General features: G+C 33.0%; 4 protein-coding genes, 1 long non-coding RNA gene and 1 pseudogene across 6 annotated transcripts; 3 read left to right on the top strand and 3 right to left on the bottom strand.

Annotated features, from left to right (window-relative positions):
• Positions 1-18747: 18747 nt before the first annotated feature.
• LOC142547624 (high mobility group B protein 15-like) lies at positions 18748-23378 on the top strand. The gene is made up of 7 exons (XM_075655995.1): positions 18748-18842; positions 20311-20536; positions 20842-20920; positions 21320-21482; positions 21566-21676; positions 22134-22552; positions 22881-23378. Exons 2-7 carry the CDS (start codon positions 20337-20339, stop codon positions 23376-23378), a joined length of 1470 nt encoding a protein of 489 aa, XP_075512110.1. The 5' UTR covers positions 18748-18842; positions 20311-20336.
• On the bottom strand, positions 23323-26117 carry LOC142547625 (tetrahydroanabasine acetyltransferase). 2 transcript variants are annotated; one of them, XM_075655997.1, is made up of 4 exons: positions 25614-26117; positions 25161-25540; positions 24598-25085; positions 23323-23447 (listed from the first exon to the last, which is right to left on the bottom strand). In XM_075655997.1, the coding sequence occupies exons 1-4, from the start codon at positions 26043-26045 to the stop codon at positions 23434-23436; spliced, it is 1314 nt and encodes a 437-aa protein (XP_075512112.1). In that variant the 5' UTR covers positions 26046-26117; the 3' UTR covers positions 23323-23433. The 2 variants fall into 2 exon arrangements, with proteins under 2 accessions (XP_075512112.1, XP_075512111.1); XM_075655996.1 differs by lacking the exon at positions 23323-23447 and having other exon boundaries at positions 24470-25085.
• Positions 26118-35696: 9579 nt separating this feature from the next.
• LOC142547622 (tRNA-specific adenosine deaminase TAD3-like) lies at positions 35697-43023 on the top strand (annotated as a pseudogene).
• Positions 43024-47750: 4727 nt separating this feature from the next.
• On the top strand, positions 47751-49386 carry LOC142547621 (uncharacterized). Its single transcript, XR_012820705.1, has 2 exons — positions 47751-48864; positions 48996-49386. It is a non-coding gene; the product is annotated as an uncharacterized LOC142547621 (long non-coding RNA).
• An 838-nt stretch (positions 49387-50224) lies between these two features.
• Positions 50225-52893, bottom strand: LOC142547620 (uncharacterized). Its single transcript, XM_075655994.1, has one exon. The coding sequence runs from the start codon at positions 52647-52649 to the stop codon at positions 51570-51572; it is 1080 nt and encodes a 359-aa protein (XP_075512109.1). The 5' UTR covers positions 52650-52893; the 3' UTR covers positions 50225-51569.
• Positions 52894-70397: 17504 nt separating this feature from the next.
• On the bottom strand, positions 70398-71716 carry LOC142547619 (uncharacterized). The gene is made up of 3 exons (XM_075655993.1): positions 71593-71716; positions 71224-71327; positions 70398-70651 (listed from the first exon to the last, which is right to left on the bottom strand). The coding sequence occupies exons 1-3, from the start codon at positions 71596-71598 to the stop codon at positions 70558-70560; spliced, it is 204 nt and encodes a 67-aa protein (XP_075512108.1). The 5' UTR covers positions 71599-71716; the 3' UTR covers positions 70398-70557.
• Positions 71717-72089: the final 373 nt, after the last annotated feature.

The following is a 72089-nucleotide window of genomic DNA, read 5'->3' as shown; positions in this document are numbered from 1 at the left end:
CACATTTATTGGGGTGTATTCAATTTAGACTTTTGATGACTTTTAATGGCTTTTTCAAATTATAGACTTTTATGGATTTGATAGATTTTTATTGACTTATACAGAATCTCATAGGATTTATAAATAGATTTACTTGGATTCATGTAGACTTTTTTGCAAGATTTTTATAGACTTTTGTGAATTTTTTTATAGAATTTTATAAATTTTATACTTAATTATAACATATTATGAACTAATAATTAGTTGACATATATAACATATCCAGTTTGAAATATTTTTTCAATATTTATATTAATAAGTAAATTTACTTATTTAAAAGTTAAATTATTTAATCTTTACGTATGTATATGTGTGAGTTTGTATGCATGTTTGTAAACTTTTAAAATACATCAATTGATTAATCTGTAACATTGTTTTTGAATTGATAATATATATGTGAAAAAAATATTATTTATCACTTAGGTGGATATAATTTTGTATAAAAATATCATATCTTATACATTAATTGAAACTGTTAAAAAGAATTTAAAAATCATGGTTGTTGCGAGCCTATTCAATTATTAAGAATTAAGCGGCATTTTTTGGACCATCTTTTATTATTATTGAATATTACATTAATTTGTATAAATCATAAAATAAAAATCACAAAATCAAATCTAGAATCCAAAATTTCTTATGATATTAAAATAAAAAATTATTAAATGAAAAATCAGTCAAAAAATGAAAAATTTGATAAGGAAAGATGAAAATATAGAGATACATTTCGAAAATTTAAGAGAGTGATAGAGATAGATGAGAGGAGAGAAGATAAGAAGAGAGGTGATGTGAAGCGACAGAGAGAAATAAATAGCTTGTGTATGAGTTAGAAGTTTTAAAAATCAATCCAAACTTTTGGGTTGAACCAAATATAATTTTTAACAATTTATAGTTGTATCTTAGGCTTTAATGTTTGTATGTTAACAAATTACATGAAATTATTAAAAGTCTATTGAAAATTTGAATACCTCTAGATTTTTATGGAGTTTTTAAAAGTCAATGTTGAATACCACTTGACTTTTTAAAACTCCATGAAAGTCTATTTTGAATACCATCAGACTTCTATAGAGTATGCAAAAAGTCTTGATTGAATACCTCTAGACTTTTAAAATCTACAAAAATAATTAAAAATCAATAAATCTCCTATATTGAAAACACCCCCTTAGTGTGGGTTGCATGCTGCTACAAATATAAACAAATAAAATTCCGTCTTAGCTAAAAGTTATAACTTTTGGTCTAGTGATAAACGTTCGATTCTACAATTGGTATCAGAGTCAATGTCATTAGTCTTATTCCTGTGGATTGCAAGGTGTGAAATTATTGAGGGGATGATTGTTGGGGTTGGGGTGCAATAATTGACCTACTAAGACCCCCAGTCGACATGTGACGCTTAGACTGTCGTACAGTTTAAAAGATTCAAGTTGTATCATTAACATCAGTTATAACCTTTTTTTTCTAAATAACATCAGTTATAATGATTAATTCTACAAACTCTTATAATACCATCGTACCCCTTTTTGAATCCTTTTTCCATTTCAATTCATTATTGTTTTACTTTATAACAAAAGCACCTATTTTCGCACTAAATGACGGAATTGTTGCAACTTCTTTTGCAAATTTATTCAAGCATGTTGTAGAAGAATATTACTAGGGACTTAAAAGTGATTTTTTTTAAAGAGGATACGTGAAAATTTTAATTGAGATAAGAATAAAATTTTCAGAAAATGTGAAGTATAGTGAAGAAAGAGGAAGATAACAACTTATTGGTTTCACATGAATGGAACAAAAAACAAAGAATAGATGTGTAAAAAAAAATTTAAAAAAGAAATCCCGGGTTTGTGTATAGAAGCGTGAGAAAGTATTATTCTTCACTTTGTTTATGGATATGATCGACTTATCTCACGGATATAAATTTGTTAGATTGTTTCACATAAGACTTCCTTGACAAGAAATTATACATAGCTATTCGAGTGGAATGGATTATTCATTAACTTTTCTATGGATTTTTGCAGTGTTCTAAAATGCGGCTAGGCGCCGCGAATTCTATTGTTTTGTTTTTGGATTTTTTTTGGGTTTTAATTTTTGAAAGTCCAATTAAAACAAAAACGAAAGTAAACTGATACCCTAAATGTCCAATATGAAACAATTTGTTGGCTTGTGATTGTCCTAACACACCACTCTTATATTCATCTTCATTTGAGCATACAAGAAAATCGAACCAGACCTTATACGTAATTTTTTATTTTGATTTATCTTCATCGCCTCTATCTCGCTTTTTTTTTCCTTCGATTTCTGCTTATAAAAATAAAAAATCAATACTTCAATTTCTGCTTAAAGGTCAGGAGATCGATACTTAATGCAATTGATAATGTCATAATAATGCTTTGATTTCTGCTTAATTCTTCTATTTCTGCTATCTTTTTTTTCTATATTTTTTATTTTTGTTGATTGTGATTTCTGAATAAGATGAGTATTTTTCTGTTAAAAAAAGATTGAGGTTTTTTTCTTTTTCTAAGATTTAGAATAAGCTGTTTTGTCTTTCAAGGAAGCAAAAAGCTGGGATGATTTAGAAAATAGAAAGAGTTATTATGCAGAAATATATCCTGTAAGGATGCTGAAATTCGTTTAGTTCAAACACATTCGAACAAATTTGGGATTTGATAAGCTTCTCCATATTGGAATCTGGTGATGAATATTTGCTTTAAATGTCTTTTTTATTTGATTGCGATTATAAACGCAGGATGGTAGTCGGCTGTTAATTCAGCAGTAGAATGTCTTGCTCAAGATCTCCATCACATAGCATCCAAAGAACCTGATTATATTCTCAAATATTTTTTCAGGTTATCACAATTAAGTGATTAACAATAGATAACAATGGCAAGTAATCCATCGTCAACCTCACCCGTCACTCAACCAGAATATGAGCTTCTTAGGAGAAAGTCAAATTACATCATATGGGAGTTTGGGATGTTAGATTGATCATAAGAACCTTGAAAAAGTTAAATGCAAGTTCTGTGGAAAAATGATGTCCGGGGAGAGTATAGGATCAAGGAGCGCATAGGAAATACACCTGGTGTTTCACTATTTTCATAATCGCAAGTGTACGATATCAAGTTTTAGGACTCGATTAAACAAAGATATCGTTCTCACGAGGAGTGTAATTTAAAAATATATTAATTAACATAATTAGAATAATCCAACTTTATTTAGAAAATTAGAATGAGTTTTGTTTCTTAGCTACCAATCAAAATTTGATCAAGCACAAAAACTCGATTAAAATTTATGAGAAGAGGAATCTAGATGTGCGATTTCACTTGATCTTCGCTATATTAAATTAAAGTTGACACATATATTCATAAATTCAACCGTTTAATACCCAATAATTCTCAAATATTCTTACTCCCTTTCTCGAGTAATAAATAAGAATTAATTATCTAATATTGATTTCAATATTTCTATTAAAAATTAAATATTAAAAAGTTTAAACATCACAATAATTCTTTTAATAAGTTCGATGGAATTATAGGCCATCCGAAGCCTATAAACACCAACGATATATTTTCTACGATCCTATTCAAAATCCCTGAGTGATAGATCTCAAATAAATATGCAATTCAATTGTTGATCAAGTAATTGAAAGCAATTAATTCCGGAAAATATAAATAAATCAAGAAGAAATTCAAATATATAAATAAAAAATTCATCAATATAGATTCAACTAAAATGCGTCGTCCTCTAGATAATTATTTTTAGTTCATGAATGGAAAACAAAAACAATAAATCATGTCTTTCAACATCAATAAATATATAAGAAACGGATAATAATTGAAGAAAGAAGATTGAATCTGAATCCGCGACTCCGTCCCATGCATATTTGTTTCATTCCTCACCAGTCACCCTCGCTTCCCACATTTCTTTCTCCTCAAAATTCAGTGTATAGCGCTCCCTTTTTTTCAACGAGCAGGTCTTCTTTCTTTTTTATACCTCCAAGATCATCGAGAGCCCACCAAAAAGCCCATTTGGATGATTTATTTTTTTTAATGCAAAACCCATCCGGCGCTGGGGCGCTCCTAACTCGCGCTGCAGCGAATTGAGATCTCACAGGAGCTCGAGGAGATTTTTTCTGATGCATTCTGTTGGTCTTGGGCGCGAGGAGTGCTCGCGGCCGCGCGCGGTGCGCTTTGTTCTGCATGCTTGATTCATCCTGTCGCGTGGCTGTGTCGTGCTTCTTGCACTGTGGCGCAGTTGCTGCTGCCCTATGCTTCATTATTTCTTGCAATCGACTCAAACAACTACTAAAACACGTAAATTCGCTCGACACTAGCATAGTCCATGCCAATTCTTAGGGTAATTTAAGTGCAGAACTTGCACTTATCACCTGGAAATATATTTGGTTGTCGAAAAACATCTCAAGAATACCTCAACAAGTGTAAACATGTTATTAACAAAATAATGGAATAAGAAAATTGTAGAGCAGAGGAGAATATTTCTCTAGAAGAAGAATAAGTAACTCCTGAAATTGAAGGGATATATGAAATTAAAGAACCTCTTCCACTTGGGCACATGGATAGATATGCATTGGTGATTGCTACAGAAAATGTAATTTAAAGTAGGAGTAAAGTTCTTCGCCAAAAAATATAAATGAGGCTCTTTTCAAAGAGAAAACTCATAAAATTCAACAATATGTCGGGAGATGGGCTTATGAAAATGGAACTTTATTCAATATTCTTGATAATGATATATTCAAGTAACTAAAAGAGGCAGTAGGTCAATTTGGATTAGGGTTCAAGCCTCCAACTTAATATCAACTTAGGGAGCCACTTTTGAAAGCCGGAGTTTAAAGAACAAAGCAATTGTTGAAGAAGCACGAAGAAGAATGGGCAAAGAATCTCTGATCGATTATGACTGATGCATGGAATGATAGGACAAAAAAAAATATATATATTAAATTATGTGTTAATTGCAAGGAGAATAATACATTTTTAGATTCTAAGGAGTCTTCAGACGAGGTACATACAATCAGACTTATTTTTTAGTATGTGAACAAGTGTGTTTAACAAACAGGAGCTCAGCATGTTGTAATAGACAATGCCACCAACAATATAGTTGCGTCTAAATTGATGAGAGAAAACCGACATGAGATCTTTTAGAATTGATATGAAACACACATCGTTAATCTCGTGTTTGAAAGTATTGGTAAACTTCCAAGATGTAAAAAATTTATTGACCAAGCCAAGTTTTTTACAATTTTCATTTATTCTTCCAATATGACTTTGTCATTTATCAGAAGTTTACGAAGAAGAGAGACATAGTGTCACACCCTTTTTTTATACTTGACATGATTATCATAATCAAAATATGATTTGAATGATATATCTATATTATGAAACAATTCAAACAAAGGGCATCAATTTGACGGTTTATAAAATTTTTGGCATGACTTCCTTATATTTTGTAAACACCAATAACTCAAGCAACAACAAAAATACGTACATATATTTGTATTCTTATAAACAACCATACTCGGTATCATTATACACATAGACATAACATTGTAAAATTTGTTTCAAACCCTGACATTGCATTCACTATAATACATATGCGGAAGCTATAAAATAAGACGCCCATGTTCTTGTCGAGGTAAGGCACGTCACAAGCATCCCTTGGCGAACCGGCATCCTATGTATATCCATTACATGATCCTGTAATACATGATCAGCTACGTGAGTTTATAAAACTCAATAAGTTGGCACTTATACATATCAATATGCATACAAAGAACATACATATCAAGGCGTGATCAATAATGAATCTTTAAACCATGTCATATCATACCATATATTCATGTTCATTTTTGTACTTGAGTCTCATTAGTTGACATATACTACTGTGCTAGCTTTATTATATAGCTACTACTGTGTTGGATGTCAGGGAGCACCTTTGACAACCCCACGTCCCATGAACATATATAGGCCAATAGGTTTGGTGGACTTAAAACCACCCATGATGTCAACAAGCTCGTATATCATATAAAAATCAGTTATTTCATTTTTCTTTCATGTTCATGTTCATGACATAGCACTCATCTTCAATATTCATGAATGTCTTTCATATTTAATACCTAACAATTGAATATGATGCTATGTTTTCATCAATAAATATACTAACAATGTACATATATAAATAAACAATGGGAAGCATTTGAAATTCATAATATTACTCATTTACTACTTCAAGAACATGCCAACTTACAGTCCAAGTGTACGAATACTAGTTTGAGACGATGTTTCTCGTTCCTATACTGTCAAATATATCAATAGTTCAGTTACTATGTCTCTACTAGGTGAAAGCTACTCCTCTACATGTATAACAACCAAAAGAGATGAAAACTTACACCCTTAGAAAGTTATTGTGATGGAGACCTTAATTCTAACTTCAAAATGATGAAGGAAAAGAAGAAATGAGTTTTGGATGATGGGTCTTTGTATTTCTTTCAAGTTTTTGCTGGTATAGAAGTGGAGAAACTGATGAAATGACTTAGAAAATTGATACTTATCTTTTCTTATGCAAAACGGCGCTCGGGCGGTCATTCTCTTCCGCCCGAGCACGTAACCTTCGGCCCAAACTTTAAAAATTTCATGTAATGGCGATCAGGCAGTCATTCTCTTCCGCTCGGGCGAGGTACTTTCAGGAAAAATATTGTATAGGGACGCTCGGGCGGTCATTCTCTTCCGCCCGTGCGCGTAGCATTTGGCCCTGCACACTGTTTCATCAAAGATCACTCCAGAAACGTTTTTTTCTTTCACAATCGGAAAAAGTGGTTAACATGAAAGTTATCGCCCTATGTCTTGGCTTGCATCTCCAATTAATTTCATGTCATTTGAAGGTTTGAGTAAAAAGTTATGCTTATTCTCCCAACATGTGTCAGTGAAGGAATGACGATATAGACGACACATTTCGGGGCACTTTTGGCTTGTCTTCCACAATGATTTGGACAAAATCCAAAACATGAAAGTTGTAGCATTATATCTTAGCTTTCTAATGGTTGTAACCTCACACAATTGGATCAATATTCAAATCATTATACTAAAACCCGTAAGAACTATCATATTTTCATCTCATTTCCTACATTTCCCATTACACTACTTTTACCTACACATCTTACTATCACTATTTAAACACATATTCATTCTCAATACACTATTGACAATCTAGAAATCATATTCAATCTCAATATCAATACCTCAATCAACATGTAAAACATAATGAGATAAATAACTACCTAATAAATTGTGGGGACCCGGACGCTAATCATCTTTGGGATTTAATTATCAATTAAGATAAACAGGGTCTAAAAATTTTTCTTTAAAATGCGGAAGGTAATGGAATCAATCTATTATACATCTCAGTATAAAAGTACAATAATGTACAACAATTATTCAAACTAGTCTAAGGTTCAACTACTAAATTTCAAGTATTAAACCAATTCGACAATAAGTTCGGAATCACCACTCTAACTCATCTTCTTGACCCCGATCCTGTCCCACCTGTTGTCATGCACACATACAAAACAAGACAACAGCCGGATACTCCGGTGAGAATAAATCCCAGTATAAAACATGTATACATGCATATACACAATATAAATCATAAAGCATATTATCATGCATAAAATTCATAACAATATGTTTCATAGTCTAGGAAACCAAATCAAAATAAGCATGCAGTAACAATGGATTCCATAATCTCTGGAATCAAAATAAAATAAGCATGCAACTCAATTCAATTCATATCTTGACTCGACTCGACTCTAACTCTAGGGATCCCGGTGTGAATAAGACGTCACTGTCTGTCACCTACCCTCACAATCGGGGTAACTGTACGTCTTATTCCTAGACTTCGGTCATGTCTGTATCGAATGTCTACAATCGGAGTGAATCTGATCCGAAGCGTCGATACCACCGAACATCTAGTTTGGCAAGTCTGCCAATGACTCTCCTATGTCAAATGCTTGAATATAAATCTATAAACAAGGCATCGTCATATCAAGAGATTTGAATATAATTCTATAAACAAATCAATTATATCAAAAGGTAAACAACAACCCTAGTATGTGATTTTGTTGGGCAACTCAAATTGAATCTCATTTGAGTTGTGTCTTCCCCAAAACAAAACATGAATTATACCTTTGTCTTCCCGGTCTGACGAAGACGAAGTCTTGTATTCCAATCTGTCCATAACCAGTCTGGCAATGACAATCGTATAAATACAATATCAGTATATAATTCAATTCAAGACCTGTTCTGATCAATACTCAAATCGGTATATAATCTGATCCATATCTGAACAAGATACAATCTAATTCATATCAATGATATCATGATACAATCGAAATCATTACTGAATCTGATCAATATCAATCTTCTGATGTTTCGACGGCATAACAATACAGTCACGATAACCCCGTCTATCTCAACATCACAGATATAATACCAGAATTCATAACCAGTATCAGTACAACTCATAATCTGAATAATAACACAACTCTGATATAAAATCTCAACTAAATCAACTCTGAAATTCATAACAATTCCATAAACAGTCTATTCTTTAATCTGACTTCAGTTATACCATGTCTACTGTAGCAGAAACATCATATATGATTCATATTCAATTCTGATAATATCATAAATTCAAATCATGTCTAAACGTAACGAAACTTACGTCCAGTTGTAGCCTGCGTCGATAGGAACACAGTACTGAAGTCGAATTCAAAAACAGACGGACGGATTTCTCAAAACTTAAATTTCTCAAGTACAAAGAAGCTTGAGGATTTTCTCTGAACTTTGGATCCATTTCCACTGTAATGGCCGAAGGAATGAAGTAATATATATACCACATGCATGCTAGGACAAGTGGCCCATTTCTTTCTCGCGCACGTCGTACCGCGGGTGCGCTCCATGTATTGATATGCATCAACTTTCCCCAAAGCCTGGACCGCGGGTGCGCTCTGTCTTTTAACGCGGGTGCGCTGACCCTACTGGTACAACACCGCGGGTGCGGTCTGTCTAGCACCGCGGGTGCGGTGTCACTTCCGTAATTAATCTCCAACTCTCTGTCAATCAACCGCGGGTGCGGTCTTGTTCGTAGCGCGGGTGCGCTCATGCTACTGTAATTCTTCCACAATTAATGAGCTCAACCGCGGGTGCGGTCCTTTCCTTACCGCGGGTGCGGTCTATATTTCATGCACCACTTCATAATCTCATTTAGTACTTCTCATTACATGTCATGCATACTCATATCTTCCGAATATCACATCAATGAAGATTAATAAATCTCGAGCCTTACATTTCTCCCCCTCTAAGAAATGATTTCGTCCTCGAAATCACAAGTAATCAATTCAGATATATTAGAAGAAACGTATACATAGTTTAAATCAAAACTCCTCTCAATGAATCCATTCTGAAATCTTAATCTCATGACAAGTTCTGTCTTTCAGATAGTCTCTTTGAGGCCCTGTCACTTACTGTATTTTCAATAATAGAATAGTCTTCATTCTGAAATATCTTTCTTGTACGGATCTGTGATTCTAAATTGGAATAATAATTCAAGAGCATAATATCATAATACCCTTCGAACTAACTCTGACCGAATCAATCTCACAATACTGGCTATACAACATCCGTATATATCAATCAACAGCTCATACCAAATCAATATCATCAGCTGTTATCAAATCTGTTTATCCCAGTCAAGGATATATTAAATCTTCGGCCCCAAATACCAATCGTCATCATTCAACGTTGGCGTATTAAGTCTGTCTGGTCTGAGCTATCTTCATTTTCTTCTGAATTAGCTACATTTTCTTTGTCCTATCTCTGACTGTATCAGCTTCTATCTCAGGTATCTCCGAGATATTATTTTTATACCAACGAAATCTGCAGTACTCACTGTACAATATATCGTCTGTAACTATCTCATTACTCTTCTGATGGCTATTATCATACTATAATTCATAGGATGACAATATGTCATATTAACTGGTGCTAGCATCCAGCACTGCCACTCCCTGGATATCTCTCAATATCCGAATAGTACGCTCTGGCTATCTGTCAGTCTGTGGATAATATATGAATGAGTTCATGGTACGTTCTGCCACAATTACAAACTCAATCAAAATCACAATCTGATATAGTCTAGTTCTACATTCTGATCAATCTGACCATTTCCTTGACATCGATCTTTGTCATCTGGTCATGTTTGTACATCATCTTATACAAACTAATAGATATAGATTGAATAATCTGTCAATCACAATCATATTATATCACAATCTGGAAAGTATTATAGTGATCTCATTACGAAATTCATCGAATTATACTCTCCATGTCTAGTCAGAATATACAAATTCTGTAATAATTCTTCTGATCTCTATCTTTCTATCTTCATTTATTGGCGGTTCAGACATTTCAGTACAATTCTGCCAACATTCAGCATAAATTCTGTCATAACTGATTTAATCGGTCTATATCAAAACTATCTGTTCGAATTATCATACATTCTCAGTCACCAAAATGAAAACTGAATCCACTACGGTGCGTTTCGAACACTATCGATCATTTCAGATTCGAACTATTCGGTACAAAAAATCAGTTAATAATATAAATTAAAGAAAAATACCTACCTGGTATTCGGTTCTAATTGTCGATATCAAATTCTGTTGTACAATTCTGAAATATTTGACATCACAAGATAATCATTTTCATACAATAACAAAATCACATATCTGCTACTCTGATCGATGTTCTGCTCTGATTATCGAAATTAAGCTCTGAACATTCTGATTAAATCTCTGAACTGCCGAAATTCTCGAGTTCAGCTCTGATTCTGTTTGAATAATCTATATCAAACACTGACTCAGAATAACAGTACTATCAAATCAGATTCATAATATCAATAATCTATATTGATCTAGTGAGTTTAGTAAACTCATAAAACGGCAATTCCTGGCAATATTGTCAATTCTAACTAATCAATCACGTCTTCATGTCGTTTTGATCAACTGATATATATCATCTGCAAATATAATATGTCCTCAAACAATATAAGCTGTCTCAAATATTGTGTTAGAACAATAATAATACTCAGGCAGACACAAAACAACAATCGTAGACGAAAATCTGTCAATTCAGACCAAACATAAATTTCTGACATCTATGACATTTCTGAAATTTCTGATATTTCTGATATGTCTGATATCGGTATCATTCTCAGTCATTGATTCTGATCTCAACTGTGTCAAAATCAATCGGTATACTAATTTCAGATATCGCATATTCTGAATACAATCTGTTTCAAGCAGGATTCATATCTGAATAATTTCTGTATACACTAATCACAGTTCTCAGAGTATTCAATACAATCTTCAGATATTCGATTCAATCAATCAGATGCTGCAATCATATCAAAATATCATAGATACAACAAGCATAAAATCATCAGAATATCTCTGAACATACTGAAATATGCCAAAGAGAAACATTAAATCAGATGTAACTCCTGGTCGGTACTCTTCTACTGATCTTTCAATTCTTTCAGTGTCATTCTGTACATTCAATATCATTCTGTACTGAATTCTAAAACACAACCAGTACCTGGTATCAATTCAATTCTGAAATCTATCTTTCTCATATAAAACAAATCTGAAATCTTATCTGGGCAAACATCAGCCAACTCGTACATCATTGGCAAATCTGCCAATGCTAGACTCGATTTCAGTATGTCTACTGAATACATAAGGATGTCATCTGCTCCTTTCTATAACAATCGAGTCCCTAGACAACACAAATATCAAAGAAATTCTGAATCTAGAATCCTTACCGTGAAATATCTACTCATCAGCCATATCTGGTCTGAATCTTATACTCTCCTGACAAGAATCTGTAATAGTTCTGTATTTGTTCAGCATATTAATATCAATAATGCGGTCAAATTAGAAATACAAGTACATCATAATCTAACTCGACCTCATTCTCATCTTACTGTAGTATACAATATTTCACAGAAATCTCTGATATCAATCTTTCTTTTTCAACAAGTAAGGGAATCAATAATACAGTACAATCAGACTCAACAGGTACAGCATATCTCAATGCAACTCAGTCAAAGGTAATCATAGGGAATGCATTAGTATATATCAATACATATGCAATATAATCATAAAAATAGTACCTGCCACTCTATCATCAGGTGTGTCCGGTGTCTGTTCCTCGGTCTTCTGCTCCCTAAAATCTTCGGGAACTTTTCTGAGGACAAACTCTAGCAAGGTGTCCTGGTTGTCTACAAATATGGCAACTACCAGTCACTCCCTGGCATTGCTCTGTGGAATGTCTCCCTCCGCAAGTTCTGCAATATACTCCAGTATGACTCGGGCTGGAACTACTGGAGCTAGACGAACCACTCAGTCCACTCCCTAACTTCTTAAACTGTTTCTTTCGAGCTTTCAGCAAATCTTGCTTTCTAGTCGTGCTGCCACGATCAAATCGGAGAGAGGATTGCTGTGTCTGGGGTTGCATCGCACACACTCTTTTTAGTTGTCTAATCAGACTCGCCTCCACTCTCTTCGCTTTACTCAAGGCATCAACAAAATGATAAGGTCGCTGCATATTCATCAATGCAACTATCTCCGAGTTCAATCCTCTGATGAACTGATCCGCTACAGCTTCATCATTCCCAATTACATGAGGAGCAAAACGCAGTAGAGTAGAGAATTTAGCAACATATCCTTCAATATTCAGTTGACCTTGTCTCAAATTCTCAAACTCTACTCTTTTATCTTCCCGGTACGAAACTGAGAAAAATCTTCGATAAAATTCAGTTCTGAATATTTCCCACGAAATCACTGTACCTCTCTGTTCTAGCATTCTTTTACTTGTAATCCACCAACTTCTGGCAGTCTCTCGTAACTGGTGGAATATCAGTTTAATTCTCTGCTCATCTGAATAATCAAGTAAATCAAACAGTATTTCTATGTCATCAAACCAGTTCTCACAATCTTCAGACGTCTCGACAACACTCAGAATCGGCGGCTGAAATAACTGAAATTCTTTCAACTGTATTTTCATCTGAGTTTCTGATACATCTATCTGTTCAGTCGAAGCACTACCCCTTTCTGGAATTCTCCGTGGAGGTATATCTGCTTATCAAAACATTAGTACTCAAATACTACAAATCTGTTCCAATCTTTCTCTGATCATCTTACTGCTGATCATGAATCAGATCTGATTCATACTCAATATTCATACTCAATAATACATATTACCAATTCAAATCAGATAATTAGATAACATGTATTTCAAAGCAGTGAGGCATACTGTCATGCTAGCACACACAATGTAAGTCAACATCAAAATAAATCTCATGCTAGCAATCACATGCAAGGAAAGAAAACTCAATCTACCCTGCTCATTCTCTTCTATCTCAGTCTAAAGGATCTATGGCTGTGATACCACCTGTTGTGGGGACCCGGACGCTAATCATCTTCTTAATCATCTTTGGGATTTAATTATCAATTAAGATAAACAGGGTCTAAAAATTTTTCTTTAAAATGCGGAAGGTAATGGAATCAATCTATTATACATCTCAGTATAAAAGTACAATAATGTACAACAATTATTCAAACTAGTCTAAGGTTCAACTACTAAATTTCAAGTATTAAACCAAGTCGACAATAAGTCCGGAATCACCACTCTAACTCATCTTCTCTCATCATCTTCTTGACCCCGATCCTGTCCCACCTGTTGTCATGCACACATACAAAACAAGACAACAGCCGGATACTCCGGTGAGAATAAATCCCAGTATAAAACATGTATACATGCATATACACAATATAAATCATAAAGCATATTATCATGCATAAAATTCATAACAATAAGTTTCATAGTCTAGGAAACCAAATCAAAATAAGCATGCAGTAACAATGGATTCCATTATCTCTGGAATCAAAATAAAATAAGCATGCAACTCAATTCAATTCATATCTTGACTCGACTCGACTCTAACTCTAGGGATCCCGGTGTGAATAAGACGTCACTGTCTGTCACCTACCCTCACAATCGGGGTAACTGTACGTCTTATTCCTAGACTTCGGTCATGTCTGTATCGAATGTCTACAATCGGAGTGAATCTGATCCGAAGCGTCGATACCACCGAACATCTAGTTTGGCAAGTCTGCCAATGACTCTCCTATGTCAAATGCTTGAATATAAATCTATAAACAAGGCATCGTCATATCAAGAGATTTGAATATAATTCTATAAACAAATCAATTATATCAAAAGGTAAACAACAACCCTAGTATGTGATTTTGTTGGGCAACTCAAATTGAATCTCATTTGAGTTGTGTCTTCCCCAAAACAAAACATGAATTATACCTTTGTCTTCCCGGTCTGACGAAGACGAAGTCTTGTATTCCAATCTGTCCATAACCAGTCTGGCAATGACAATCGTATAAATACAATATCAGTATATAATTCAATTCAAGACCTGTTCTGATCAATACTCAAATCGGTATATAATCTGATCCATATCTGAACAAGATACAATCTAATTCATATCAATGATATCATGATACAATCGAAATCATTACTGAATCTGATCAATATCAATCTTCTGATGTTTCGACGGCATAACAATACAGTCACGATAACCCCGTCTATCTCAACATCACAGATATAATACCAGAATTCATAACCAGTATCAGTACAACTCATAATCTGAATAATAACACAACTCTGATATAAAATCTCAACTAAATCAACTCTGAAATTCATAAAAATTCCATAAACAGTCTATTCTTTAATCTGACTTCAGTTATACCATGTCTACTGTAGCAGAAACATCATATCTGATTCATATTCAATTCTGATAATATCATAAATTCAAATCATGTCTAAACGTAACGAAACTTACGTCCAGTTGTAGCCTGCGTCGATAGGAACACAGTACTGAAGTCGAATTCAAAAACAGACGGACAGATTTCTCAAAACTTAAATTTCTCAAATACAAAGAAGCTTGAGGATTTTCTCTGAACTTTGGATCCATTTCCACTGTAATGGCCGAAGGAATGAAGTAATATATATACCACATGCATGCTAGGACAAGTGGCCCATTTCTTTCTCGCGCACGTCGTACCGCGGGTGCGCTCCATGTATTGATATGCATCAACTTTCCCCAAAGCTTGGACCGCGGGTGCGCTCTGTCTTTTAACGCGGGTGCGCTGACCCTACTGGTACAACACCGCGGGTGCGGTCTGTCTAGCACCGCGGGTGCGGTGTCACTTCCGTAATTAATCTCCAACTCTCTGTCCATCAACCGCGGGTGCGGTCTTGTTCGTAGCGCGGGTGCGCTCATGCTACTGTAATTCTTCCACAATTCATGAGCTCAACCGCGGGTGCGGTCCTTTCCTTACCGCGGGTGCGGTCTATATTTCATGCACCACTTCATAATCTCATTTAGTGCTTCTCATTACATGTCATGCATACTTATATCTTCCGAATATCACATCAATGAAGATTAATAAATCTCGAGCCTTACATAAATGACATAAACACATTATTAATCATTTGTAGGAGTAACCGGACATTACACATAGTGTAGCCAGGAGTTACCAGGTTTGCATTAAACTTTCTCACATTGAAGAGTTTGATCGAGAAAAAAAATATAGTTTAATGGCTAGGTTTACATTTATATGTGGGAGAATTGTAAATGGCCAAAGATAACGAAGGGATATCTGATTAAACTAGTATGATGAGCATTAGTTTTTGGAATTGTGTGACACTTTTTTTAATATATTTGCCAATTTGGTAAGAGTTATCCAATTGGTTGATGGAGATAGAAAGTCATCCATGAAATTTTTATGTAGAGAGCTTCTTCGAGCTAAAGAAGACATCAAGGTGACCCTGAACAATGTTGAATCAAACTATCAGTCTATCATAGCAATTATTGAGCCAAAAATGAAAGATACACTTGATACATCATTGCATACCACAACCTTTTTGTTGAATCAATACTTCTACTACAAAGATAATTCTATTGGTCTTTAAAAGGAGGTCACGACGAGGATTTAGTTCATGGAAGTTTTGCATGCCGATGAGTTTGAACTACAAGATACAATTATTAATAAGGAATTTTCAAAATTTAGAGACAAGATCGGGTTATTTGGGAAAGCATTGGCAGCAAAAGCATGCGAAAAAATGACGATACATTTGATCCATGAACAATGTGGAGTACCTATGGTTCTCACACACCCAACTTGTTAAGACTGGCATTGATGATATTTTCATTAACTACAAGTTCATATGGGTATGAGAAATTAAAGTGCATTTGAAAGAATAAGCTTAAATTTTATTTAAAGTATTAATTTTTAAAGTGTATGCTTATGTTACTAACTATCGTATTTACCTTTTTTTTTTTTGTAAATTCATACAAAGAAAAGAAATAGGTTGGACAAAAATAGGGTAAACAATCTAGTATTTGTCTAATTTAATGCTAAATTGTTGAACAAGCAAAAAAAAGATAATAAAAGAATGTCGATGTCCTTCTTGCAAAAGATTATTCAAGTGCAAAAGTTTGGATTGTGGATGGTGGGGAAGAAGATGAAGTTGAACCAAATTCAGGACTTACATGGAAAATAGTTGATGAAGCAACCAGACCTGATAAAATCTACAATCCCAAAGAAGATCTAGAGTGAGAGAACTTCACGAGAATTATTGAACATCCGAAGAAAAAGATGATTATCACAATACTGATATTGAGTTTGTGTCCGATGAAGAACAAGTTGTTGAATATTATGGAGAAGAAGAAATGAAGTAGATTGCGCTATTCTAATAATTTTAAACGCATTTTAAATTTGATATTATTGTGTTGAAATTCTAGTATTGATTTATTATATTGATACAGTGGAATCTGTTTGGCAGCGCCTAAGCGCTAGGTGATGGTCTGACACTCGACTAGCGCCAACGAATTTTAAAACTTTGGATTTTTGTTTATTTTTCAAAGTCAATGCATTAAAACCCAATTTTGAAAAATTAGTGGATAAAAAAATTATTCTATAATTTAATTATTATTAAATTAATATATGAATAATAACAAGTTATTCAATTGATGTATATTTTCAAAAACTGGCCGTCCATGAATATTCGAGTTTGTCGTATTCTAATTTTGCAAATGATCGAGAAAAATCAATGATGATAATCTAAACATGCAGGATTGTGAGAAACCTAATTAGAAATCGATGGTGAAAGGAAAAAAAATACAGTTTATAAAGAATGCATGTGTAATTTAACATGATTAAAATGTTATTTTGATAAACTAACTCAATATAAGACTAAAAATGATTATAATACTTTCCATAATGGCTATATTTAAACACAAAAATTCTTGTAAGACGGTCTCACGGATCAATTTCGTGGGTCGAATCTCTTATTTGGGTCATCCATGAAAAATATTACTTTTTATACTAAGAGTATTATTTTTTACTGTGAATATCGGTATGGTTGACCCATATAACAGATAAAGATTCGTGAGACCGTCTCACAAGAGACCTACTCATTTTTAAATAATTTTGGAGTATAAATAACACTTTTTTTTCGATTCAATAATCTAGCACTATCAATTTAAATATTAATCTATCTACTAGTAACGTTAAATAGCTATATTTTATTTAGTTCACTATATTTTTGCAAAAATTTATTTTAGAGCATCGCATGAGTCAATTTTGTAAGACGAATATTTAACCCGACTCGATTCATGAAAAAATATTATATTTTTATACTAAAATTAGTAGTTTTCATTTAATCGAGTTAACATTATTTACTAAAATAAATTTGCGAAACCGATGATTTTTGTTTTTATTTTTCTTGTTCAATTTTGATGTTTAATGCGCACGTGGTTAGACTACAATATATGATATATCAAACCATCTCCATTCATGGTTTTTTTTATTTAAATTTAGTATTCAAAATATAATTACAATTAAAAATAAATAAATCAACCTACTAATATATGTTTACTAGCTATTTCTTCACTTGTTTATTTTATTTTTATTGCACTTATTGAACAAGAAATTACATAAAATATAATGATAATTTAGTAATAATTTTTTTAAATGTTTTGGGCAAATAAAAACGAACATACACGAGAGAAGATGATGAAAAAAAGGTTAGTGTGAGTCACGTGCACGATAAAATCTGTCAAATTCCCCTAAATTTTTGGTGAAAAATAAGATTAAAATTAACAATATTTTACTTCACAAAAACTCTTGTGAGACGGATCTCTTGTTTGGGTCATCCATGAAAAAATATTACTTTTTATGTTTTTATGTTAAGAATATTACTTTTTATTATGGATATCTGTATGGTTGATCCGTCTCACAGATAAAGATCTGTGAGACCATCTCACAAGAGACCTACTCTCTTCTCTTTAATCTAAATCATCAATCCAAAAAAAAAAAAAAAAAAAACTCTCCAAATTCTGATATCTTGGGTACAAAAGATTTTATATATATATATATCCTTCGTCATTATCTGTCATTTTAAAAGTCTTACCTTACTTATATCAAAAATCATATACAAATCCGAATGCAAATAAAGAATGTATTTAAGAAGTTTGAATACTCGGCCATTTATAAGGTAAACCTACAAAGATAATGTTTCTTCAAGATGCAATTTTTACTATAATATAAACATATCAATAATATGACATAATAATCATATATCTCCAGCATGCAAATTGCCTTCCGTTTGGTATGTCCATTCGCATTTCTTTGATCGGAGAAATCATTTTCCCTTTTAGCAGTAACTACCGATAAACTATATATTACCATACATTTCCAAGATTCATTCTTTGTATAATTTTTTGGGTGCCGTTTCATTATTTTTTAGTTTCTGTAACATATATTTTCACATCATGAGAAGAATCTTTCATTTTCTTGAATATTGAATGCATCTGGGTATATATTCCTAGATCGAAATGATCTTTTTGTTTAGGAGACGTTTGAAATGGCTAAAAAAAAAGTACCGATCTTGAAATATGAACTTTCTTGAACAGACTGAAAAAAAAAATCGGTTTTTGAGATACCCACGTAGGATTCTTGGAAAATGCCCCGCAAATCTGACCGGTGGAATCTGAAAACTCGTCAGAGGAAAAGGGCTGGATTGGATTGTATAGAATAGAATAGACTTCTGGATATTTGTAAATGCATGCGCTATCGAGGGATTTTTTCCTTATCAAAACTGTATATCTTGTAGTAATTGCTTGTCATTTCTTTTAAATGTCAGCCAAAGATTACATAGCCGGCATAGCGTTGCAGTGTATACAGTTCATTTATATTATTCTTACATGTAATAACCAGAGAGAAGTACTGATTCTATGGGTTTAGGTTCTATATTTGCTTACCTCTAAAAGGCTCTTGCATTTAACTGTTGTACATTGGAAATATTTTGAAATCTTGTTACTTCATAGAAACCAATGACCCCAAAATGTTATACTATTTTGTGGGGTTTTTGCCCTTCTACAGGTTCAATTAATGTTATTTGAGTTCCATAGCATTTTTCTTCTGATTCACCTTGAGTGGAAAAAGTATATTAATGGGATTTGGTGCGTGGGGATGAGCAAAAAATTGGTTAAAACAAGAATATTCATGTATTTATTTGAAAAGAGTTTTTTTACTTGTCCGTATGACAAGAATTTCTTGGTGATGTTGAAGAATTGATTGCTGTGGCAGCTAGAGTAGTGTACTTTGTGCTTCTCTCGGGCTTTGTTGATTTGCTATTGGGAGTTAATTTATTACTAAAGTGGGGTAGTTGCATCCTGCAAGTATATTGTAATTTGCATTTATAAATCTCAGATGAAATCTGGTATTTCCTCTCCTTTGTTCTCTTGAGTGCAGACAGTTGTACATATTCTCTGTTCCCTCTGGCTGTTTCTTGTGGCCTTCTGCCTGCATTTCAAGTCTGTGTTTTGGGACTTTGTCTCTTTTTTCTTGAATGCATTTTACATACCATAATGTATTTGGGATTTTTGCCCCTTTTTCTTGAATGCATTTTATATACCATAATGTATTTGCATATGCATGATTCATAGTAATGTTTTAACTCGTGCTTAGTGGCTAGTGTTTCATGAAATTTGTCTCTTTTCTTGGCGGAGAAATGTTTTATTCCATTCTTGTAACAGTCACATTTTGGGATTCTTTGAACCTATGTTTGGATGCAGTTTAGACTGTAGAGAAAGTGAAGTAGATGATGGTAGAAAAAGGAATGTTGGAGGGAGGTGAAAGTGGGAAGATGGAATCATCCTCTGCAGCAGACAACTGCCAAACAGCCCCTAGTTTTCATTCCTACCCACCTCCATTGGCCACATATGATGATGTTTTCTGCTCGCGAGAGCTGTTTATGGAGACTTTAAGGAAGTTGCATGCTTCCATGGGAACTAAATTCATGTATGTTACTCTTATTTTGTCTCTATTTGGAAGTTTTCATGTTCCTTTAACCTTGTTCTACCGATGTTTTTCTCTGACATGTAACTTTATCCAATATCGGACTTGAAGATCACTAACTACCTCTAAGTTGCTATGGTGTGTGTGCTGATTATTTGATGCAGAGTTGCCCCGACTGTTGAATACATGCACAGATTCTACTGAATCTTCGTTTGCCTTAGGAATCTGCAACTGTTTTCTAATCATGTTCCTGCTCTTATTCACTGATTTCACAACTACATTAACTTGGTTGTTAATATGGTTTTCAGGATTCCCGTTGTGGGGGGTAGGGACTTAGACTTGTATCGCCTCTTCATGGAAGTCACTTCTCGTGGTGGCATTGCAAAGGTTAGCTTGGTCTCCGATCTTGTTGGTTCTAAGTCAGCATGCTAAGGAAAACATGTGATTTGGTTCATTTTCTTCTATGGTGGTTATACCGTACCTAGCTTATCCGAAACCATAAATAATCCAGAGAGTCATAGACGCAAAGAAAAAGTTTCCTTGATAAGTAATTCATGTGCACACATCCTGATTTATTAACCTGAACCAGCTCTCCTGTTAATGGGAAATAAATTCAATCTTTTTACACACACGTGTAAGCATCATTGTAGCTTGATCTTAGAATAAGTTTTGAGAAATCAACTGCTTCATCAGTGAGTTAATTGGCTGATCACTAAGAAGAAAACTAAGCTTAAGTTCTGTTATTTACCAAGATTTCTTTATAGATGCTCGACTTGTACTATACAGGTTGTAAAGGAGAGAAAATGGAAGGAAGTTACAGCTGCTTTCAACTTTCCTTCCTCAGCGACGAATGCTTCTTTCATACTTCGAAAGTATTATGTCTCGTTGATTTACCACTACGAACAAATCTACTTCTTTAAAGCCACATGTTGGACTCCTTCAGCCACTGGTCCGTTTCAATGTCCAACTGTCTTTTCTTGATTATTAGAATATTTTTCTTGATTTAAGGACCTATGCATGCATATTCTGCAGATGCTTTTCAATATGTATCTTCAAGTGCTGCTCCACCGCTAGGTTCAGCTGAACAAACTCATGCAACTCCAGTACAAGATAGAGTTACTCCAGCAGCACCAGTGCCCGGAGGTTTTTTCTCATCTCTGTTTCTACACAATTCTTGATCATTTTCTTTTGGATAAATCCTTAACGAAGGTAACTCCATATGAGCTTATGTGTTTCGGATTTTAGTTAGCATGGAATTCCTCTTTTCATCTTAAGCTTATTGGGTTCTTTGCAATTCATCCGGCATTTAAAGATTCTGCTTCATTTTGGTCCAACATCAAAATTTTAGTTCATGTCATATCCCATTTTGACACAGGAAAACGGGGACATGGTCTTAGAACAGAAGATTAAAAGTGTAATTTTTTGGTGATTCTACAGAGTGACAGGAATATCCAAGTCATTTCCATCTGAAATATGTTCAAACCATTGTGATATTGCTAATTTGCATTGATCCTTAATTTTCTTCATCATTGACAAGGAAGTTTTTGATTTATTTACATTCTCTGAACTACCGTTTCTTTTACCTCTGGATGATCTGCAGTCTCAGTTGCACTATCAGCTGGTACCCCAGTTTGTGGGGTGATCGATGGAAAATTCGAGGGTGGGTATCTTGTTACAGTAAAATTTGGTTCAGAGGAATTCAAAGGGGTTCTTTATCAAGTACCCAATAAAGAAGCATGGACTACTCCCAGCCATCAGAACTGGCCCCAAATTCAGAATGATTTGGTTCATAATACGGACGGTTCCAAGACGAAACTGGGGGCTCCACGTCGTAAACGTAGGAAGAAATCCGAAATGAGGAAGAGGGATCCTGCTCATCCCAAGCCTAACAGAAGTGGTTATAACTTTTTCTTTGCCGAGCAGCACTCCAGGCTGAAACCACTTTACCCTGGAAGAGATAGAGAGATAAGTAGAATGATTGGGGAATTATGGAACAAGTTACAAGATCCTGAAAGAACTGTAAGTTTGATATCCCATCTTATCTATGCGTGAATAGCCTTATTCAACTAAAAAAAAGTGCTTTTCTAGCAACAGCGCATGATTATTTTCGCAAAGCAAATATGGATGTGTAGTAGTTGCTAGAGAGTTCATTATGTACAATATCATATCAAACACAAATAGCTTGTAATCTCTATGTGTAGTCTACTTTGGTTGCTGTATTCTAGAATAAATTTTTTATCTCATATTCCATGTGTCAGCAACGGGATTATATAATTCCCTTTATCGCTCGTTATGTGTTTAAAGCATGAAATATGATAAAAGGTCTCTATAATCTTGTTAAATTCAGGTTTATCAAGAGAAGGCAAACAAAGACAAGGAAAGATACAAATTGGAGATGGAAGACTACAGGGAAAGATTAAGGACAGGACAAGTTACCAGCAACGCATTACCTATACAGCAGCATCCTCCGATACCAGAAGCTCACTCAGTGGATTTTGACAGCAACCTCGACTTGGAAGGCGGTGCTACATCAGCTTACAGGAACGATCATGAAACCAGCTCTGATGAGAGCGACAAAAGTGAGAAAAGTAACTTGAAAGAGTATGACAAGGACTCGGTTTTCGGGGCATATTCAGGAGAAAATATGGATTTGAAAAATGTGGATATTGAAATCTTGGCTGAGGAAGAGGCGTTTGAGCTGCAAACAAGACTAGAGAAAAATACCGGGGACGTTGCAATGCAGGGAAAGGAGGAGGTGTTAACAGGTGGTGAGGATGGAGTATCAGTTCCTGTTGAAGAGAAAGAATTGATGCCATTGCCTGGTAGTACTAGTGGAAATGAATGAGATCTTATTGCTATTGCCCGGGCAGTAACCATTCTTTCGTTGAGAGTTCCGCGCTTTACTTCTTTGAACCTTTTAAATGATGGATGTGAGATTTCGTTATATCATAAGTATCTAGATAATTAAGATGAATTTCGAATATTTGGATTCCAAGTTATGTAATCCAAACGCATATCTGAGAGCAGAAAATTCATCTTTCAAATCATATGCATTTTGATTTATTGTTGGTGCATTTGAAGTTTCCATCAAAGCATATCATTTCAAATTCATCTACAGAACGAGAAAATGGCCTAATGCAAAGGCAATATGCTAAACTTACGATGGAAGTATAAGAAAAATGTTATGGTCGCATTCGGATTGATTAAGTTGTATATGTTGGATGGAAATAATATAAAGATTTCAAATCTTTTCATTTTGGAAAATTCTAAGGGTGTACTTGGTGATGGATTTGCTTATACATTAATAATACAAAGTAGAATGGATCTTAAATAAGGAGTAAACTTCAAATTCGTCATCATTAACATGTAAGAGGTGCATTTAAAGTTTATGATCTTACTTTTCTAAACAACAAAAATTCATCTTTCCAGCAACTTATACTCATTTGAAATAGTTTGAGCTCGAGTTTAATTTAGACCCTTGTATTTGTGTTCGAGTAATCTCCTCCTGTACGAGGGAGAGTGCAAGGGTTGATCATTGATGTCTCCGGGTCGCCACAAAAATGCTATATCATGACTGATTACTTTCAAAACCAATGCCAACTTTGTTACCAAATAAAATTATATTAAGAAATATAAAATAAAAATCTTATGCTTCCGTCTGATACAGAAATGTTTTCCTTTCAATACTACACCACAGAGGAAATTTTACCAAAACCTATTGCATGTTAATGGTGCAATCGAATCGAACCGACACACGAATTTTTTTTGTTTAAAAAGTATTTAATTCGTATTTTAAATTATCAACTCAAGCTAAAAGTCGATCATTTTTTAAATTTTTTCGATATGATTTCAAGCTCAATTATTTTTGCTTGATAACTTGCAAAACACTCACGATCTTTAATATTTTATTATATAATTAAATATTAAATAAATGTATTCAAATATTTCAAATACATATCCTTGAACAAAACTCAAGAAAACTTTAAATAGCTCGAGCTCAAGCATGTTATCAAAAAATCAGAGTGCAGACAGCAAGTCATAACTATCGAGGTTTTTCAACTTACCCATTTCTTGTCTAAAACCAGGAATTGCATCTTCGTCCAAATGAAGTAAAACCTTGACCATCCCACCACCCTCTTTCCCCGGCAAGAAAAAACAAGGTTCTGTACTGCCCAACAGGCGCCTCGACAAAGGCACCACCGCAACAGGGCCGCCCCATCCAAAATCCACAGTTGAATGGCCCAAATGCCGCCAATCAGTGAACCCGCTCACTCTCGACCCGGCCGTGACGCCTTGCGCATAATGCAGTTCCTGGAAATCGATGAAGGAACGTACATATTCATCGGTGGCGTTGAGCTTGCTCTTCTTGATTGAATCTGCGGTTTTCCATATGGGCTGCTCCGCTACATCTTTGGCAAGAAGGGGGATGTAAATTGGAACACAGCCATTACCCCAGTATCCATTTGGCAATGGCGGATTTACTATTTTCCTGACATTAATTGAATATGCGAAGGTGACCCTTTCTTCTCCAGGGACTTCACTGGATTTTGCCCTGATCCACGTATAATAACCAGTATATAACTATAATAATGACCACAAAATCTTGATAATCGTATAGAAAATTTACCTTGCTCGCCATATAAAAGCACCCAATGCTTCAAAAGTGGTAAATTTTATCCCGGATTGCTGGTATAACAACCCTTTCAGATTATCCAACCAGTCTTCTTTCACATTGAAGCATTCTTTCAACACCCGTTTGCCAGAATCCGAATAAGGGGAGAATCCCCTGTCCAACTTCAAGAACTCATCAATCCGGAATTCAACACGGGGTGCCTTTCTTGGTCCGAGTAAAGTGGACCGGTTCCAGACCGGATCAGTCGTGATCCGACCCGAACCACTCGCTAACTCTGCCATGGCATTGAAAAACAAGGTCGCTCCAAGCCCATCGCAGATTGCGTGGTGTATGGCTGCACCCAGAACAAACCCGCCACACCCGAATCTTGTCACCTGCAAGGACCGATATTTCGTAAATTCAGTCGGGTGATCGTAATGAATTCAGTAATATAAATAAGTTATCAACCTGCAACATCATAGGTTGGATCACGTCTTCATTTGGATTCGGGTTCGGCACCAACTGTTCTGTAAGCTCGTTTTCCGATTCAGCATCAAGGTAATCGATGGAGCTCAAGTGGCAGTCGACTACCGCGCTAACCACCGGCACTCCATCACCCAGGTGGCAATGCAATTCAAGAAGGCCATCTTCGGCGTGGCGGCGGAGGTTCCCAGCAAACGGGTAGTATGGAACAAGGGCGGCAGACAGCGCGACAGTTATAACTTGGAAAGGGTGTGGAGGTTGTTGTCGGGGGTGGTGGTTGGCGTAAACACGAAGATAACGGAGTATGACGTCATTGTTTCGATCTAAGTCGAGGTTCGATAGAGGTAGGATTTGATCGCCGTCAAACGGCGGTTTGCTGGGCGGTACTACGGCGGTTTCTTGAATGTGGACTCGCATTCTTTTGTGAAAACGGGGATTTAGGTGGTGGATTAAGAGAGCTTGAAGATGGTGACGTGGATATATTGTCACCTCATGTATGTCTGTTAGAACTCTATTATTTTTATTTTTATTTCTTCTTTTTTTATTAAATTATAACATGTATTATATAAATTTACAATAATTTCTAATTTCAGTTTTTATAATAACACTGAAATTGTAGAAGACAAAAACTTGTTTGATACGGTCTCACGGATCGTATTTTGTGAGACGGATCTCTTATTTGAGCCATCCATAAAAAAGTATTACTTTTTAAGTTAAAAGTATTATTTTTTTTTAAATATCGGTATAGGTTGATCTGTCTCACAAATAAAGATTCGTGAGACCGTCTCATAAGAGACATATTTATTGTATAATTAACAGTGATGCTCATCAAATAGTACACTATTTGGATCTAATATTGATGTTTTTAAAATAGCAGCATAATTTTTGTTTTATATCGATGATCTCGAAACAGCATAACGTTATTTTACTATTTTGACATATCTACGATTTTAAAAGTAAGTTCTAAAATAGTTAATATTCTTGAAAATTATTACCTTGATAGAATAATATTGATTTAGGATCTAACATAATTTTATATTATATATATATATATATATATATATATATATATTCATCCTCTTTTTAATTTTCTTATCGTATTTTAACATGCTTGTTTAATATTTTCCGTCCTTTTGGTTTATATCTGGCTTTTGATTTACTTTATTATATATAATATAACATAATAAATAAAATATACTTTGATCAATTGAAATAACTGATCATATTTTTATGACTTCTTTATATTTTATAGAAAGATTAGGATAAACATAAATATTTTTGGTGCAATCATAAATATTTGATTGCTTCATAAATATGGAAATATAGGTAGATTTGACTGGGAAATTGGCCTTCAGTCCTCAGTCGTCGATTTTTTTTGTATTCAGTCTCTGGGTACTTTTTTAGTACCACATTTTCACATGAAGTGTACCACATTTTCACATGAAGTGTACCACATTTTGTATGACATAGTACCACAATTTTGTGGGTAGGAAGTGAACCCAAAGAAATGTTTTGATTGAGGATTTTTCACCAACTTACCCTAGATTTGAATCAATTGAAATATTTAATTATACACTTCTCAAGCTATAAGTTTAGTATTAAATTCTTAAATAACTAATTAAGCTCTAGTTGAAGTTTAAAATTTTAGATTCCTTTTTTTAGGCCTTAATAATTATAAATTGTCTCGTTTCATTCTTATATTACATTTGACAACCAAATAAATGATTTGTTACATAAAAGATATATGTCAATGTTATTTCTTTTGATTGCATAGCAAAATTGATAATACATGGTTGTTCTTGCATAATTTGTTATATCATTTAACCTATTTATTTTTACAATGGTAATATAATTTATTCTATAAATGCCATTATTTTAATTATATTTTATTTATATGGTGGTTGTTATGACAAATATTACCAAACTTAAATTTGAAACACTTGATTTAACAAAAAAATTGTTTGTCATGGATTTTGGATGCCAAAATTCATCTTGTCTCTAAGAGTTTGAGAGGTGCGATAAAGGAAAAAAACAAAGAATCCCTGCATAATCGTGCAAAAAAACTTATTTTCCTTCATCGTCATCTCGATGATTGATTGAAAGTTGAGTATCTCATTATAAAAGACCACAAAACTCTGGAAAATTTTAAAAAAAGATTGTCCAACATAGTACCGTAGTTCTCCCAAGAGTCTGTTATGAATGAGTTCATCTTTGCATGCAAGATAGTCAAATTTGTAAGCGATTATAACTCTACTTATTCAAGATCAGTATCAAGCTCAAACTTTGTGGAGAAAAAATTACTAATTAAGATTTATAAGAAAAAAATTTCTCCATTTTTCATGCATCCAATGTTCTTTTGCGACAGCAATATCGTAAGCATGGATTTAAAAAAATACTCCAAGCTTATCTGATGTCGAACAAAATAATGGGCTACTCATGTAAAATTATCAACTGTATGCAACTAGCTCTACACCTTTTTCTGAAACAAATGCAACGTCACTCTTTGAAATGTCACTCTTTGAAATGAATGCTAACTCAACTCAAAATCATAAAATGGAAGAAGTTGTGGTTATGGTCATGGTCAAAGAAAATGTTTTCAACAAGATGAAAAGAGATGTAAAACAAACCACCGTAATGAAAAAACAAAAGAGAAAAACTCGAAAGAATATGGACATAAGTGTTTCAAATGTGGAATGAAAACGCATTGGTCTTGTACTTATCGTCCGACGAAGCATCTTCTGGATCTCTACCAAAAATCGATCAAAGGAAAAGGAAAATAGTGATAAAATTTTTTGATGATGATCCAGTTGATATAACTCACTTGGATATCTCTGATTTCTCTGCTAATTCAAATAAAAAATATTTATAACGTGATTGATGGTGATGTGATAGAAAAATTTAATAATTCACTTTTGATTCTAATGTTTCATCCTTTATCAGAGTTCAGACTCCTTATAAGTTGTTATTGATGTTTCAAGAAAGCATGGAATAATTGTCTTTTCGTTTAGTGTCCTTTCGAATATCAATCTTTTTTTTTTCAATTGTAATAGAAGTTAATATTTTGAATCTTTATTAATAAAATGTTTCATTTATAAATTTTGGATTAATTATATATCTTGGAGTTATAACTTATTTAATATGCATTTGTTTTTTTAGATTAATGATAGAATATCAAAATTAATGACTAGCAAATAATGGTACAATACACACACTCTTCAAAGGAAAAAGGTATTTTTTGCAATTAACATTAACTGAAAATAATTTTTATACATAACAAATTATTGAAATTCATGAAAAATGATACTAGCCTACACATTGAAAAATGCATTGTATGTGATAACCTGGTTTGAAAAAAAAAAAAAAATTCCCTATAGATTTTAGACCTTCGAAACCCTTATTCCGAATTCAAGTTCGGATCTTCCGATCTCCTTAACCGGATAAGCAATCAAAAGCATGACACATGACCAGCGATTAGAGCTTTTGAACTCCCTCATCTGATGGAATCCAGCATGGCCAGCGAGAAGTTGATGCTTAGCAGATAAAGCTGTTCGGAGCATCCGAACTCACCATATTCAATCTATAAATAGGTCAATCGATCTCATTTGTGAATGCGTCTCTCATCCTATTCTCTCCATCGACTTTTAGCAATATTATAGGGGTTTCCAGCAGATTTCTAAGGCATTTTGAGCGTCGAGACACTTTTGGAATAGGTGACAAACTCGAGGAGCAGCCGACGAAGCAAGGCGTGCAAAAGGAAACATCCCCAAAGGGCTAACGACGGACTAAGGCATAATATGATCAAGTATTTAGTAATAGTTGGGGATAAGATGTTGAGATATAGAACTTGTGATAATATTTGCAATAGACATAAGCAATAACGAGCGAGCATATATAAATGAATGCGCAAACTAGCTAGAATAGGATATAAAAATATGGAGAGTTAGCAATATTATCATTTTTGGTTGCAATGTCTAGGTTCGGAGTGTAAGCGTTTCAAATCTATTTAGAGGTACATAAGTATAGAGATATACAATGTGTATATCTTCTTATATGCTGCGTATATATTTGTTAATACTTGATGTACGTTTAATTTTTGTCATAATATATATGATATATTTCATATCATGATATCACGTTGAGATTGTAATCCTGCGAGATAAACCTTAATTGAAAAGGGCCCCACAACCCATTGTCGTGGACGATTGGATACCAGAAGCGCCATTCACTTGTCTGAGTGACAGAGTGCTACATCGACACATGACATTATAGATCCACGCCCTAATTGAGTGTGGGATCCACACACTATTATGAAACAACAGACTACACACTCAGGAGTCTCTAGACTGAGCATGCGATTTGATTATTTGATCCCTAATTTACCCGAGCATATTTTACGCTTCTTCATATGGTTTGTATATTTGAATTTATGTATTTAGAATTAGGTCGCTCATGTCTTTGTTTTTATCTGACACCTCATTCCCACGAGACAATCTTAGATTGGACGAACCAGACGAACGTGGATGAAACGAGTTATGTCAGGGGGAGGTTTACCAGTTGTTCATTTGAATTTTAATTTATGTTATTCCGATTGAGTTGTAAGAATTTTCAAGTTATTTGTTTAAACAGACTTCTTATGGATTGATGTTTGGATATGATTTATGCTTATTTAATGCATTTGTTAATGATAACGTTTCGGGTAAGGACGCTACAATATGTTAGCAAATCTAGTAGAAATCTGGTTAGCTTTAAAGATATTCGGCGAAATGGATATCATATTGAAACATTAAACTGAAAATAATATTGAACACACTTGCATTAATTAAATTCACTATAATTGGCCAAAAGCAGATAAAGGAAAGATTGCATGCACTTTCTTCTTCTGAGATGTATAGCACAATAAAAAAAGCAGTTGAGGCAAACACAATCATAAGCTAGAAGTTTGTTGACAAGTAAAGTATCATGTTTTGAGATGACCGACTTTGGTCACCCTGAAATAACAATGATGTGAAGAATAATAAATAATTCACGTGGACATACATTAAGACATGAGTATGTATGAATAAGGTGAGAATGAAATAAGCATTCTCAACCTCGTTCCATTTTTGTGTTTGATACACCGAATTCTCATTCCCATTGGAGCGCTGATTCTCAATTCCGTGGGAATGTCGATTCTCTTCCTATTGCCAGTGAATCACCATTTCATTCGTTTCTCTACTTTTTATTTGTTTTTATATAACAAAATTATTCCCCATTAATGATTAAAGAAAAAAAAACAATCCTTTCCATTTCCCGTCTCTCTTTGGATGTTACCAGGACAAAAAAAATTGGTGTTAAGCGACGGCGTTAATTAGTAAAGGTTTAATTCAATTTGCGACGGTTTAATAAAATCGTCGCATATTAGCGACGCGTCGCCGCTATAATTAGCGATAGTTTTACTAAAGCCGTCGCCATTTTTTAATTAGCAACAATAAACAAAAGTCGTTGCTAATTATAGCGACGGTTTAACTAAAACCGTCGTCAATTATCGGCGACGGGTTTTTGTAACCATCGTTATCATTAGCGACAGTTTTAATAAAACCGTCGCAAGTTTTTAATTAGCAACGGTATGAACAATAATCGTCGCTAATTATAGCGACGGTTTAAGTAAAACCGGCGCCGATTTAGATCGGCGACAGTTTTTTTAACCGTCGGTATTACCTACGGTTTAAGCAAACATGTCGCTATTATCAACAGTTTAGTGAAAACTGTCGCTAATAGCGACGGTTTTTTCAAAACCCGTTGCAAATTTTCTATAAATATTCCTCTTCACACCGATTCTCAGTCCAATTCTTAATAAATTTCTTATCATTGTGTTGGTTAAAATCATGAATTTTTAGCTTGTAATGCAGGTCGTTTTCCAGCTGGGTTTTTTTTTTTTTTTTTTTTTTTTTTTTTTTTGCGCTTGCACAGTGCTACAACAATTTCTACGATCAGATTGTAAGTTTTTTTGAGATTAAACATTATTTAATTAGTTTTTTTGCATGTTATTTAGAAATTAAATAATATATATTGCATGTTTAATTTGTTATTAAAATATTATATAATTTAATTTAATAATCAACATTAAAATTATAAATAATCTATATGTAAAAAAATCATGATTTATCAATCATATATAATGAAAATAAATTTGAATTAAATATATTATTAATCAATGTTGAGCTAAAACAAAAATCAATAAATTAGATATTGATCGATGAAAATCTTAAAGAAATATTATGCAAAATAATAATGGATTCAAATCAGGATTCTGAATATGGTAATGATTCTGAAAAAACTTCAGAATTATATGATTCAGAAGAAATTCTCGAATCAGACATTTCAGATCAAGAAGAATGTAATAATTGTATATAAGAAAAATATTGTATAAATCATTTTAGTGAAAATGATGATACAAAAGATGAATTTTATAAACTTATGTCTCAATTTCAAGATCTTAATATTAATGTATTAACTAATAGTAATATTTTAGAATTTCCTTAAAATGATTAAGGATCCAATCTTAAAATCTACTATTATAGGTCAAATGGAAAATACTGCTTCAACCAGTAGCAATAATATTCTTGTTAAACAAGAATAAGCTTAGTCAATGAAAGAAGTAAAAAATCTTTTACAGAAAAATATAGTAATCAAAATCCAGTTACTATACAGGATTTAATAAAAGAGATTAATAATATTAAAGAACAAATAAAAAATTTACAACAAAATAATAATAGTTTACATTATAGAATTTCAACTATTGAAAATAACAAAGAAGATTTAGTTTTACATCCTGAAAGTTTTGATAATCTTCAAGACATTTCATTTCCCGATCCTAATCAAAAACATTTTATCTGTTTTAAGCATGATTATATCCCAGAAATGATATACTAATATTACTTTATTAATAGACAATTCTTAAAAGAAGAATTTTATAGCCATGATTTATAGTGGTGCAGATTTAAATGTAATACAGGAAGGATTAATTCATACTAAATATTTTCATAAAACTACTCATACTCTTTCTCATGTAGGAGGAGAACCTTTAAAAATAAATTATAAATTGCCAAAAGCATATATTTGCAAAGATAAAAACTGTATTTTAACCAGTTTTTTATTAGCAAAGAATATTTCTAGTCAACTCATACTTGGACTTACTTTTATTTATCAAATTTATCCCTTAACATATGTTGATGAAACAAGTATTAGAGTAGGTCTCTTGTGAGATGGTCTCACGAATCTTTATCTGTAAGACGGGTCAACCCTACCGATATTCACAATAAAAGTAATATTCTTAGCATTAAAATTAATACTTTTTCATGGATGACCCAAATAAGATATCTGTCTAACAAAATACGACCCGTGAGATCGTCTCATTTATAATAAATTTTTATTAGAAATATGTAAAAATCTTCCAAATGCTTTTTGGAATAGAAATAATCATATTATTTCTCTTCCATATGAAGAAAATTTGAAGAAAAATTATATTCCTACTAAGGCTCGTCCTTGACAAATGAATTAAGAATATTTAGAATTATGTAAGAATGAAATTCATTCTTTATTAGAAAAAGGTTTAATAACACCTTCTCAATCTCTTTTGTCATGTACTGCTTTTTATGTTAATAAATATTCTGAGTAGGAAAGAGGAGTTCCTAGATTAGTCATAAATTATAAACCACTTAATAAGGTTTTAAAATGGATTAGGCATCCTATTCCTAATAAAAAAATTTATTAGATAGACTTATTAATACTATTATCTTTTCAAAATTTGATTTAAAATCAGGATTTTGGCAGATTTAAATTAAAGAATTTGATAGATATAAAACTATTTTTAATGTTCCAATAGGACATTATGAATGAACAGTAATGCCATTTGGACTTAAAAATGCCTCTTCAAAATTTCAACAAATTATGAATGATATTTTTATTCTTACAACAATTTTATAATTGTTTAAATTGATGATATTCTAGTATTTTCAAATGATATTGAAATACATTTTAAACATTTAGAAATGTTTAAAAATATTGTTATTCAAAATGGACTTGTTATATCAAAATCTAAAATGATTTTGTTTCAAACTAGTATTAGGTTCCTTGGTTATATAATTGAAAAAAGAAAGATAATTCATATACAAAGAAGTATTGAATTTGAGTCAAAATTCCCTGATATTATAACTGATAAAACTCAGTTACAAAGATTTTTAGGTTGCCTAAATTATATTTATCCTTATATTCAAAATCTTACTAAGGATTCTGCTATCTTATATGATATATTAAAGAAAAATCATTTATCTTGGTCTAATAAACATACTGAAGCAGTTAAAAATATTAAAGAGAAAGTTAAAAATCTTCTTTGTCCCATGCTTGCTAATCCTCAATGAGATAAAATTGTTGAAACTGATACTTCTGATATATGTTTTGGAGTAATTTTAAAACAAATAGATTCCAAAACAAAACAAGAATATCTTATTCAATTTTATTCTGGGAAATGGAATAATGCCCAGAAAAATTATTCTACAATAACAAAAGAAATCTTGGCTATTGTAAGATGTATTTTAAAATTTCAAGATGATTTATACAATCAAAGGCTTATTATAAAAACTGATTGCAAATCTGCAAAATTTATGTCTACGAAAGATTTTAAACATGATGTTTCTAAACAAATGTTTGCTAGATGACATGCTCATTTAACCCCTTTTGATTTTGATATTATTTATAAGAAAGGTGAAGATAAATTTTTAAACAAATGTTTGCAAGATTTTTAAACATGACATTTCTAAATAAATGTTTGCAAAATGTTTCTATCAAGATGTTTCCATCTGAGGCTTGGAATCAAAATTGATTATGATACGTGGCGTTGTTACACCTATCGAGCTTGTTCTTAAAGACATATAGCCTAAAGACATACAGCTACGCAAGGTTTCCAGCCGATATATCATATTCAAATAAACTGAGCTAAGAAAATGAGGTATTTGAATTTTAGAATAATAATAAATATAAGGTTCATATATGGAACTTTTACAAAACATAAAGGAATTTATTAAAGATATACCAAAGAAATTAAACAGCAGAGGATTTTACCGAGGTCCACCATAAAAACATAAATTCATAAAAATCACCCATAAATGCCTTAAACGTCATTTCTCGGCTAAGCAGGCTAAAGGGCTACAATATGAATTTATTATTTCCTAGTTAAACTCGAACCTTGTGTTTACTATTTCCTGGTTCATCTTTTTACCTTATGTTTTAACCAATCCTTATATTACATTAAATTCCAAAATTCAAATATATCTTTTATTATCTCAATTTAATTCCAAATTACAAATAAATATAGCTCATGTTATTGTAAGGTAATGTTTTAGCACGAATAGTTTAGCCAGTCATTCTGGCTAACTTTATGTAAATATATTTTTATAAACAATAAATAAAAACAGAAAATAAAATGATAAAGTAAACTTACAAAGTTGTTTATTGAATTCAAAAGAAGGGTTGTTCACGGAGAGGGAATAGAGTGGAGCAAACTCGACCGTGTCCTTCTAAGAACACAAAGCAACCTATATATAGAAAGAAGAGCCGGACAGGAAACCCCGGATTCCAACTAGAAATATAAAAAGTAAAATGCTTTTTAAAAGCAAATAGTAACATGGTTACAAAAGTCAAAAAGTCTATAGTGATATTCCACTAACTTTATTAAAGATGTATATCCTAATCATCTTTAATATTATATTTTATGAAATTTTTTTAATTTTCAAAAATATCACTGATCTGAGAAAAATTAGGCATATCATCCTCTGGGTCTTGAGCATCCCGCATTTGCATTAGATGGATGAATTGATTTTCATTTGATTCGGAAGCCATTGATTTGTCCGATTTGGAGTCAGAATATCCAAATTCTTATAAAGATCTTTATTCATTTCTTCAATATAGACTTCAATCATTTTTTCTTTAGAATAAATATCAGAATATTTCTGAGTAAGAAGTTTGAAGGGACTCATTGAATCTTGTTCTTTCTCTTGTTGTTTATTAAAATCTTTTTATGATATAAAGAAATTTTTTCCTCCATATTGTGAAGGGTATCAAAACCATAAGATTTTCCAGTATCTGGATCATCCCTTAATAATTTGTCCCAAAATTTCGTGGAACTGGCCCTCCATAAGAAGGGAATGCCTCATCAGTATAACCAAATTCTGGTTGCCATCGCCAAATCCACGGGATCCCAAATTCCATGAAGAATAGACACAAAGTCTTTCCATCGATCCAATATTCAGAAAATGATTTTTTAATACTTGGAGAAACATTTAACCAAGTATTCATTGGTTTTATGAAAACCTCTGGCAAAATTTTTGCTGATGGACCAAATATTTTCCACCATGTTAAAAACCAATTAGGAATTGGGTAATGGAAAACATTTTCACAGATTTTTAAAAACCATGCATGCTTTCTTTTTTCATTTTCATAAAATAGAGTTTTATTAAAACTCTCAACATAATTCCAAAAATTAAATTTAAAATTCATTTGATGACTTTGGGAATAAAACTCTTTTTCAACTAATGGAGATATACCTTATTTTTCAATAGATATAATTTTTTTGATGATGAATTTTGAGAAGTTATAACTTTCTTTCTGTTTAGTATTACTGTAGAAGCGAGTTAATTCAAACTGAGCCCAAATTGGTAGCCAAGGTACGAATCAGAGAAGCCCAGCTTTTAAATTACCCAACCTCCGTATAAGGGTCTAACGCCAAATCCGTCGCGTCGCTGCCTGTCGGAGTAGAGAACAATGAACGGCGTAAGTGATGAAACGCCAACAGATTTATTACAGAGCTGGAAAATCATTCATGTTCCGGACAAAGCTCTGGTTTCTCCTCAACTACAGGAGACTGGTATATATTTGGACATGATGATGAGTTTCATTAATTTCAAGCTGCTATAATTTTATTTTTTCGTTTTGATTTACAGTTTGAACTGTTTTCTGTAGTGAGCATGTTTGCTGCTTCGATCGAACCCAAGTGCGTCAATCTTGTAGTCAGGTTTGCTACTTCTTCCACCTTGTTTCCTTTTGCTTTGAGTCGTTGAACGTCTTCTTATGTTTTCATAGAATGTGTGTGACTGCAAATTTCCTTCTTTTTTTTTAACTTTTTTTGATTTGGTTTTAGGAAGTTGAATCAAATAGTACCTCTAGAAAGTCTCCGCCATGTGAAGTGTATACGCAAGACCTCTCTCGATGGAGATAGTTTGTCCATTGCTTTTTCTTTTGGTCGTTCACCGTTCAATGCATTTGGTCTTAGATAATTATTTTTACTACATAAATACGAATTTTACTAACAGCGGTTGCAAAATAAGTTATCTTGCGAACTTTTGGTTTTCCTCGTGCAAACTTGTTGTATAAATCATAATGTTGAAAGAATTACTGACGGTCTTGCTAAGAATTTAACCAAAATTTTCTAGCTTTTTGGTATTGGCTAAGAATTTCTAAGGTGAGGGTGGGTACATTGGCTATCATATTTTCCCGTGTTATATGCTTGGTTTTGAATGTGGTAACGTTGGTTTTTAGCGCATATCTTACCTAATTTATTATATATGGAATTGAGCCAGCAGATTAATGTAACTCATAAGAGTTGCTCCTTCAAACATATGACATGATTGATCCCGCATGAAAAACATTTGTCCCCGACGGGGGACTGTTGGATCTGGAGTGCAGTCTAGCATCAAATTTTCTTTCAAGCTTAATATATTTTCCCGCATATCTTCTATTTTTTGTTTGTGATTTCTTAAAATGGAAACTGAAAGAAAGAATATTATCATACAATTAATTCACCCCTGAGATTTATGATGCCAAGTAAGGGATTGAACATGTATTGTTTTTGAAACTCTGACCACTTTCTTGAAATTTTAAGCATAGGTTTGCCACGACCCCTGGACGTTTTTTCACCTTTTTCAATTCTTTTTAATGCTCAGTTTTGGAGTGTAAAGGTTTTTGTGAATTGGGCACTAACAGCAAAATTATCTGACAGGAAAGACTCGATTATCTGTAATCTTGTGCATTGCTTCTGGTGATGGTGAGCCCAACAAGATGCCAAAGGATGTGCTTGAACTTGTAAATACGTACCGGTTGAGTACTTTCATCGTAAAAGTGGGTTCTCCTTGTATTTTTAGCTTTTATAATTTGGACTACCTGTTTGACTGATTTGTTTCTTAGGCCTGAGTGGATACTTGCTTAAATCAGAAACCTTTCTCTAGGAAGAATTAAATCTCAAGGGTGGTTGCTTCTTGGTTATTCTTTAGTTTAAAAGTTATGTTTGAATGATCAAATTTGTGTCTTATATTTTTCATGCATTCTCTTCATGTTAGATCATCTTTTGTTTACGATGAGACAAGATGTTTCCATCTAGTTACTTGGCAAAAGCTCAATCAGTTTCAACCAGGAAGGACTTTCGAAATATTTGATTTTATTTTATTTTAGGTCACAAAGATCTGGATTTAGATATTTGTATAATTGTATTGTATGTACCTTTTCTCAAGTGGTTCTGACTAGAAAATGATCGATTGAAATTCATAACTCAGCATTTCGTGTGTATTGTACAGGAACTTTTAATAAACAATGGTTTTTTCTTTTTTTTGCAAACATAATTATGATATGTGATTGTATGTCATATGATATTCAAAATGTTTCCATGATTAAGTTAATCTATGTGATATGATTTAGGTATGCTAATATGCTGCATTAACCAAAGAAGAATGGGAGGAGCAATGCAAGTTGTGGCCAACTTCCTTCCATCCACCTACCTAGTAAGTTCGTGGTGATGACGTTTCGAGGCAACCTAATCTAATTTTCGTTTTCTTATCACCCATTTCTAATTGCAGCAATATTGATGGCATAACTGGATTTAGTGAAGAGAATTCGATCACATTCTTCAACTTCATGAAGATTGCATTTTCTTTGGCAAAATCTGGTGTTGGAGTGAGTAATATTTTTTTTTCTGCATGCTGCATCCTTGAACAAGCTTTCTGCTTGCGCTGCTCTCAGAGTGTCTAATTGAAATGTCCTCTACTTTTTAACTTTAAAATCTTACTAATTTTTTTTTTAAATTCGAAACATACATTCCAAAATAACTCAACATTTTCAAAATCCTAAATTCATAAAAATCCATAAATTTTCAACCACCAAAATCATACGTCAACATTTAAAAATAATCCAAAATTAAACTTCAAATAAAGAATGAAACTCTAAATAAAAAATCCTCAAAATATTTTCGTAAAAACTTTAAATAATAAATACTAATAAGTGCAAAAAAATAAATGTCCCTCGAGTGTACTGTCGGACTCAATTTACTCAAGCGTTAGCGCCTCCCTCAATCTCATCCTCACCTGCAACCATTCAAACCCAGTGAATCTAATGACTTAGCACGTTCTAACAATGAGTAACAAATAATACATATACGGACACATGCATAAAAAGCATAATTTTATTTAAAATAGCTAGCATAAATTTGTAAGCATAAAAAAATTATAAGTCATTAAATCGTAGAGCTTTCCATCATCGTATGTCATTTTTGGGTGAAGTTTGATCATTGAAAGTGACTAGCTGTAATCGTATCATCATGTGGTCGAATGATCAGTCTTAGCTCACCATTGCGCATAGGGACGGGCACTAGGCTTCGTCGTAAGTGGAAATACGATCATCGGGCTCTCTCTGGGGCCTTCTGCCATAAACGGGCTCCCTCTGTGGCCTTCTCCCTCACGATATTCTCAATTATATCATATCATATTTGTCACAGTCAATTCACATCTTTCAAAATATTTTTTTTCCTTTTTATTCATAAAATATAGTGAACTTCAAAATTAGTAAAATAGCATTTTTTCAGGAAAAATCGTACAAATTTAGCATATATAAATTTCATATTTTCATCATAAACGTTTTAAAATATCATTTAGCTTGTATTATAATTCTTCGGGACACTATCAGACCTTTCGTACCCCGTGAACCATGGTTCGGACCCTTCTTATTTCCTAAGCCTCACCCGAGCCCTAATCTTAAACCAGTCATGTTTCTTCCCACTTTCTCGAACCACCCTGGACCTAACCCCGACCAAAGCCTCTTGGACCCTTCCCGACCTAGCCTAGACTAGTGCATCAGCCCCCAGCCCTAAGCCATGCCGCGCGCACCTATGGATGTAAACTCTTTGACAACGGCCTCCTATCTTCGAGCCATCTTATTCCAGCCGCCTAGGAACCCAACTAGGACTTTACTAGACCTTGCTTGACCAGCCCTAACCAGGCCTCACCGAGCCGCACTCCTCTCCTTCCGAAACAAGCCACGCGCACAGCCTTAGCTCCCCAAATTGGCTGCGGCTCCTCTTCCATGCACGTCCAAGAGTCCAGCCATGCTAGGACTCCTTCTAGCCCTTACACGCAGCCAGCACAGGACCGTGAGCATGCTTGGTGGAGCCCTGGTGCAGCCTCCCTCATAGCCAAGTCCTTATGTCTCAAGGAAACCCTAGCAAACCTAGGTTCACCCTCCTTCCTTATCCAGCTCGGTTTTGGCTTTCGTTTTTTCCCCTAACGACCCTTTTCCTAGCCTTTTAACGTCTTATATTGGCAGCATGTCCCTTAGAATTCATAACGTTCTCAAACAAATCGTAAAATTATCAAAACTATGAAAATAATCATCCAAACGTTAAACGATCTGTACTCAAATATTTTTCATGCTAAAATACATAAAACATGCATAATATGATTTGAATAGTGCAAAAAAAAAAGGTTTAGTAGTGTGCCTTTGCGTTTAAAATGCTCGAATATTCGATTGTTGGCGTGGGTTGCGAAGAGGGACGGACGGACGACGAAAATCCTTGAATTTTTGCTCTCAAAATTTTGAAATCTTGTGTGTGTTTTGTGTGAAGTGTGTGGATGGTATGCCTCTCAAGAACCCTAGTTTTCTATTTTATAATTTTCGAAATTTTGGTGTTAATGGGTTAGTGTTTGGGCTTTTCAATTTAGGAATAATTAGGCTCACTAATCTTAGGTAAATTATGTCCATTAAGACCTATTTAATTGAAAAATAAAAGTTTACAAAATTTGTTTTCAAAAATAATAATTTTTGGCTTTTAAAAGTCCTTTGTTTGACCAAAACCGGCTTTTCGGATAAAATCGAGCTCGTCTCGTAGAATAATTTGGGCTCCAGCATTTTTAGAAAATTTTAATCATATTTAATCATTTTATCAAGCCTCAAAAACATTTAATAAAAATATTTTTATCTTGGTCGTCATCGGTCTCTTTTCCCCAGCCTATTATCAAATATTCGGATAAAATCTTTAATTTTCATGAAATCATGCACTTAGACCTTCAATCATATACTATGTATCATTTAAGCATTTAAAATAAATTAAATAAAACATTTAATAAATTAAACTAATTTGTATGCATGTGGTTTACGTGGGCTGATTTTTGGACGTTACACTAATATCGGTCCAATAGATTTTGTACTTTGTGACGAAGACTCATGTCTTGCCTTTAACCTTCAAGTAATTTCAGTGTGAGTTTCTGCGGCTCAAAATTACTCTTTTACGTACTTCATGTTCTAACTTACCTTGAGTTGATGCGCTTTCACTTTTAAGACTACTACTCATAATGTTAAATTTTTCTCAGCTAAACTCAGTTGATCCTTATTCAGGTGCAATTCTGTCTGTGCATCACCATTTCTCCATTGGTTTTTTATTACGCAGTATCCCATTATAATATTTGTTTTTATTTTTTTGATTGACTGTTGAAATTTGTGTTAGTTATTATTTTATTTATCAGCCAATTCTTTTTGGCAGGTTGTCAATGCTGCTGTTATAGTGGATCCTTCAACTTGCCAGGTTATTGCTTCCGCATGTGACCAGGTCCAATCTCGCAATGCTGCTTTAAACTTCACTAGCAAGAAAGCCATCACTGCAGAACAGCTTGAAGCAGCTACCATGCATGAGACCGCTGAAATTAAAAATGATCCATTATTTCTTGTCAAATGCTCATATGATGAATTAAACCTAAAATATGACAATGTTTCTTGTTTAAATCCTTTGGCTTGGATTGAGCCCCAATTTCATTCAAGTTCTGATTTTTGTCACCCTTTACATCATGCTGCCCTTGTGGCAATTGAGAAAGCTGCTGCAAGGGACGTGCATCTTTTTCCTTTAAATGGACATTCTGCATATTTCAGTAGCAAGGATCATGAGGTGTCTTCTCCGACAGGGTCTTCTTTGAAAAGATCGAAGACGAATACAAATGTAAGATCCTGAATTTCTCATTGGTGACAAGCATTAGCTTTGTGTATGGCATTCGACAATCTACCTGTAATGTGAGCTGATCTGCATTCAACTAAAGCCTTAACTGCGGCAACTTCAATACACTTGTGTGTAGAATCTTTCCATCTAATTGTTGAATATGATTGTGCTACAATGTATCATTCATGCTAAGGATGAGGTGGACATGAATGAGCACGCTGATGGGTTTCATTGTGATGCGACGACACCTTATTTATGCACTGGCTATGACATATATTTTGTGTGGGAACCATGCATCATGTAAGTTACTTTATCTAGATTACTGGCACCGTGTATGCACCATATCTAGCCCTTCTCTCTCCCTCCTCATGTCTTGAGTGTGCTTGCAAATGGAGCTTTAACGAGTGTTAAATAAAGTTGTCAGGGTGTTAGGATACTAGGTAGAATCGTTTTCAATGATCATCTAGGGTTCAAAATGAGTGTCGCAAGATCCTACCAAATTCATGAATGTAGGCCTGCAATGCAACTTTTTTATGAATATTGCACACTTACATATCGTAAAACAATAAAATATATCATTTCAATCTACAAGCACTATAAAAGGGAGTTTAACTAACATATTTTCCCATGTCTTTCCCAGCAATCTTACCTCGGTCATGAACTACATCTCAATTTTACATTCCTTCGAGGACATAATCATCTCCTTGACTCTGTGATTTAGGTGTGCAATGGCCGTTGTCCATCAAAGAATCAAACGTGTATTTTACGCATTCCCGAATCCAAAGGAGGGTGCTCTGGGTAGCGTACACAGGTAGCAAGGGGAGAAAAACTTGAATCACCACTATGCCGTTTTCAGAGTCTTGCTACCTGAACAGATCCTTAAAGACGATATAGATGCGGCATTAACAAAATCTCCACAGGATCAATCTACTTCTAATCAAGTAATATTATAGTTTTAGAAGATATTATATAATTGATCCCAGGAAATCAAAATGTATCATTTATATTTCGAAAATTAAGATTTCTTGGTTCAAAGTGTGTCGCATTGGTTGTTGGGGTTATTTGGGAGTAAAAAGGAGGACCATGCAAGGGTTGTTGCCTCATTCTGATGTAAAATTACTTTTAAATTAGCCTGAATAGAGTTATTTTTAATCGACGTTTACATCTATCTATTAAAAATTATATACAATGTGTTCACAAAGAGTGTGTCAATTGGAGTAGGGAACGTTTGACCACCAGAAGTTCGATTCTCATTATCAACATTTTTTGATGTGAGTCTGTTGCACAAGAATGCTCTAGTACGGTTTATCTGTCTAATGTGGTTTGGAGTCTACTGCATTAGTTTAGAAGTTTATCTATCGAATATTAAAAAATAATGATCGTGAGTTTTATCATAATAAAAAATTATGTACAATGCTATTAAAAAAAGCTATAATAACAATCTAATTTTGGTCGCACCTTTAAATAAAAATTAATATATGCTTAGTGAAATATTTTAAAAATTCAATAGTGATCCCCATTTACCGAACTGATTTGAATTAAGTTTAAATAAGAATAAATTAGAAGTTCATGTACGTTAAGCTGCTGATGTTGTGTCGTTTGATCTTGTTGATTAAGCGGGTCTCAAAAAAATAGAGTCACATCTTAACATGTAATAATATCTCTGTTGGGGACATGACCGACGATAGGAAAAAAATAAGATAGATCTTTAAGGGATATGAGACAACAACAGCAGATAGAGATACATACGCCTCTTTGAACTCATGGGCCTAACAACCTAACTCATTAGTTTTCAATCAGAGATCATGTGCAGAACCAAGACATTTGCTTGGAACATGTATCTACTCATCAACAAGTAGCATGCATCTTTACTAAACCATTATTCGAGGTTAAATTTTGTTATTTTTGCAATGTTTTAAGTCTCATTGAGTTATCTTAAACATCAATTCAGGGGAAATATTGTTTAATATGACTAAGATTCTATAAAATATTGTTGTATTAAATACTCATCCCATTCGAAGACCCCACTATGGTATGCGCCAATAAGCCAACTTTATTATATTGACAAGACAGTGTTTCTTCTAAAAATGTGTCATTACTGGAATTTCTCCAGTATTCTCTCTTTTTAGAAGACTTTATCATATAATATACCAAATTTATACCTTGTGCTGCTTTATCATTAACCGAATATTGGACAACCTACTGCTTTTATTTTTCAAAATATTTTCTCGCACTTTTATGCAATTGGTCAGTCTGTTAGCTCGTCTTTCTTAAAATTTTTAACTAACTGCAAATATGCTGACGTGTGTCCGTGTGTTTGTAACTTATGGTTGTACATTTATTTTGCATCATTTACTTTGCATCTATTCATCTTCGATCCTTCTGCTTTCTTTCTGCAATCTTTACAATTTTATGGAAATCTTTCTCTCGATTGTTCTTTAACCTTCAAATGGGCAGAAATATCCAATGCATATACTCTGAGTGCTTACCAAATCTAATTTACATATGTATACATTGTTTGAGATGCCAACCTTGTGGCTATGTTCAAAGCCTTGGAGACATATGGCCTCCGTTAATTTTTGGTAACTCCAACAATCATTTACAGAAGTACGCTTCTGGATTTCTATGCCAAAGCTTCTATTTTTGTTGAATGGAAGGTTGTCTATTCTCATGACAACAATACATTTATTATTGATGAAGCTCTACTCATTTTCATCTCTTCTCTTCCCACGATTGGATTGTTGATTTCTCAGCCATCTCCAAGGAAGATATGGCTACTTCTTTGAAGAATTTTCGGCTTCAGGAGAAGATTTGTCTCCATCGTGCTTCAAGAAGTTGATGCAAATGAAATTTCAAGTCTTGATCGATATTGTTGCAAAATCTATCTTGATAAAGGCCAGAACCTTTGACAATTGTTTAAAAGAGAAGGTCCAGGTGATTTTTTTTGTCATTACTACTGGAACTCAAGTCAACTGGACATATGTTCTGTTCAAGTCACTCTATGACATGGTTCAAAAGAAGTGTTCATATCAAACTTCTCAAGGATGCTGGTTTTTGTTTCACTTCTGAAAAAGATGACACTTCCTCCACTATGATTGATACTGATAATGTGGTTGTCATTCGACCCAAACTTTATGTGCATGAAGAAAAAAATCGGGGTTCAACAAGAAGCTGCTCAAAATCAAAAGAGGATCAAGAGAAAGCTTAACTATGGTCAATTATTCTAAACAAACAGAGTCTGAATAATCATCTGCTCTCATTCAACTTCCTTCGAAACAAACCTCAACAAATAAAAAATCCAAACCTACAATCCACATTAAGAAAACAACAGTCATTTCGAATGCACACCTTATAGTGTACGTCTTGTTTTACATTAACTTACATTTTTACTTACCAAATACAAAATTACCCATGAAAAGAAATAAATATCTTGTTAACCAATGATAATTTGGTCATTGATAAAAAAAATGTAAACCAAGGTGTACACTAAGGTGTATATCTGGCATTACTCTTAAGACAAATAAAATATTTTTGTCAAGATTGTCGTATAAAAAATCCATATGGGGATTGAATACTAATAAAAATATGTCAGAGAGATTTTAGCCCAACTTCCCCTTGTTATATTGTAAAATATAAAATTATCCTCACTTAAATTTTTTTTAGCTTGAATGTTTTTTTATACTTGAGTTTTGAACCTAATATCTCGTCGCAAACTTGATATTTTTTATATTTTATTAATTAATTAATAACAAGACTAGCAATCATACAACTTATTAAATTTTCTTATTTCATCTAATTGATTCAGGTTATGTTTGGATAGATGAATTTGATATAATGAATCAAATTTATTGACTTGAGATTATTTTAAATATTTTTCGTATCAAATTATGCAATTTTAATAGTGATTGCGATGAATTTTAAATACATACGTTGGACCCAAATTCTGGTAAACCCAAAACAAACTAAAAACCCAATGTTAGAGCACATTAGATTAAAGGAATTTTGGTCGTTTAAAAACTGGGTCAAACTCATGATGCACGTCGGGGAAGTTACGGTCATCGTGGGAATAAGGGAGAATCACTTGGAGGAGTTTGAAGAAAAGAGATGATGGAACATCCGAGGAAGGAACACAACTCATAAATCATCAAAAAAAATTCAATAGAAAAAGCTTTCGACAAATTCCAGAAATTTTTATCTTTCTAGCCTAATTAGTTAGCATATTTTTAATAGATTTTATAATACTCCCTTCATATTTATTTTATTCCTTGTATATATGTTTATTATAGTTCGTAATTGCAGAATTGATTTGATTGCTATTTGTGAACTTATTCCCCAATTTGTTTTGTATTATTGAATAAATTTCCTATTTCTTTTTGTGTAACAGATAGAATTATAACCAAAAATCGATTCGGGATCTACTTCATTTACGAAGGAAGTCAAATATAAAGTTGGCATGCTTTCATGCAGTTAATAGATGTCAAGTTGAAAGATTTGAAAAGCTAAAACTCAAATTTAGTCAATCTGAAAATCTGGCGCAACTTATTGTTTTGAGCATATCTCATCACTCGGTGATGAAAATGACCCGCAACCAAAACGGTTGAATAAAAAACTCAATTTTCCACAAATCATCCCTCAGAATTTCTTGACGAATTCGCATGTTATCTAGGAAAACCGATGGTGGATGACACGGATACATCCGATTAGACATGATCAGTTCTGGTATTTTGGTCATATCTCTCAACTCGATTCTCGAAAGGGAATAATTCAGTATGCGTTACGAAGCTAACACAATGATCTTCCAAAATTGAAGTGAATAAGAGCTTAAGAAGGTGATAAATCACGATGAAATTGCCGGTTTTGCACTGAATGAAGAACAAGTACAAGATTTTATATAATCTGGTATTTTGATAATATTTATATAATACAAACTCGAAATTGAGTGATTCGTGATTCAATGGAAAAGTAAGAGAAAGTGATACAACTTTCTAGTTCATCACTTTGCCCAAAAATCGACGAATCAAAAGTTATAATGAAGAAAAAAGAGCAACTCGACTTGGTATAGCTAGACTTGGTGCAGCAGAATTGGCCAGGCATCTTTAGCAAGAGCTAGATTTGGACCAAATCAAGTTTACAGTAAAAATAGATTGATATCAGAAAGTGGCCAGCAGAATTTTCCAAACAGACATTCTTGTATTTAATGTTCATACCACTCTTGGATGCTATAAATACGACACCTTGTAGATCAAACATAAGCTTTTGATGGAGATTCGTATTATGAGCAGATTATAAGAAGAAAACAAGCTAGAATGAGAGCAAATCCAAGAAAAATGTGTGTTATTAATTTCCAAACATATGTAAACAAATTTAGGTGTTTTTATTTGTAACATTTAATTATTGTTGTTTTGGTAAACATTTTATGGTTTTTTTTTTCAATTACCAAAATATTGAATACAAAATATTTGATAAAATGTTTCAACCAAACCGTTTATATATATTCAACTCGCATTATTTTCAAACCATTTACAAAATATTTAATTGATTTTTGAATTATTATGTTTAATTTCTTCTGCTCGATTTAAAATCAAATTTAATATAATTTCTCAACAATCGGTTATTTTTGTAACTTTTTAGAGGATTATTTCAAATTGTTTGTTTCTCAGTCTTCTATATTGTCAAATTTATATCTTAATCCAATTGTTATATCTTTTTTTTTTTACAATTTTAGTTTTTTTCTGACTAATGCCAACGTATATGCACTCCCAATGAAAAGAACTTAGACATACTGACACAGATTAATCTTAAACTATTAATGGAGGGTGCTCTTCGAGGTAAAGATGGCAAAAACAAGGATGGGATCTATCCAGCATGTCCATATGACAAACCATCCCCAAAGGAGATGTTGGTGGAGGCCTGATGTCAAGTGCAACAAATGTGGTATTATTGGACACATGGAGAGGGTTTGCAATTCCCAACAACCTGAAGAGGCAAAGGCTTCTACTGAGCAACATGAAGAGGAGCAACTCTTTGTTGCAACATGTTTCTCATCAAGAAATTTTTCTAACGATTCCTGGTTGATCAACAGAGGCTGCACAAATCACATGACTAATGATCGAGAACTCTTCAAAGAGCTAGATAAGACAATCATTTCGAAAGTAAAAATTGGAAATGGTGAATTTCTTTCAGTCAAAGGGAAAGGAACAGTGGCTATAGAAAATCTAACAGATCTGAAATACATTACCGATGTTCTATATGTGCCTAATTTTGATAAAAGTTTTCTTAGTGTTGGCCAGTTAATCGAAAAAGGATTCAAAGTTATATTTGAAGATAAATGGTGTTTGACCAAAGATTCAAAGGGTAGAGATGCGTTCAAGGTGAAAATGAAAGCAAAAAGCTTTGCTTTAAATATGTTGGAGGAGTAGCAAATAGCATTTTCGAGCACTGTAAGCAATGCAGAATTATGGAACAAAAGGCCCGGGCATTTCCACCACGATAGACTTCTATATATGCAGAAACATAACTTGGTGAAAGGCATTGCTTTGCTGGAAGACAAGCTATCTGATTGTGTGTCTTGTCAATATGGCAAGCAAGCCAGAAAACCATTCCCTTAAACAACTTGAAAATCAACACACAAGCTGCAACTTGCAAACACAGATGTTGGAGGACCTCTTAAAATGCCATCTTTAAATGGTAATAAGTACTACCTTATATTTATTGATGATTATACCAGATTTTGCTGGATTTACTTCCTCAAATTCAAATCTGAAGTTGCTAGTATATTTTGGAAAGCATTGGTGGAGAATCAAAGTGGTTGCAGGATGCAGAAAATAAGGTCAGATAACAGGAAAGAAAATACAAATGACATATTTGAAAAGTTCTGCGAGGAAGATGGCATTGAACACCAACTCACATTTCCTTACACCACAAAATAGAATGGTGTAAGTGAGATAAAAAATCGAAGTATAATGGAAATGACGAGGTGTATGCTGCATGAGAAGGAGTTGCCAAAAAGGTTGTGAGCAGAGGCTGCAAACGCTGCTGTTTTTTTTTTTTTTTTTTGCTGAATAGGCTGCCTAGAAGAATTTTTCAAGAAAAAACTCCATTTGAAGCTTGGTTTGGTTATAAGACAAAGTTTGAATCTAAAGACTTTTGGTAGTCTTTGTTTTTTTTATGTGCCACAGGTAAAAAGAGAGAAACTTGATAAGAAGGCTGAGCCAGGAGTTTTTACTGGATACAGAGATTCTTCAAAGGCTTACAGAATTTTCCAACCACATAATGGAAAAATTTTTCCAAGCAGAGATGTCAAATTTATGGAGGATAAACAATGGAATTGGGAGGAGTCTATGAAGAAGTCATTGGAAGAACCATGACAATATTTTGATAACAACATAGATGATGTACCAGTTCAAGGTACAAGATCCTAATCTGATATTTATGAAAGAAGTGATGTTGCTATTTTTGAGCCTGCAGAATATAAAGAAACATAGAAGGATGACAAGTGGATTGAACCAATGAAAGAGGAGCTCAAAATGATTGAAAAAATGACACGTGGGAGTTGGTGGATAAGACTCAACACAGAAAGATCAAAGATCATTGGAGTCAAACGGGTCTAGTACAGGACCAAACTTAATGCAGATGGTTCTTTGAATAAATACGAAGTCAGACATGTGTTTAAGGGGTATAGTCAAGTGTTTGGAGTAGATTTCTCAGAAACTTTTGCATCAGTGGCACGCTTGGATACAATCAGAATGTTGCTTGCTTTGGCAGCGCAAAAAGGATGGAATATTTATCGGTTGGATGTAAAATCTGCATTCTTAAATGGTTATCTTCAAGAGGAGATTTATGTAGAGCAGCCTGGAGGATTCCAAATAAAGGGACAGGGGGAGAAGGTCTACTTGTTGAAAAAGGCCTTATATAGACTTATGCAGGTCCCCAGGGCCTGGTACAGCAGGATCGACGAAAACCTTCAAAGTCTTGGATTTGTTAAAGGTCCAAGTGAAGCACATTATATGTAAAAGGAACAAGTGCCGACTTAATTATAGTTTCTATTTATGTTGATGATCTCCTTGTTAAAGGAAGCAACGAGGAAATTTACAAGAATTTAAAGTTGAAGTGCTCAAAGTATTTGAAATAACAGAACTTGGTCCAATGTCCTATTTTTAGGTATGGATGTGCAGCAAGATCATGATGGAGTCTTCATAAATCAAAAGTATCCAAGAGAAATACTCAAAAAATTTCACATGGAAGATTGTAAAAGCACCAGCACACCAATGAACGCGAAGGAAAAAATTTAGAAAGATGATGGAGCAGAAAGAGTTGAGGTTGCTTAATGTATCTTACAGCCACTAAATCAGACATATTGTTTGCTGTAAGCTTACTTTCGAGGTTCATGAATTGTGCAAGTGAAGTGCACTTTCAAGCTGCAAAAAGGATTGTAAGATATGTAAGATATATCCAGGGCACAACAAATTATGGCATTAAATATTCTTACTGTCATATTTTTAAGCTTCATGGTTTTTCTGATAGTGAGTGGGCAGGCTCTATTGATGATATGAGAATACAACAGGTTTTTGTTTCAGGTTTGGATCGGGTCTTTTCTCATGGTGTTCAAGGAAGCAAGATGTGATAGCTCAAAGTACAGCAGAGGCAGAATATGTAGCAGCCTATGCTATAGTAAATCAAGGAATTTGGATCAGAAAAATACTTGCAAACTTACATATGGAGCAAAATGAAGCAACACAGATTCATGTAGATAACCAAGCTGCAATTGCGATTTCAAAAGATCCCATTTTTCATGGAATGACTAAGTACTTCAAGATCAAGTTGTTTCATTTAAGAGAAGTACAAAAGGATGGTGAAATCAAGATGTATTACTGCAAGAATGAAGATCAAGTTGCAAATATCTTAACCAAAGCTCTACCACAAGCTAGATTTAAAATGCTAAGAAACAAATAGGTCTCTGCAAGTACTAAGGCAAGGAGGAGTGTTGGAAACGTGCCTTCGTCACTTTTGGTTCAAGATTTGCTAAATAATTGGTCAATTGACCAAGTCTATAGGAAATATTTTTTGAATTATTTTGAATTGATATTAGGAAGGTTTTTTGGTTTTCTGTTATGTTTTTCAAGCTCTATATAAAGAGTATTACAATGAATAATAATATAGAGCATTCCAAATACATTTCCCTGTTGCTTTCTTCTACTGGCATAAACTTCTATGCCCTGTTTTTGTTGCTATAAACCATCAGGACCTTAAGCATTATGCACATTTCATTTGTCAGGTGGATAAACTTGCTCAGTTCAAGAAAATTTTTATAGTTCGTGACACAAAATGGACCAATCAAAGTCAAAGAAGAATGGATGAACGCTTATAATTTAACTACAATCATGACATAAAATTTTGTCTTCTTAAATTCCTTGCTCTATTTTCAGACCAAGGAAATGTAGCCAAAATGCAAGGCAACAGAGAAATGAAATAAATAAAACAAAGAAACCCCATGTTTGTTTATAGCTCATGAAAACAGAAAGGAAAATCAAAGAAATATATAGAATTTTTCCCAAAAATCAGAGTTTGCAATTAAATACAAGAAATACCAAGGCTGTCATCTGATTATTCTCGGTACTGTACTTGGATAAAAAACATGGGAAGTTGTTTTATTATCGTCCTTATCATCTGGTCAATCCAAAAATTCTACCTTTTTTCAAGTTCGTCTGTTTCCGCTTCACCTTCACATCAATCCCACCATCCACAATGGATTTAAGCACAATCTTAACCTTCCCCTCCGATTTTTCCCCTTTTTTCGGAGTGTAGATCACATTATGTATGTCATCGGCCAATGCTCTTTGAGCCAACACTGCACCAACGGTAGCACAAGCACTTCTATTCTTAGTGGACGCCAATTCGAATTTCATATCCTTGGAAATAGAATGTGACACGGCTACAACATTGCTAGTCGACCGGTGAATGATGCTAGCACGTACTGAGCCTTTTGATATGTATACATCCAAGCAAAATGGCTCGTGATAGGGAGCCGTCAGCTGATTGAAAGTGGGAACTCTTTGCTTCTTTACGGCACTTAAGTCTCCCAATTCACGAAACTGATCCATCATTAGTCTATTATTGTCAAGGATTTCAGTTTTATCATCTTTATTTTTCTTCATTTTTGTCAGGCGATCCTTCTTTGATGTTTCTTCAACCCCAGAAATGGATTTCGGACTTGAAGTTTCTTTCTTCTTGTTCTCTTTGCTTTTGTTGTTATCCTTCCCCTCCTTCAAAGATTTCCTCCTATGGAAATCAAATTTATACTCTTCGTACTCTTTGGAATCCTTGTTAAGCTCATAAAACAAATTTCGGCGAATCCTCATATCCTCAATATCATCAAAATCATGCTCATCTGCATTTAAATTGACAGAATTCAACACCTGAATACCACCATCGTTATCTTGACCGCGAAACAAAGGCCCGGTTCTAAATACTTCAAGCTTCTCATTGGCTATCCAAGCATCCTTTAACCCCGAAGAAACTCGCCAGGTTTTATCATCCACGAGTTCGATCTTGCAGTCTTTCAAGCCAGCATCATTATCCATGAACAATGGCGAAAGATGAATCCTACTAGTCACAGAATTTTCCCTTTCATGACCGAAAAATCCCGGGGCTCTATCTGAAAAAAATTGACCAAAGCATGAGAACGAATGAGTATTCGCCAGCGATTTCAAGATGGCGATTCTTCTTGAGAGTACAGATGCCATTTAGTAACCGTAGAAGACTCTCTCAAAGCCAGAACTTTGATGGGATTTCTCTTTTCCACAATTTATCAAACAGTTGGTGGTCCAGTGACACATCCTCCTCGTCGCGAGCCAGCGGAACGGGGATGATTTAGCTCCGATTATCGGCGCGGCAGCCTGGAATATTTGTTTGATTATTGTTTGGTTTCATTTAGGGATGGCAGGATGTTTGTTTATCAACTCCGAGTAAACTTTGTTCACTCGTGAAATCGAAATTTTACGAGTAAACAATCCGAAATATTTTTTGTCAAAATCGTCGATAACCGAATCAATAAAAATCTTTTTAAAAAAATTTAGTTAAAAGAAGAGACATCAACAATATAGATGTCCCGTAACATACATAAAATATATAAATATAATATAATATTTGAGGCTTTGGAATCAAAGTGAATCTGATACGTGGTTAAACTCGAACATTGTGTTTACCATTTCCTGGTTCATTTTTTATCTTATGTTCTAACCAAAGACTCTTATATTACATTAAATTTCAAAAATTTAAATAAATATTTTATTATCTCAATTTAATTTCAAGTTACAAATAAATATAGATCATGTCATAGTAAGGTAATAATTTAACACGAATACTTTAGCATGTCATTCAAGCTAATCTATGAAATATAAATTTTTAAACAGTAAATAAAACAGAAAATAAAAACAATATAAACTTACAAAGTTGTGTACAGAACTTGAAACTTTTATTGATATACTTCAGAAGAGTTTTTTACAAGAGAAAATAGATGGGAGCAAACTCGACTGTGTTTTTCTAAGAACACATAATGAACCTATAAATAGATGGAAGTGTCGACATGAAACCCCGGATTCCAACTAAAAATATAAACAGTACAATGCTTTATTAAAGCAAATAGGTACAAAATTCAAAAGGTCTACAATGATATGCCACCCATTTTTGTTATGATATGTCATGATGTGATATTCCACCAACTCCACTAATTCGTGATATTACACCAGTTCGATTGTGATATCTCAACTACTTTATTAAAGATGAATTCCTAATCATCTTTAATATTATCTTTTATTGAATTTTTCAGATTTTCAAAAATATCATTTATTTGAGAAAATTGAGGAATATTATCCTTAGGATCTTGAGCATCTTGCATCTACATTAGATAAATGAATTGATTCTCACTGGATTCAGACGCCATAGATTTATCCGATTTAGAATCAGAACATCCTATATTCTGAAAAAGACCCTTCTTCATTTCTTCAATATAAACCTCAATCATTTTTTCTTTTGAATAAATCTCAGAATATTTCTGAGTAAGAATCTTAAATGGACTCATAGGGGCTTTCTCCTTTTTTTGTTGATTATAAAATTCTTTTTGGTATAACGAAATTTTCTCCTCCATTTGATGAAGAGTGTCATAACTATAAGGCTTTCCTGTTTCTGGATCATCTCGCAATAATTTGTCCCAAAATTTAGTGGAACTGACTCGCCATATGCAAGGGATACCCTCATCAGTGTACCCAAATTCTTGTTGCCATTTCCAGATCCATGGGATTCCAAATTCCATGAAAAACAAAAATAAAGTTTTTCCATCTATCCAATGTTCAGAAAATGATTTTTTAATACTTGGAGAAACATTTAACCAATTCATGGGTGTTATAAAAACCTCTGGTAAAATATTTGCAGATGGACCAAATATCTTCCACCAAATTAAAAACCAATTTGGAACAGGATGATGAAAAACATTTTCACAAATCTTTAGAAACCATGTATGTTTCCTTTTTTCATTTTCATAAAATAGAGTTTTATTAAAACTTTCAATATAATCCCAAAAATTGAATTTAAAACTCATTTTATGATTTTCAGAATAAATTTTTTTCAACCAATGAAGAGATACCTCATTCTTCAATAGATATTATCTTTTTGATAATGAATTTGGAGAAATTATAACTTCTTTTTTGCTGAGTATTACTGAAAAGGTAAGTTATATCAACACTTTTTGTGGATAAAAGAAGATTTTCATAAAATCCTATTTGTTTGTAGGAACCATATACATATGATGTATTGGTTAAATATCTTTCCATGATAGTCCATGGAGTTTTCTCCCATTGAGTATCTTTTTCTTATATAAGAAGAATTAATTAACGGTGTTTTGTCTCTGTATATAGAGCATAAACATTATCATCTTCTTTTATAATATTAGCATATGATGCTGAAGCTTGAGAATCTGTTTTTGTTTCAAAAATTCTTGAAACTCATTGTATAACTCATTATTTTGCTCAGTATTACTGGCTGATGAACTAGATAAGTTCTGGGCTATTAACCTCCGTTTGCCATGCTGTGCAATAATATTAGGGGGTTTTTCCCTACCACTTTGTCCTCTATAAGAGGACTCTCCTCTGGCTCGAGAATTCATATATGTAAATAAAAACATTAAGATAAATATTTTCGAGTTAAGAAATCAGGTAAGTGATTATCTTCACCTTTTTTATAAATGATTTAAAAATCAAAGGGAGCTAAATGAGCCTACCATCTTGTAAACATTTGTTTAGAAACATCATGTTTGAAATCTTTCATAAACATAAATTTTGCAGATTTGCAGTCAGTTTTTATAATAAACTTTTGATTATATAAATCATATTGAAATTTTAAAATACATCTGACAATAGCTAAAATTTCATTTGCTACTGTGGAATAATTTTTCTGGGCATTATTCCATTTACCAGAATAAAATCGAATAAGATATTTTTGTTTTGTTTTGGGGTTTATTTGTTTTAAAATCCCACCAAAACCTATATCTGAATATACAGTTTCAACAATTTTATCTCATCGGGGATTAGCAAGCATAAGACAAGGGAGATTTTTAACTTTTTCTTTAATATTTTTAACAGCTAAAGTATGTTTTTCAGACCATGGTAAAGGATTTTTTTAACCTATCATATAAGATAGCAGAATCCTTAGTAAGATCTTTAATATAAGGAGAAATATAATTTAAACTACCTAAAAATCTTTGTAACTGAGTTTTATCTGTTATAATATGTGGAAATTTTGTACCAAATTCTATACTTCTTTGTATAGGAATTATTTTTTCCTTTTTCAATCATATGACCAAAAAATCTAAAATTTAAATAAATATATAAGATTTATTCATACGATAATTATCGTATTTTTTCTTGTAATTCATTTAGAATTCTATGAACATGTTTAATTATAAATTTGAAAGAAATATGATTATCTTTAAAAGTTCCTATAATACATATTTCATCAACATATGTTAAGGGATAAATTTGATAAATAAAAGGAAGTCCAAGTTTGAGTTGGCTAGAAATATTCTTTGCTAATAAAAAACTAGTTTAAATACAGTTTTTATCTTTGCAAATATATGCTTTTGGCAATTTATAATTTATTTCTAAAGGTTCTCCTCTTGCATGAGAAAGAATATGAGTAGTTTTACGAAAATATTTAGTAGGAATTAATCATTCATGTATTACATTTAAATCTGCACAACTATCAATCATGGCTACAAAATTCTTCTTTTAAGAATTATCTATTAATAAAGTAATATTAGTATACCATTTCTAGGATATAATCATGCTTAAAACATATAAATGTTTTTTATTAGGATCGGGAAATGAAATGTATTGAAGATTATCAAAACTTTCAGGATGGAAAACTAAATCTTCTTTGTTATTTTCAATTGCTGAAATTCTATAATGTAAACTATTATTATTTTGTTGTAAAAATTTTATTTGTTCTTTAAGATTATTAATCTTTTTTATTAAATCTTGTATAGTAACTGGATTTTGATTACTATATGTTGCTGTAAAAGATTTTTTACTTCTTTCATTGAATAAGCTTGTTCTTGTTTAACAAGAATATTATTGCTACTGGTTGAAGCAGTATTTTCCATTTAATAGTAGATTTTAAGATTGGATTATTAATCAATTTAAGGAATTCTAAAATATTACTATTAGTTAATACATTAATATTAAGATCTTGAAATTGAGACATAAGTTTATAAAATTCTTCTTTTGTATCATCATTTTTACTTAAATGATTTATACAATATTTTTCTTGTATACAATTATTACATTCTTCTTGATCTGAAATGTTTGATTCAAGAATTTCTTCTGAATCATATAATTTTGAAGTTTTTTCAGAATCATTACTATATTCAGAATCCTGATTTGAATCCATTATTATTTTGCATAATGTTTCTTTAAGATTTTCATCAATATCTAATTTATTGATTTTTGTTTTAGCCCAACATTGATTAATAATATATTTTGTAGTGCCCAAATTCAGTACACGTATAACTCTTCCATTCATTTAATTATTAAAGCATTTATTTAAGTTAAATTGAGTTTTAGTCATGCATGATTTATTCAAATGCATTATTTTAAATTAATTATGTTTATGTGATGCACGTAAAATGTTTTTCGAGTTTCATGTTTCAGGCGATTATTCGAGGCGGGATCGAGGAAAATACCGGTGACGATTTTGGCATTTTAAAAGATGGAATTTTATTTTAAGTTGAGAATGGGGCGTTTTAAGTAATTTATTAAGTTTAGCATTTTAAAACCAAAGTTATTCACTAAGTGATTTTAACATTTTAAAACTTTTAAAGTTTTGCTAGTGTGCACTTTATTTTTTTGTTCACTAAGGGATTTTTACTTAAAGATGAGTGGGGGTAATATTTTAATTAATTGTTAATTGAGTTAACTTTTTTAATTAGCACCTTGTTTAGCATGTTAATTATTGTATTAAGCAATAATTTTCCCTAAATTGACTACCTATCACACGCACACACACTTTTACACACACTCCTCACGTAAATACACAACACACACACACTTTTTATTTTCAGATTTTAGTATTCTTAAAGAGCAAAACCTAGGGTTCTTGAACAAGAGAGCACCCGCCCCTTCCCTCCCCTTATTCCAGCAAATTCTCGTGAGTTTTATTGCAAGATTTTAGTGCCACAATCGCCCCGGATCAACCTCGCTTCTATCTCCGCTTCGGTGACGTCGTTCGGTAACGTTTAATATCAAAAGGCGCGTATAATCTGTTATTCCTGCGTCGATCTTGTCATAGTATAAATTTTGATGCATTTTGTATGAAAACATGTGAATGTTATGTAGTAGTTTGAGCAGAAATTTTATTGGATGTGCTTTGAAGAGAATTTTAGATCTGAAATTTCAAATCCTTCTTTATTTTGAATTACTGGGATTTTTCGGTACAGATTTTGGCAAAACTTTCAACATGAAAAACGTAGAATTTTTTGATAGCTTCGATTTGATATAAAATTCGAAATTTTTGGATGAAAAATGAGTGAGTTATGACGTTTTTCGTGGAACTGCTCAAGCTGCGATTTTTACGAAAAATTGTGTTTTTTTTTGAAGTTATTTATTGCAGGCTTCGTTGGGAATCGACGGGTGATCGGTGCTGCGTTTAGGTAAGTCAAGAATGATATTGGGAGTATTATGTGGCGTCTTACTTCGTGTTGTTAGGCCCAAGTTGAATCAAGAGTCGTAGGAAGAAAAATGGTGTCGAATTTCGGGTTGTATTGTTGGTTGTTGCTTGTCGCTCTTGGGAACAATTTTAATGATTTACTTGGGTTTGGTACAATGTCGTAGCATCCTAAGATGTGTCTCGAGGTGTCGATTCATAGCCATTTGGGTTGGTTGAGGAGAATGAATTATCATGTCAAGTTTTCACGCAGGTTTCGACCTTCAGTGCCTAGCCGGACCCTCACATGGACCCTGACACGGGGTCCGTGCCTTTGTTTCTTCTTGGTGCCATTTTTGACCGAGACTACACGGACCCCCACATGGACCAGTGCACGGGGTCCGTGTATTCCCCCTTCTGCACGACAAAGTTTACCGAGTCTACACGGACCCGGAGCCGGACTTGGGCACGGGGTCCGTGTCCTTGCTTCTTCCGAGTGTTCCTTTTTGCGAGCCCACACGGACCCCTACCCGGACCCATGCACGGGGTCCGTGTGCACCATATATGTTTGGGAAATGTTATTGTGTCTTGGAGTTTCATGTCTTGGGTTAGTACGATGATTAAAATGAGGTCAAGTCCCGAGCGTTTTAGGATGCCTTAAGCTATTTAATTGATTCGGGTGAGTACGATTACCCACGTCTAGGTTATGTAAGTTAAGCTTAAATTCATGTTAGCATGTGCAGCAGTGGCCCCAGTCGAAGTCCAACGGATCCCTCAACGCCAAGTAAGTATGTTGACGTGCAAGAAAATTATTTTCAAGTTTTTGAGGTATGCTAAATGTCTTGTGACCAATGTATGTATGGGGTTGGAAAGCGTTAAATCATGAACGGGGACCAACCCACCCCGTTAAAGCATGAACAGGTTTAGATCAGGATTGGAAAGCGTTAAAGCATGAACGGGGACCAATCCACCCGTTAAAGCATGAACGGGGATCTCATGTATGCGGCAGTGGGTTTGCCCCTGTCATCCCAGTACTGTGGTTTAGTCTGATCAGGCGATTATGTTATGGGTCACTTGCATTGAAACATATCTCTACGCAAAATAATGAAGTTCATGTATGCACAAGTATGCAAGCATGTTTATGAAAGTTTTTACGTTATGGCACGTCTATGATATGTATGAATGTTCAAGTTTACTTCAAGTTCAAGTTTCAAGTATGTATGTTCTATTTTTAAACTGCATGTGGTTTTATTATGTATTATTCGTTATTCCCAGTTTATACGTGTTGAGTCTTTAGACTCACTAGACTTGATCGATGCAGGTGAGGGTGTTTATGAGGAGACAGGAGGTGGGGACCAAGGAGCAGGCTTGGACTGAGAGGGAGGCTAAACCCGAGGACCGCCCACGTTATTTTTACGATTTTTATGCAGTTTAAAATACTCTGATTTGATGTGGGTCACGATATTTGAAACAAGTATTTTGTCAGCAAATTTTTATTGGTGAATGGATGATGTAGTGACGACCGTATTGATTTTATTTTCGTATTCAAGAAAATTTTTAATTTTTCCGCAAATTTCAAGCAGTAAAAGTATGGTACGTTACATATTTAATTCAAATTTATTTTTATTATATATGATTGATAAATCATGATTTTTTTTACATATATCTATTTATAATTTTAATATTGATAATTTATATAAATTAAATTATATAATATTTTAATAACGAATTAAACATGCAATATATATTATTTAATTTCTAAATAACATGCAACAAAAACTAATTAAACTATGTATAAATCTACAAAAAACTTACAATCTGACCGTAGAAGATGTTGTAGCACTGTGCACGCGCAAAAAAATCAGCTGGAAAACGACCTGCATTACAAGCTAAAAATTCATGATTTTAACCAACACACTGATCAGAAATTTACTAAGAATTGAAGTGCAAAAAACTTGCCCTAAATCGAACTAAAATCGTTCAAGGGAAAATGGACTGAGAACCGAATATTTATAGAAAATTTGCGACGGTTGAGCAACGGTTTTTCATTAAATCGTCGCTAATAGCGACAGTTTTTGCTTAAACCATCGCTATTAAGCAAAACTGTCACCGATCTAAATGGGAGTCGGTTTTACTTATGCCATCGTTATAATTAACGACGATTTTTGTTTTTACCGTCGCTAATTAAAAATTGCGCGAGGGTTTTATTAACACCGTCGCTAATTGTGGCGACGATTTAATCAAAATCATCGCAAATCATTAAACCGTTACTAATTAGTGACGGTTTTATGAGCCGTCGCTATAGCGACGGTTTTATTCATGTCGCAAGTTTTAAATTAGCGACGGTTTTTGTTTAAACCGTCGCTAATTGTTGCGACGGTTTTTCAAAAATTGTCGCTAACACCAATTTTTTTGTAGCGTATATCTTGATTATTTTATATTTAGTTGAAATAATTGTTCATTTAGTAATTAATTGAAATAATTTTGTTGATCTTTTTTCTTATTTTGTTAACTGCAAAATGTTTGATGTTATCGAGTTGAATTAAATATTATTTATACATATTTCGAGAAAATATATCTATCACTTATTTATTAAAAAAAACATTTGAAATCAAGTTACTGAATTTATTAATATAATTATAGTTTCTTTCTTTTATAATAAAGGATGATTTCGTCTTTACAAATAATTTCATTCAATTTCTACTATTTATTTTGCATTACCAATAATTAGATTGAAATCAAATTTGTATTAGTCATTTCATTTTATTTTTCATTTCTTATGAAACCAATCATAGTAATAGAATCTAAAATATCATTCAATTCTCATCATTATATTTATAAAATTGATTTCATTAATCTGTATCTATAATGTCTCTAAAGAACCAGAATTGGAAAAGTCGTCATGGAAAAAGTCGTCATGGAAAAAAATCACGAGATTTTAAAAATTATTAGATATTCTCCTACAAAAATCGATGTTGAAATTATCTTTTTGGAGAGAATTCACGAGAATAATTGTGGGCTTACATACCCACCATGTGAACAATTTTGATATTCCATGATATTGATCGGTGTCTCAACTAAGTGATCATATTTTAGTTTGCTTTCATATCAAAATATAACTTCTCCCAAACTACTTGGTCGCATTATTAAATGACAAGCTCAATTATCTAATAACTCATTCAAGTCCGTTCGTCTTGACAATGCTGCTGAATTCAATCACAAGCATTTGATGAATATTGTATGTCAATTGAGATTTCAGAACCGAATGACCTAGCATAATCATTTATTATGCAGTGTTTCGATTTTATGTGTATCTTCTGGGGATGCCCAATGTACTTGTATTTGTAACTCTTTTTACATCTTTTAATGGAATTACTTCATAAAAAAAAAAAAAAAAGGACTTTCAATTTCTGCTAGAGGTTGTGTCATAATAAGGATCAGGAACATTAGTGGGTGTTGTGGGGGCAAAACGAAGTACAATAAAAAAATGTTTTTTAAAATGAAATTGTTTTGTTCACTATTTAAAAATAAAAATTTTATTTTTGATTACAAATATGTGATTAATAATCCATTTAATCATATATTTGTAATAAAAATTAAATTTTAAATACAACAATTTTTTTTTATATATATACGAAATAATCCAATTTTAAAAAATGTGAAAAAGAAACGAATTGGAAAAAAAACTGAACTAGTCAAACAAAAAAACACGACACAATCAAGTTTTTTTTATATTCTAATTTTTTTAAAAAAAATATTTTCGTCTTTCTTATATTGTTAATTTTTCTCATTCCTTTTTTAAGTTTTAAATACAAAAAATAATTTTTTCCTTTATTAAATATTTAAGATATAATCCAATTTTCGAAAAAATGTTAAACAAATAAAAAAACTAAATCGTTCGAACAAGAAAAACTTATATAAGATAATTTTGTTGAAAAATATATTTAAAATGTGTGTATTGAATATTTGAATGTTGAATATTTGAATGTTGAAAATAAGAGTTGTAAATATTGAAAATTAGTGTGTGAAGATGTAGGTAATGATGTATTTTATTTTTGGATTATTTGTAAAGATTTCCTATAAATAGATCTCTCATTTGTGAAGAAAATCACAATTGAGTAGAGAGAAAAATATTATAAAGTGTGTAGTTTGGTAAATTTTGAGAGTTTGAGATTTTTACTTTTTACCATAAATTTTTACTTTTTCACAACACGTTATCAGCACGAAGCTCTAAAAGTCCTCCATCCTTTTCTAAGCTCCAAACAGAAGAAAAAGGTAACAAAAGTAATAATATTTATTTTACTGTTATTTATTTATCGTGTATATATTTAATATATAATATAATGTTATTATTAATAATAAAAATAAATTTTTCAAAAACTTGTTATAAATCCTGGGAGGATGTTAAGACGACATCCCACACTCCCGGTAAAGGATACGATAAGTATAAAAGCTTATAAGATTTTTAAATAAAATATCTTATGACACATCATTATAATAATATGATATGATATACATAATTATTTAAATATGTCTAATATTATATACACCATATTATTATCATAAAATTATACAAATACATACCTTTATTTTTTTATACATCAACGGTCATAAACGGTAACAAAACGGCTAGTTTTTGCCCTATAAATATGATCTCATAAACACATTCAATCACTCCAACTTTCTCTTCTTCTCTAAAAATTATTCTTCACTAAATTTTCGAAGAAAAGAGAAGATGGCTTTCTCAAGGTTATTTTTAATTATTTTGGTTATCATACTCACGAGTCTTTTATTTATCGGAGAATATCCTCCTCGTGTGTTTTCTTTATTTTTACAAATGCTTGTACTTGTTGCTTATCCATTACTTTGTATTGCAATATTCATTAACTAATAAAATGCATCGTAATTTTTTTTAGTACCACCATGTCAAATTTGACAAAGCTCGAATTTGTTGCGCTCGACATCACGGGAAAAAAATTATATGCCATGGACTCTCGATGTAGAAATGCATCTTGAGTCATTGGGTCTAAGTGAGACAATAAAAGAAAATGGCATATCGACATCACAAGAAAAGGCAAAAGCCATTATATTTTTGCGTCGACATCTCGACGAGGGATTGAAATGTGAATATTTAATTGAAAAAGATCTCATGGCTTTGTGGAAAGGATTGAAAGAAAGATTTGAACATATAAGGGAAGTTATACTTCCGACCGCCCGTGATGAATGGAATATGTTAAGATTCCAAGATTTTAAGAAAGTCAGCGATTATAATTCAGCGATGTATCGAATAATCTCGCAGCTAAAATTTTGTGGACATGAGGTCACAGAATCGTAAATGCTTGAAAAAACATTTTCCACGTTTCATGCATCAAATATTACTCTACAGCAACAATATAGAGTACGTGGATTTGCGAGATATTCTGAACTCATCGCCTGTCTTCTTGTGGCGGAAAAAAACAACGAGCTATTAATGAGAAATCATCAGTCCCGACCCACTGGATCAACAGCATTTCCAGAAGTAAATGCTGTAAGTAAAAATGAATTTAAACCTGGAAACCAAAATCAAATTCAAAGACAAGGTTTTGGTCGAGGACGAGGTCGTGGACGTGGACGTGGACGTGGACGTGGAATTGGCCGTGGTCGTGGTCGAGGCCGTGGTTTTGAAAACAATAGAGATAGTTATTTTTATAATTCATCTCAAAAGAGCGTCCCAAACCATCCACAGAAAAAGCATAATGAGAATACAAGTGTTAATGAGAATCACTCAAAAAGATATGAGAGTTCTTGTTTCAGATGTGGTACTCCAGGACATTGGTCCAAAATTTGTCGAGCCCCTGAACACCTTTGTAAACTTTATAAAGAATCATTAAAGGGGAAAGAAAAGGAGACCAACTTCACTAAACGCAGTGACCATTTGAGTAATTCAACTCATTTTGATGCTGGTGATTTTATGAATGATTTCTCTGGAAATGATCAATATGTTGGTGGGATAGAAATGAACAATATTGATGCTGCAGATTTTCTCAATGATTTCTCTGAAAATGAACAATATAGTGGTAGAATATAAATGTACAATAATTTATTTTTCATGTATCCATATAATGTTTTATTGTATAATTATGATATGTGTTATATTTAAGTATATATTGCCAGTAATTTTATTTCATTGCATATTTTTTGAAGTTCAAAAAATGGAAAATGCTATGAGCAAAGCTGAAGTTTGCATACCCTATAGTGGTACAATGCACACTATCCTCCGAGATAAAAGATATTTCTTGGAACTAAAACCAACAAAAACAACGGTGAATACAATATCAGGTCCTGTAGACTTTATTAAAGGATGTGGTAAAGCACAATTTTTGTTACCTAATGGTACAAAATTTGTGATCAATGATGCTTTATATTCACCACAATCGAAAAGAAATTTGTTGAGTTTTAATGATATATATTCCCATGGGTATGATACTCAAACAATGAATGAAGGGAATAAGAAATATATGTGTCTTATCACATATAAATCAGGAAAGAAATATGTGATTGAAAAACTACCAATGCTCCCTACTGGATTGCATTATACACATATAAGTCCGATTGAATCAAACATGGTAGTTGATAATTCTTCAATATTAACCAATTGACATGATCGATTGGGACATCCTGGTTCAACAATGATGCGAAGAATTATAGAAAATACACATGGTCATCTGCTAAAGACCAGAAGATCTTTCAGAATAATAAGTTTCAATGTAAAGCATGTTCTCTTGGAAAACTTATTATAAGACCATCACCAGCCAAAATCCAAACTGAATCACCAATGTTTCTTGAACGTATTCAGGGTGATATTTGTGGACCAATCCATCCACCATGTGGACCATTCAGATACTTTATGGTATTGATTGATGGCTCCAGCAGATGGTCACATGTATGTTTATTGTCAACTCGAAATGTTGCATTTGCAAGATTACTTGCTCAAATAATAAAATTGAGGAATCAATTTTCCGATTATACAATCAAGAAAATTAGACTTGATAATGCTGGTGAATTTACTTCCCAAACTTTCAATGATTATTGTATGTCTATGGGAATCATTGTTGAGCATCCTGTTGCTCATGTACATACACAGAATGGATTGGCTGAATCATTGATTAAGCGTCTGCAAATGATTGCTAGACCAATGATTATGAAAACAAAGCTCCCTATTTCTATATGGGGACATGCAATTTTACACGCTGCTTCATTAATTCGCATCACACCAAGTGCATTTCATAAATACTCCCCATTGCAGCTTGCATTTGGTAAAGAACCAGACATTTCTCATCTGAGAATTTTTGGATGTATGGTGTATGTGCCTATTGCACCACGGCAACGAAAGAAAATGGGACCTCAAAGAAAGGTTGGAATTTATATCGGTTATGATAGTCCATCAATCATTCGATATCTTGAACCTCAGACAGGCGACGTGTTTACAGCATGTTTTGCTGATTGTCATTTTAATGAGGAAATCTTCCCAATGTTAGGGGGAGAACAGAAACATACCGAAAAGGAAATTACATGGCATGTATCATCATTGTTACATCTGGATCCAAGAACAAAGCAATGTGAAAAAGATGTACAACAAATTGTACACTTGCAAAGAATAGCCAATCAAATACCAGATGCATTTGCTGACACAAAAGGGGTAACTAAATCATATATACATGCTGCAAATGCCCCTGCTCGAATTGAAATTCCAAAGAAACAAATTGAAGATACTCATGATGTCATCAAACGCCTGAAGCGTGGAAGACCAGTTGGTTCCAAGGATAAAAATCCTCGAAAAAGAAAATTTATAGAGAAACACGATGATCACAAAATAGAGAATGGTGTTCCTGAAGAAACACATGATGATGAAAATATTCTGTCAGAACCACAAACTGACGAGAATCATGAAATCTCTATCAATTACATTAATACTGGAAAAATATGGAACCGAAAAGAGATAGAAGAAATTGATGATATATTTTCTTATAATGTGGCAATCGACATCATAAATGATAATGAAGATCATGAACCAAAATCTTTTGGTGAATGCAAAAATCGGCAGGATTGGATAAAATGGAAAGAAGCCATTCAGGTTGAATTGGATTCGCTAAATAAACGTAATGTTTTTGGACCTATAGTCCTTACACCTGAAGGTGTAAGGTGTAAAACCTTGTTGGATACAAATGGGTTTTTATTCGAAAGCGAAATGAGAAAAATGAAATAGTGAGATATAAAACTCGACTTGTTGCACAAGATTTTTCTCAAAGGCCTGGAATTGATTATAAAGAAACGTATTCTCCCGTGATGGATGCAATTACGTTTCGGTATTTGATTAGCTTGGCGGTATCTGAAAATTTAGAAATGCGTCTTATGGATGTTGTTACAGCTTACTTATATGGATCACTTGATAGTAATATATATATGAAAATCCCTGAAAGATTTAAGATGCCTGAAGCACAAAGTTCAAAAACCAGAGAATGTTATTCTGTTAAATTACAAAGATCATTATATGGGTTAAAGCAATCTGGTCGAATGTGGTATAATCGACTAAGTGATCACTTGATGAAAAAGGGATATGTAAATAATTCAATATGCCCTTGTGTTTTCATTAAGAAAACAACATCCGGATGCGTAATTATTGCTGTATATGTTGATGATTTAAACATCATTGGAACGAATAAGGAAATTCAAGAAGTTGTGTCATACTTGAAGGAAGAATTTGAAATGAATGATCTTGGAAAAACCAAGTATTGTCTGGGTTTACAAATTGAACAAAAAGAATGTGGAATGTTTGTTCACCAGACAAATTATACAGAAAAGATCCTTAAACGTTTTAATATGGATAAATCAAATCCTTTAAGTACTCCAATGGTTGTTAGATCAACATAGAAAAGGATCCATTCCGACCATGTGAAGAAGATGAAGATATTCTTGGTCCAGAAGTACCATATCTAAGTGCTATCGGTGCCCTTATGTATCTTACAAATTGTACAAGGCCTGATATATCTTTTGCCGTAAATTTTTGGGCAAGATTTAGCACATATCCAACAAAGAGACACTGGAACGGAATTAAACATATATTCCTTTATCTACGAGGAACGACAGACTTGGGACTTTTGTATTCAAAAGATGCTAATCCAAGTATAATTGGTTATGTCGATGCTGGATACTTATCTGATCCACACAAGACACGTTCCCAAACTGGATATGTTTTTACTCGTGAAGGCACTGCAATTTCTTGGCGTTTACAGAAACAAACGCTCGTAACAACTTCATCAAATCATGCCGAGATTATTGCACTACATGAAGCAAGTCGTGAATGTGTGTGGTTAAAATCAATGACCCAACATATCCAAATCTCATGCGGATTATCATTCAACGAGAAGCATGTGATATTATATGAAGATAATGCTGCATGTGTTGCTCAAATGAAAGAAGGATACATAAAAAGCGACAGAACTAAACATATTCCTCCTAAGTTCTTCGCATTCACCAAGGAGCTTGAGAAGAATAAATGTATTGATGTTCGTCACATTCAATCAAGTGAAAATTCATCAGATCTCTTCACAAAGGCGCTTCCTACGTCAATATTCAGAAAGCATATATATAATATTGGGATGCGCAATCTACGAAATTTGTGAAGAATTGTTCGTGTCAACATGAGGGGGAGTTTACATGACTGCACTCTTTTTCCCTTGCTATGGTTTTTATCCCACTGGGTTTTTCCTAGTAAGGTTTTTAACGAGGCATTATAAAAACACGTAATGAAGACAATCATTATGATCATCATCACAAGGGGGAGTGTTGAAAAATATATTTAAAATGTGTGTATTGAATATTTGAATGTTGAAAATAAGAGTTGTAAATATTGAAAATTAGTGTGTGATGACGTAGGTAATGATGTATTTTATTTTTGGATTATTTGTAAAGATTTCCTATAAATAGATCTCTCATTTGTGAAGAAAATCACAATTGAGTAGAGAGAAAAATATTATAAAGTGTGTAGTTTGGTAAATTTTGAGAGTTTGAGATTTTTACTTTTTACCATAAATTTTTACTTTTTCACAACAAATTTTATTTTTTTATCTTGTCAATATTTTGGTATCATTTTTATTGTTCGACCGGTTCAGTCTTTTTTTTAAATTTTTATATTTTTTAAATTGAATTATTTCTTATATCCCTAAAAAATATTTTCTGTACTAATCACATATTTTAACTTTTAAATAAAAATTTTAAAATGGCTAAAAAAAAAATTATACAAGAAAAATTAACAAGATATAAAAAAAAAATAGTTTTTTAAGAACTACAATATAAAAAATTAAAAAAAAAATTGAACGCACTGCTGATTTTTTTTTTCTCGATCGAAATCATATATTTGTAACAAAAAAATTAATTATTAAATAACATTTTCTCAAAAAGAGCTGAAATTTTTTTAAAAGAAAAAGTAATAACATATTTTTTAATATGTTTTAAAAAAATATTAGAAAAAAAATCCAAAACACCAACAACATATATTTGTAACCAAAATTAAAATTGTATCTTTTAAATGTCAAAAACTTACGTGAGACAGTCTTCCGATTCGTATTTTGTGAAGTGAATCTCTTATTTGAGTTATCCATGAAAAAATATTATTTTTTATGTTAAGAGTATTACTTTTTATTGTGAATATCGGTAAGATTGACATGTCTCACAATAAAGATTTGTGAGACCTTCTCACAAGAGCCTACTCCTTTTAAATTGGATTATTAATCACATATTTATTGTGTCCTTTTACCCCATAGCAGAAGACCCTGATAATACACGCTGCATCAATGATTCATGTAAGACTAATTCCATCGTCAAAATTTTATTGCCAGGAATTTAGTTCGATATGTTAAGATTTCAAAATAACAAGTATCGATCCCATGTCGCTTTAGAAATCAAGGATTTAGACCAAAAAGGAAAAAGAATTTCCCATAGTATCAACTCTATATATGGTGGGATCACCACACGCACACTGCGTATGATCAAACAATGAGCAACTGCTGCACAAAACATATAGTTTCCATGCTCTTCTACTTTATCCATATTGCTCTTTGAATTAAAAAAAATGCATGAAATCTGCGATTTCCAAAGGCGCGATGCATGATTCAACGGCTAAGGAGTGGTGTACTGAAATCTGCAATCTACCCTACTGCTTCACATCTCCATCCTACCACACTGCTCCAGCTCCACCCAATGTCCCATTCCACCAAACGCGAAAACAATGATATTGAGGACATTTCATAAGAATCATATTACTAGAAAGTGTTCCAGAAAAACCCTCAGCTCCAGATAAGAACATTTCTCAGTTCTACATAGGATTCGTCATAGAACACCTTAAACCACATGAAAAAACATTATCAAACTCGTAGATGTAAAACGATTGAACAGAAAGAATAAACTGGATTGAAACATAAAACCTCAGGCTGCAAGCGGTAAAGACTAAAGAGACCTAACATCAAATATTCTGGTTTCAAATGTCAAGCTTGGATTCTTTAACATCGTTAATGCACATTTAAGGACCTCAACGAATCGAATCTCGGATGTAACAAAAGAGCCAACTTAACTAAAATTTGGACTTGTGAGCAATTCAAGTAACATTAACAAAATGTAACTGGTAACAAACTACCAAGGAAAAAGAAAGGAAATGTGAAGAGTAACTAACCCCACAACCCCAACCCCGGCCCCTACCCCAAAAAAAAACACTTGAATTCAGTTTACTTGCACTTTTTGAAGTATCCCTTCATATTTAGCCTTTAATCTATGCAGCCTATGAGATATGGAAGTGCAAAATTGGCATTTGTAGAAACTAAGGATGATTATGCCATCAAAGTTCTAACAATCGACGAGCTCCTCAAGCACTCACGACTCATAAAAAATATGCCATATCAAAACTTCAAAACAAACATTATGGTAATCTCGATTGATTGAACATGGCAAGAAGCTTTTTCTATCAAAACAGCTCAGACAATTATCTAATATTTTTCTATCAAAAAATATTAAACAAGCATTCCAGATCGTATCCCCTAAAATAGTAGATGTTCTCGAATATAATGTACAAAAATTGCGAGCCAACATCTTTAAAATAGTAGTACATATGCTTTTCTGGCTTCTGCAGACAAGTTAACAACACATATGGTCAAAATTTAAAAATCACGCTCCAGATGCAGATATTAAACTCCTTTTCACTTACTTCAAACAAAAGATCAAAATCATCTTAGAAACCAAAACGAAAAAAAAGTGAATTCAACGAGATATGAAAGAAACAATGTTTCCCAACAATCCATTATCTTTCATATATCAACTGTAGAAATTCAGCTCTGAAAATCTTATTGAGAAAGGAGAACAAAGAAGTATACAACAGTTTGTCAAACATTAAATATGAAATCAGGAAAGCCATCAATAGAGGATGCTTCCCTATTTCTTGTTGCTTTTATCTCCAGCATCACCACTTCCTGATGCGGCCTGACCCGCCTTTTTTGCTGCTTTTTCTTGAAGCGCCTTCGCGTCCCTATGTAAACATGCACAGATACACACATGATATGAAAAAATAATAATAATCCATTAAAATTAATGTGAAATATAAACTCTATTAAATGATTAAAATTAACAACAAAAAATACATAGATGAATCATGGAACGAAAATAGAGACAAACTCGTGATTATAAACAGGGATGTCGGCTTAGTGTATTCTTGGAGGCTATACTTTACATACAAAATTCAGATTATTTATACTTAATTACCAAAGACTATAAGACACACAAACTGGAGAGTATTTATCTACATTAAGATTTCCATATCCATGATTACAGACCTAATTCCAAACATAAAAAGAATCAACTTACATAAAAAAAGACATGACAACACACGAAAAAACTTGTATATAATATTAATATATTTGAATTCAAAGAAGCAGAAATCTTAAGCCAATTGACGCTCAAGCAGTCAAGCATAATGGACAAAAAAAATCAAAATTGACCGAATCAAGCCATAAATGGAAACTCAGATCTTAATCAAAACATCTAAACTTCTAAGATAAAAATCGAATCTTGAAAACTTTTTAAAATAATAAAAAAAAATACCTTTCGCGGCGTTGTTCAGGGGTCAACCCATCATCTTTCTGCTTGCCTTTACCAGTAGTCCGAGCTTGAGCCCTTTCTCTATCACGATCTCTTTGGTTCCCACGTGAAACCCAGTTAAGAAAATATTCAAAAAATAAATAAAACTAACAAAAGCCGCAACTTCGATCAAGATTAAATGTATCCCAGATGAAAAATTACTCAAAAAATTGAAAATAAAACACAGGTTCAACACAAATGTCTTTTAATCAAATCTATCATCATTGAAGCAAGAAAATCAGCAGATCTAAATCATACAAACCGAAAAAAATCGGAAAAATAAGAAAAACATTGAATTCTTGAAGGAAGGGAGAAAAATCGTGGAAGGATATGAGTCATGGCTAATACGCGAAAAGAAGAAAAGTCCGCTTGGGGAGAGTAGACAACAGCACCACGCTTGAGGCCAAGAATCGATGCTCGAAAGATTTATTTATTTATATTATATATATATATGTTTTCTTATTTATATTTATATATATATTTGGGTTGGGTTGACTTTTGGTTAGGCAGATTAGTAGTAGGAAGTAGGAACGTACCAACAAATTGGTAGGAATAAATGGTTTAAAAAAGTCTTCAAAATATAATTTTAAATTAAGTTAACTTATAAAATAGTTATTGGTAATTACTTTAGATGACACAAAAATATTTATTTTCATAATTGTCCTTCTTACCCTACTAAATACCTCATTCAAGTTACTTCATATTTTACATAGAAAAACACAAAAATTCTTGTAAGACTGTCTCACGGATCAATTCCGTGGGTCGAATTTCTTATTTGGGTAAAAAGTAGTACTTTTTATGCTAAGAATATTATTTTTTATTGTGAATAT

The sequence above is a fragment of the Primulina tabacum genome, chromosome 5, assembly GCF_025594145.1.
Source record: "Primulina tabacum isolate GXHZ01 chromosome 5, ASM2559414v2, whole genome shotgun sequence".
Classification (NCBI taxonomy): Eukaryota; Viridiplantae; Streptophyta; class Magnoliopsida; order Lamiales; family Gesneriaceae; genus Primulina; species Primulina tabacum.
The sequence above is the reverse complement of the archived record's forward strand: the minus strand, read 5'-3'. Positions and strand labels throughout refer to the sequence as shown.

Bases quoted from the DNA above. Each gene is read 5' to 3' on its own strand.
- LOC142547624 (XM_075655995.1), top strand. From the start codon at position 20,337: ATGATGGTAGAAAAAGGAATGTTGGAGGGAGGTGAAAGTGGGAAGATG. The intron at 20,537-20,841 runs GTATGTTACTCT...TATGGTTTTCAG, and splicing joins TCCATGGGAACTAAATTCAT to GATTCCCGTTGTGGGGGGTA. The intron at 22,553-22,880 runs GTAAGTTTGATA...TGTTAAATTCAG, and splicing joins TACAAGATCCTGAAAGAACT to GTTTATCAAGAGAAGGCAAA.
- LOC142547625 (XM_075655996.1), bottom strand. From the start codon at position 26,045: ATGCGAGTCCACATTCAAGAAACCGCCGTAGTACCGCCCAGCAAACCG. The intron at 25,541-25,613 runs GTTGATAACTTA...CGGTCCTTGCAG, and splicing joins TCCAACCTATGATGTTGCAG to GTGACAAGATTCGGGTGTGG. The intron at 25,086-25,160 runs GTAAATTTTCTA...TACGTGGATCAG, and splicing joins GCTTTTATATGGCGAGCAAG to GGCAAAATCCAGTGAAGTCC.
- LOC142547620 (XM_075655994.1), bottom strand. From the start codon at position 52,649: ATGGCATCTGTACTCTCAAGAAGAATCGCCATCTTGAAATCGCTGGCG.
- LOC142547619 (XM_075655993.1), bottom strand. The intron at 70,652-71,223 runs GTATTTTTTTTT...ATGTTTACATAG, and splicing joins CCTGAACAACGCCGCGAAAG to GGACGCGAAGGCGCTTCAAG.